This window comes from Protopterus annectens, chromosome 5.part1, assembly GCF_019279795.1.
Source record: "Protopterus annectens isolate FY-2018-M chromosome 5.part1, PAN1.0, whole genome shotgun sequence".
NCBI lineage: Eukaryota > Metazoa > Chordata > Ceratodontiformes > Protopteridae > Protopterus > Protopterus annectens.
The window spans coordinates 386,856,362-386,928,450 of NC_056736.1; positions in this window are offsets into that span (position 1 = coordinate 386,856,362).

Below are 72,089 nucleotides of genomic sequence, written 5' to 3' on the forward strand. Positions count from 1 at the left end.
TATGTTGTAAGTCTCAGAGGAAACAACACAATTCACCTTGTACTGGGGGTAAAGAACACCTCATACACACATGCCATGCATATAGGCAACCTGCAACACACAGGTTAGGTGGGAACATCACCACCCTGTCCAACCCAGTTGTACAGGGGGATATGCACATCAACCACACTCCTCCCCTCAGCAATGGTGAGCATGTACATATTGCCTGTTGATGGCAACAACAGCATATCTCCATGGGGCATAATAACATCACTGTCTGCCTCCTACATGAACTAAGGCATGTGCTCACAGCTCCATCACACACCACAGTCAAACACAGACCTGCCACCATCCACATGGAAGATGCCCACTGTCAACCCTCTACACAGAAATAAATGGAGAATAGAGGATTATGCAATCAAATGTCTAACATTAGGGGAAATAAGATAACTCAGGGGCAGGTGTGCAATGCAATCTGCTATAGCCATGATAGCTTGGAGGGCTTTGGTTTAGTGTGGATTATTTGCAAGTAATATCCACTGTTGTGCATTTTGACAGCTGTATGAGGTCCTGTGACCTTTTTCCTCTTTATGTCTTCCAGGTAACATGCTCGCCTACCAGTATTCTCTGTTGGGGAAACTGACATCATCACCCAATATGTGATTGGACATTATGCCCTGTTATTTGGACGGAGAGCAGAAGATGTGCTAGAGAGGACCGCCATGTGGAACAGTGTGGTCCACAGTGTAAATGATACCATTCTGCACAGCAAAACCTTTGAGCATGTGCAGCATCAGGCCACCAACCTCATCTGCCATGCCTATCAATGGGCTGCTTCTGTAACAAGGGACCGGCTAGCCACAGGTGGGAGCCCAGCCATCCAGCCCCACTGACACCCACCAAAGAGCTCCTCACCAAACTTGGGGCACATGGCCAATGCACAAGCCATGATGCTGAGGGAAGCATTGTGGAGGTGGGTTGCACACACACACTGGACAAAGAGGGTGCAGGTAAGGGCCCAGTGGAGATTTGTGCATTAATGTATCAGACGTACATGTACCTGTATTGTATCTACATGAGTCAGGTCTGATTGCAGTTGTAGATATGGTTTTCTAATGCACAGAGGTGCACATCTACGGTGAGGACAGAACATTGTGTATTATTGTGGTTAGTACTGTAGATGTGCAGACATGCTGCATCCATCCTGTACCAAGGCCACATGTGAGTCTACTGACAATAACTTTGTCTCACAACTACCTAGGACCCTCTGGTCTGCATATATGGCAGCAGCATGAAGCTGGTGAGTATGACATTGTTCTGTTGTTGCCTGGCAATACCCCAGGCATGTGAAGTGCATGCAATTTATCATGCACACAACCATCAGTAATAGCTATATTGCTTTATGTAATAGCTATATTGCATTTTGTGCATGTTCACTTGTGCTGGGGTTAACTGTATTGCATCACAGTGGTCACCACTGAGGCCTATATGACATGAATTCAACTTCCTGTAGCATACTTCACAACTTGTCAGTGCCAAGAAGTCTGGACAGAGGCCAGCAAAATGGGCTGGACAAATGGTCTAAGGTAGGGTCATGCGTGACACATTAGTGGTATGCAGTGAATATAAATTGTGTACACACCCCTCTTAAGATGCAAGGTGTTCCTGTTACATACTAACTAGGACCACAATATGACAGTCCACATCTCTTCCAGCCTTTATGTGACCCATAACAGGAATAGTTCACTTGTAAAACCAGACATCTGGAGTCATGTATTGCACCTACAAGGCTTGCCACCTGTGAGGGCAGCAGGCATCGTATCAGCATGATGTTTCAATCAGGTATGATACCTCATGCTGCCATATGTGTCAGTATACTTACTGCAGCCTATTTGGCTATAATATCACATACATGGGCATTGTTAAGGCACACAGACCACTTCCGACCACATATAGGTTTCAAACATATGGATATTCCAGACACATCTGTACAGAGGACAGTACAATGTTTTAACCTGCTGCATGTGAGGCAGATGCTGTTACCAGACTATATAAGGTAATGGCAGTGGGAGGTGGTCACCATCCATGTGTAGCATACACAGCAAAATGGGATAAGCCACATAAGATATGACCCTCACACACAGTTGCCAGCATTAGGAATGGAAGTCTTGTCTATCTAGGTATTCCTACTATAGTGCTATGCAGTTATCTGACATGCCATAGAGCTTACACATTTCCACCTATTCCAAAGGTACTTCTAAGGTGGATGACATCAACAGGACTAGTAAATCAGAGTGAAGGGAAGTGTAAAGGGTAGTACACAGGTCAAAATGGTATATAAGCCAGACAGTACATGATACACTCACACACACACACACACACACACACACACACACACACACACACACACAAACACACTTGCCAGTACTGGGAGTAGAACTCCTCCCTATCTAGGTATTCCTACTATAGTGCTATGCAGTTATCAGACATGCCACAGAGCTTATACATTTCCACCTATTCCATAGGTACTTTTATGGTGGATGACATCATCAGGACTACTAAACTGGAGTGAAGGGAAGTGTAAAGGGTAGTACACAGGTCAAAATGGTATAAGCCAATCAGTACATGATTCACACTTACACGCTTCCCAGTATTGGGATTAAAACTGCCTATCTAAGCATGTCTACTATAGTGTTATGCAGTTACCACATGCACTACAGAGCTTACTGAACTTTCACATGGCCAAAGCTACTGATAACTGCACAGCTGTGGTAAAGTATTACAGGTGGTACACAGTCTGCCTTCTGTTCCACCCATACATCATGCTAGATCTTTCTGTCTTGCACTTAGAGGGCTTGGCACTTCACCAGGTTATTGTATCAAGAAGTGTGGCACACTTGGGAGCCATCATCAGTACTTGTTCATCACAGATGTAGCCCCAGTACTTACTAGTTATGTCCTCTCCTCCTGGCATGTTTGCCTCATGTACACAGACAACCCTCCCCTCTAAACTCCAAACATTCAGACCTGTGAGGGTTACCATATATCTCCCAATGTGGACATATGGACTCTCCAGCAAAGACTGGATTAGCAGGTCAAGAGGATAATATCAACACCTGCACAACACCATGTGGAACACATAGCTCACCATGACACCCACTTCGACAGCCATGACATACAGTGAAAAGCCACACACCCACCTTCCCAGAGGCACTCAATGGACATTTAACCAAACAGCACAGACCAACAAGACAGACACCCACTCAGACATCACAACATAGCACATGGCAAGGGACACATATTTAACCTACACAGTGTGTCCCTCAACCTAAGCTTCTAAGGCTAACCACCTTGCACAATACAGTGATCATGGGTAATTCAGTACTGAGACACACACATATCCCTTTCACTAAGTTGAATATGGAGCAGGTAACAGCCAAATATCTATCACGACAGCATCCAGCACATGACACCGCCAATCATGGCACTCCACAACAACTATGGGTATCACTCTGTATCCATGTGGGTGTGAATGACTTGGGACACACCTCCCTGGACTACATGATAGGCGACATGGTTGAACTCTCTGATTATGTGGTCCTGGCAGGTGTGACGGTAGCCCTGGGCAGTATATCCCTGTCAGCCAGAATGATGCTGCGGTACTATCAACAGATGATTGACTGCAACATTGGCTTACATGTTATGTGCCATTCTCAGGGGATCCAGTACCTCTCTGCTTGGGATGACATGACTGACAGAACCCAATGGCTTGCCACAGAAGTCCTACTTCTGTCACCACTGGGTTTCTAGGTACTGGCTAAGTGTCTTGCCACCCCTATGATGCTTTATTAGGCAGTGTTCCTAATGTTATTACCACCATAACAGCTACACATGTATGCAATATGAGTGTCATGCTGCTCAGCAGTAGACATCTAACTGTCAGGCTGCAATCACTCATAGCAGTTGCTGGAGTGGAGGACACATGTCTGCTGTAATGGAAAGGTGGTTCACAGCAGCAGACAGAAGACCTGCAGGATCAGGCTATGACACATTCCACAGCTGTCAGCCCCCAAACATGGACCACACCACACCTCCACAGGTGGTGTTGTCTCCATATTCATTATGGCTAAGAATACCTCCAGACTAGTATCCCAACATAATGCATTAGAGATACATCTGGTACAACTGCCTTGGGGTAATAGTGCAATCCAGATCATAGCCTGCTATGGGTCCACATCTATGTCCCTAGACTGTCAATGCACATTTCTCAACACCCTGCCTCCTATGATGGTCCAACGCAACACTGACATAGTATGAGTCTTCAACTACCTCTCCATCACCTGGGGAAAGTAACCAAGTGCCAGAGCAGTGGGCTAGCACTTCTGGAATTCATCATTTCCATTGCCCTGGACCAGCTCATACTGACCCCTGGTAGAGGATGCAACAACCTTGACCTGTGTTGAATACTTAAAAATGGGGACTGTTGCTCATCCACAGATGTCAATCCCTGCATGGTGAGATTCACACAGGCTGTAATCAACATGGAACTCAACATGTCAGCCACACCCCCCCCTACAAAGGTAACCACCTTGCAAAACCTCTCCAAAGCTGACTTTGCAGCCATGAAAACAGGAGTGGATGTATTCACTGCACCCATGGCAATGGGAAATAGCTGCATGACTGTGGAATCATTCACATAGGCACTGTACAAACAGGTACATGAATGCATGGTACTAGCGAGAGCTAACAGAAACCAGACACTGTCCCCCAAACACTGGGAGACAATGTGATGGTCCCCTGCCATTACTAAAGTGTACATCAGAAAGAGGAAACTGGTGCAGAGAAAGGTGGTGTCACATGACTGTTGAACTCCCTTATTAGCCCAAACACAACATTGGATCCCTCATGGAATCTTCGACAGGCATCTATGATGGCAGACATGCAGAAGTCACTGATGACAGTCACAACAGCCTTTGATAGTTACATCAACAACTTCCACAGCATTAAATACAAGTGCTGTGAGTTACTGCATAATGCTAATATCTTTCCTGAGACAACAGATATTGGCCACAGTCTTGACAACACATTTAGTGCCAGATTTACCCCTCTCTCCCCCCACAAGTGAAGTGCTGAGTGAATGTATTCTCACATGCTGCATCCCATTTCCATTCTAGGCATCAGTGTGTCACCAGGATGTGGCCCTGCAGCAAGACCACGGGGTATGGCAGTGTGGTAATGCATCCACCATGTCATAGGCAGGGTACAGTATGTGCACAGAAATCCCCCGTCTGTAATAGAGTGATTGCATATGCCTCACAGATAATAGGACTGAGGGTTGTACATAGGTTTATGTTGATTTACAACATCTGTTGCAGAATGGAGAATGGTAGGTGTTGTGGTTTGGACACACCTCCTATTTCTAATAACCACAGCCACAGGGGATATTCATCAACCAAACACACTAGGATTACTGTTCACACACTCACACACACACACACACACACACACACACACACACACACACACACACACACACACACACACACACACACACACACACACACACACATACACACACACATTTGCCAGTACTGAGATCCATAGGTTCATTGCTTCATAGTTGTGTAGTAGGTGAATGGGCATGAAGGTTCTACAAGGCTAGCCCAAGGGAATACCCTGGCATCAGGCCACTTGAAAATAGTCCCCAGTGTAGCTCTGGAGTATAGTCACTGGAGAGGTCCCCAGAGGTGGGTATTGTATTCCCCATCCACTCATCCAGATTTCTATTGTGAGTGGCCAGTGATGTGCACTGCTTCACATATATGTGATTTATATACCATAACATGGACAATGTCTGGGTTGTGCACATGTCCCACACACATGCTTTTTGAAGTGCGGAAGTGTGCTTCAGGTCTCTGGGGCATGTTGTGTAGACAGATTGGTATCTTCAGAAGTAGCATTCCTGACCTCATTTGGTGAGACCTGGCTATGTAACTGAGGTAGTGATTACACCTACATAGACAGTATGATACACGGATTCATTGGAGTTATTGGCATCTGTCCATACAGGGCATGTGTATAAGGCGTGGTATTCCCTTTGTGGGGTACGTTTGCAGACTCTACAGTTGTTGCAGACGTCCAGTGAGGAACATGGCAAAAGGGCCACTGTACACATTGATGCTACTGAGGGGATGGAACAGGGTGCCATGTCCTTTTACTTTCTGGATAACACACACTCAGTCAGGAGATCTAACACATCAAAGTGCTTTCTGATATTAGTGGCACTGTTGTGGTCAACAGGTATATAGTCCACTGCAATCACACCATGGATACTATTTGTGAGGTAATTTACAGGAGAACTCCCAATATAGTGGGTGCTGCCTAGCCAAGTGTGTTTGTGTAAGATTTGTGGGTGGAGAGTGGTATCTGAGTATCAGAAGGGTTGTCTATATTGTTAACTAATCCATACTGTCACATAGTCATTGCACATGGTGCTAGACATTTATGGCTGTGGATAGTCTACACCAACCTTTACAGTGTTTGACAACTGTTAGTCTTGTAATGTGGACATTGGGACATATACTAGGTCCTCAATTTAATAATTTAGCAACCCCCTCCCAATGAATCCTATTACTACACAATCACACCACCTCCCATACAGGATACTGATTACGCGCACCCTTGCCAGTACTGAATTTCAAACCCCTACCTAGCTATGCATTGCTACTACAGTGTTACCCATTCATCACACATGCCACTGAGCTTATAGTATGGTTGTTGTCCCAAGGTACTTATAAGGTAAGAAACATCACCAGCCCTTGTAAATACTGGCATTGGGTGATGTAGTGTGTGAGAGATTTCACAAAATATTTTACTCTACCAGGAGTGAGGTTCAAACCTCTACCTAATTGTATTTTTTTCAGACCATTATTTTATGCATTTACCACATGCACCACTGACCTTACACGGTGTAAGGTTGCCAACAGGTACTTCCAAGGTGAATGATATCTGCAGGACTGCTAAAGTCAGGCACTGAGACGTGTACTGGGGCCAAAATCTTTAAGGTATAGATATATATATATATATATATATATATATACACACACACACTTGTCAGGAACAAGATTCAAACCCCTATTTAAGCAGTAACTGCTATCATATTGCTCTGCATTTATCACACACATCACAGAGATTACAGGTTGAACATTGTCAAAACATACCTCTAAGGTGAGTGACATCAGCAGCAGTGCTAAAGAAGGTGTAAAGAAAGTGTAGTAAGTGTGGATGACCACAAAATCAGGTTTCTACAAAGACACACACCCTCTCTCACATTTTTACAGTTGCCAAGACCAGGATAAGAACTTCTAAGCAACACTATAGTATTACACAGTTATCGCAAGCACCACAGAGTTTAGATGTTGGAAAGATGTCCAAAGGTATCTTTTAAGATGAGTGACATCAGCAGCAGTTCTAAAAGAGGGGTAAGGGAAGTGTAGTAAGTGTGAATGACCAGGAAATCAGGTCTCTACAAAGACACACACACTCTCTCACACAAACACTCTTATTTTCACAGTTACCAGGACAAGAACTTCTACATAACTAGTTTGCTACACTATAATATTACACAGTTATCAAAGGCGCCATGGAGCTTACATGTTGGAGAGCTGTCCAAAGGTATCTTTGAAGGTGAGTGACATCAGAAGGGAGTAAGGGAAGTTTGGTGAGTGTGAATGGCCTCAACCACATTAATCTAGAAATACACACACACACTCACACAAACTTTACATTTGACAGGACTGAGATTACAACTGCTACATGGATACTTATTTGTACTGTAGTGTTACACAGTTATCACAAGCACCACTGAGACTATAGGACTGAGGGCTAACCAAAGGAATTTCTACAGGAAATGACATCAGCACATCATGTCATATAGGCCAACGGGATGTGTATTGGGTGGGAAAGGCCTCATAATGGGATTCTGTCTGTTGCTGTCTGTCTTTCCCTTCCCCATATCTCTGTGTATGTTTGACATATTATATTTTGTTGGCCTTAGATATGTGTGAGTATTCCTATCCAATGTGTATGTGTGAAGTATCAATGGTGTACAATTTGGTGTGTGTGCACAGACACCTGCGAATAACCAATATCTGTAGTCCACTATGTTATGAGACATAGGCTTCATTTCTCTAAGTGTAGGAGTATGCACAGTATGACCTTCTATACTGAGTGTGTGTGCATGCATTCAGGGAGGGTTGGACTCCAGTTCAGGGTTTTGTGTGCTACAGCTACACCTAGCAAACTGTTTCTGCAGGATATCTGTAGATAGGTTGCCAATATGGAGGCACAATGGGAGTAACATATGGGGAATACTGTAACTATTGCTGTCTGTGCTGCTTGTGTGACATGTTTGGTTGTAGTATAGATTTTCTGACATATGTACTATTTTACACTGTGATGTATCATGTCATCAACTACTGACAGTTATCATTTTTTTATTTCATTCAGTTTATTTAATTCAGTTATTTAACAGAGAAGTACAAGATGAATGAAGCTGAGACCAATATTCTGAGGCATATAGACTACACATTCTGGCACACACATGCCATTGTGAAGGGGTATCTACAGACAATAGACTGCTGATTCTGTGTAAATGGTGCAGCACCTTGTTAGTATGCTGGCTGGAATTCCCCTCCTTGTGCTTTTCTCAACTTCACTGAATGGCCAAATCCTGCAGGGGCCAAAACTCTCAGCTGTACAGATACACCCTGATTATCCAGAGGCAGGACTCATATATCTGGTCAGTTTATCTTCACACTGTGGTTTACAAGCAGTTTTTTGGCTATTCATTCATGGGTTTGCAGTCAAGGAGTAGTATGGGCAGACATTAGAGTTTCAGACACACTCCATGACATCCATGCTTCTACACCTCCCCTCTGTTATGCTCTCCTCTTCCTAACATTATGTAAGCAATACCTCAGAGGTATCCCTATAGTTGGGCCTTTATCCCAGTAGTATTTATGGCCTAGTCCACAGTCCTTGCAGTAGGACATGGGGAGGCATGTTACTGGCATTTGTCAACATGGCCTTGCATTTGTTTTCTGTTTACTGTGTTAGGTTGTTAGTTGGGACCCCCTGACATTCCATATATTGGCACTATGGGTGAGGCATGGGCCTTTGCCAGAGGACTGTAGGCCATTTGAGAGTGCTGCAGGCCATCTGTTACTGCGTTTATATGTGGGATTGTGAGGGGTGCACACCTGCAGACTTTAACATTTGAAATGGCTTTACTGGTATTTTGGTTACTCTGTTGGCTTCCATTTCATATTGTATTGTGACCTATCATGCAGAAAGAAGGCATATCAGTAGAGTACACATGTTAGATCTTAATGACATAAATTTCAGTTTTAGACCTCTTATCCTTCAGAACTAGAATGCAACTGCCAGACCTGTTGTAATATGTCTGTGTAGGTCTGGTGGGGGGCTGTTCACCATTGCCATAATTTGGGGCCTTAGCCTGGCCTTGCTTTATGGTCATCTACACCTGTCCTGCTGGATAAGGCTGGTTTTGGGTATGTGACCCTCATTGACATCCATGTGTGTGACCTATTGACACCCACAGTTATTTGGGCCATCACATGTACTGCGGTGGGTGTTGTCACTTTCTGTAGTGCTGCCTGGTATGTTGACACCAGTATTTGTTATGAATTTCCTGCTGTCTCATATAGCTGTCTGCTGCTATCCCATTCAGCCACCCAATTCCCTTGCATGCATGCATCCATGTCATACATACAAGTATGAGAACTTCCTACTGCATTCAGTAATTGATAGGAAGGGTGACTTACCTTGTTGCTGGGCCAGTATTGAGGATGGTGCTGGAGGCGGACTATGTTGTATGCATATAGTACACTCCCTATCCATGGTAAAGCTCAGGTAGAGTCATGTTTGGCATCCCTTTTACTGTATGTGCAAGTCAGAGAGAGGTATCAGTCCCTGGGTCCCTACAGTGTCAGTGTGTGTGCTAGGCATTGCCTCCTTGCCAAGGCCTGGGTATACTCGGCATGCCTCTTTCTGCCTACAGGGGCAGGCTCAGGATGTTCCTCCTCCATGTCCCTCTATGCCTGTGCTTTCCTTGGCAATGGTGGGGGCTGTGTGGCTCTGCCTTGTGCTGTTCCTGCTGCAGCTGTTGCCACAGGATCATATTGTGTAGCATGGCACATACTATGAACATTTGTGTACATGTAGCTGGAGACTACTGCAAGGCTCCACCTAATATGTCCATGCAACAAAACCATGACTTGAGCATCCCAAACACATACTCTACAATGATCCTGGTTTGTGCATGTGCCTCATTATGGTGTTCTTGTTCGGGTGTGTGTACATTTCTGATGGGTGTCATCAGCCATGGCTCCAGTGAATAGCCAGCATCCCCCACTAGATGACCATATGGGATGTCCCCCTTGGGAAACACCTGATGCAGCTGTGACCAATGCCAGATGTGGGAGTCGTGATAGCTTCCAGGGCTGCCAGCACACACATTCATGATAATGCCCTGGGCATCGCACATGACCTGGCAGTTGATGGTGGGGAAGCCCTTGCGGTTTATGTAGACCCTACCCCACTCGCCGCGTGGTGCTTTGATGTGGATGTGTTGCAGTCTATAGCACCAACTACCTCAGGGTATTCTGCTATATGGTGGAAGAGATGCATACATCTGGTCAACACCTCGCAGGTGGTAAGGAAATATATGTGCTCATTGGCATGTTGTGTCATGGCATCCAAGAACTGGTGGAGTACCCTGGGTGATGATGCCTGTGAGATCCCCATAATATCCCCAGTTGGTCGTTGGAAGGTACCAGTGGTTAGTATTCTTAAGCCTACACATACCTTGGTATCCACTGGGTTGGGTTCCCCTCTATTAGTTCTCTGTATGAGACATGGCTGGCACAGCTCAATAATTTGCTATAGAATGTCCCTGTCCACCCTGTAGTGCTCTACTATCTACATCTCATGTAGGTCCTGGTAGGTTACCCTCAGTCTGTACACTCTTTCTTTCCTTCTCACTGTGGGTCGGTTGTCAGCATTCTCCTCCTCACCACCTTCAGTCTCTAGCACATATTGATGGAGTAAAGTAGCAGCAGCCTCTAACATTTTTAGTTAGTTAATTTTGCCACTTAAAAAACCCCGTCTGTGTACACCAGTGGTGTAGAGTTTGTGGGAAAAACAGTCTGTAGGGTTTTTGCATAGTTTATAGTAGTGTGCTGGGCTGCTGCATGTGTAATTGGCTGATTCTGATACATTCCATCTGCCAGCTATGCTAGTTCTCCGTGATTGCCTTCCTACTGCTGCTGTTTCCCCAAGAACGAGTCTGAAAGGTGTTTGCATAGTTTATAGTAGTGTGTTGGGCTGCTCCATGTGTACTTGGCTGATTCTGATACATTCCACCAGCCAGCTATGCTAGTTCTCCTGGATTGCCTTCCTACTGCTGTTTCCCCAAAAAAACAGTCTGAAAGGTGTTTGCATAGTATATAGTAGTGTGCTGGGCTGCTGCATGTGTATTTGGCTGACTCTGATACATTCCACCTGCTAGCTATGCTAGTTCTCCTTGATTTCCTTTCAACTTTTGTTTCTCCTTCCCATTTCCTCCCTATTTAAGCCACGAGGCACGCCATGCATACCCAGTGCTCAAATATAAACATTGCTGCCATTTCTTCTTTTTTTTTTCTTTTTTTTTTTTTGTTTAAATCCCGGTGTGCAGTGAGCACACCCGTTTAGGCTATGTACACACTGCTCAGGCACATCTGACACACCCCCTTCCTTAGCTGTGCTTAGCTAAGGGCAAGCATGGGCCACAGAGCTCCAATGAGCTTACAGCAAGCATGACACCCCCCCGTATGAAGTCATTCAGCTCTGTTCTATTGCTGCACCTACACGTTAGGTACAAGCTGACAGTTTGAAGAAATCTGTGATTCAGTATAACTCCCCTCATTTGCATACTCCAGTGTGTAGGTCATTAGTTACTGCACTAACATGGACCCTTTCCCCTTGACAACCAGTGCTCCCTAGTATTGTTTACATTCTGCATGCAATTGACTATAATGGCAACATGCAGATTTAACTTAAAATTAAGTTTTCCCATTTTTTTTTATTTTCGGCGCAATCCCGTTTGCGTTCTGCTGCCCTATGGTTAAACGGCCGAGATCGGCCAAAACAAAAAAGTTTAATTTTCATAATAATTAATCACTTTTCAATGCCAATGGCTTTATATTTGGCCATTGGCATGTCTAATGCACATAATACATGCTTTTCCATGAGCTGTCATGCCTCCATTTTGTCAGTTGCAGAAATGCACTGTTATTTTCTGAATACATTTCTGCACTGACACTGTTCTAGCATGGGGACCTGGCAGCTGGTGGATCACAAAATCACCTCATTTGCATGGTTTTCACTAGCAAATGAGATGATTTGCATATTTGCCAGTTTTGCGTGCTAGAACAGTGTAGGATCACTCGTGCACGTGAAAACAGCACTATCCTGAATCGCCCGGTGGTCATTTTCCATGCAGGAGCTCCGACACTATTCCTGCATGGAAATATCGACTTCCTGAAGCCAGGGGGTCTATCTCTTTCTGACATTCTCACAGTGCAGAGGACTAAAGTTTTGACTTGATAATGAAATGCTTCTTATGCCAAAGGTAGAGGGTTTGAATCCTTGAATCATTCCAACTTTATTTATCTGCTGTGTGATCTTGAGCAAATCATTGAACCAGACAGTGCTTTGGGGGAATTGGGAATGTAGGCTAGCATTCATAATGTTCTCCAGGACTGCATGCCTAGTTGAATCTATTTTGCAGAACATCTCTGATTTTCTCTGATAGTTATGCTCTGTCCCTCGTTAACTTCTGTTTTTTCCTGGTAAATCACTGAAGATTGCAGTCAGTCATTAGAGTTTTATAGTTTTTATTTTCAAAAACATTTTTATTCTGTTTTCATTATAAACACGTAAATGTACATATAACAAATACAATAAAACAATAACAGAACTATTTACAATATTTACATTCATCCATGATAAACAATCATTTTATCCATGAGAATTTATCAGTATTGGTTCAAAAGGTTTTCCAATTTTTGCCATGCTATTTTTTTATGAGTAACATTATGAGTTTTATAACAAATGGTTTACAGTTTTTTTTTGCAAACAACTTTTGCTAAATTAATAAAATATTTAAACATCAAATCTTGTTTACTTTTCCAGTTCAAAGTAATAACTTTTCTGGCAATTGCAAGAACTGACCAGAGTAACTGAATCTGAGCTTTAGGTATTACATTAGATATAGGAACACTGAATAGGATTAGTGAGCTAGAAATCAGACCGTAAAGCATTTACAAAATAGCTGAAGTCTTTCTAGTATTGAACATTTCTACATTCAATGAACATGTGAATCCAGTTGGCCTCTAGTAATTCATCACATTTCCAACAGTTACTTTCACTGTTTTTGAGTGTAAGATTTATTTTTCGTGGAGTATAGAAACTCCTATTCATAAATTTCCATGTATACAATCTCCAATATAATGAAGAAGAGGTACCATACACAGAATTCAATAACAATTTTTTGGATCCATCAGATATTTGTTCTCCATTAATTTTTACATAGTAATTCCAAAAATCTGAGTCAAACTTTAGAGTGTCTTCTCTTAGTATCTTATAGATAGGTGAGATACTTAATTTTTGATTATCTGTCTTTTCAAGACACCTAATAAAAAGCTGAATCAAACTAGGTATAGATTCAGTCTCTAGGTTGATTGATACTCTCATTTTGTTTTCTATAAACTGCCGTAATGAGTGTATAAACAACCAACCGGCTTGACTATTATCAAAACTACATAAAAGAGAATTTAGTGGTTTAATACTCTTATTTTCAATAAACTGATGCCAGAATATCATGTTATTTTTCTTTCATTTTTGCATCGCATTGATGTTAAAAGAATCAAGGCAATCAGGGGAGTATGCTATAGGGAATATAAGAAATACATTTTTTTAATGTTGTAATTACAATTAATTATATTTTTATAGTTACCACAAATAAAAAACTAAAAGTAACCACAGTGTAAAATATAACTAAAAAAAGTCCAATACCATACACCGTGAAGCAGTTAGCCAAACTCTTCAGTCCAAGCTGTTTTTATTCTTCCAATTTACACTGTGAAGCAGTAGAAAACACTACCAGTCAGCCAAACTCTTGAGTCTAAGCTGTTTTTATTCTTCCAACATACAAAGACACTGACTGAGAGCTTTCATCCCCTGAAACTTGGGACTTCATCAGAATCTAACTGCACTCCATAGTACAGCCTTTAAATACTGTTAAAAATGAGTGATGTCATCACCCTTCACAATCCTTTAAAGATGCAACTACCTTATCTTTAAAGGATTGTGAAGGGTGATGACATCACTTTTTTTCTCTCTCTCTGGCCTGGTTAACTGGTGGGTAAATGATTGAAATGTTATAATATGATTTCTGATTTGAAGCAGTTGTTACTTCTAAATAGCTGTTTTTATATGAAAGGGTTAATTTTTTTCATGATGTTGATGTTTTGTGAGGAGCTGGTGGTCTGTGTGACTGTTCTCATTATGGAGATTCATGACATGCACTGACAAGGCAGTGTGAGTGTTTTTTTCTTTGCTTTCTGAAAATTCTAAAAGCTTCAAGATCTGAATTTCCTGCCGAAAATGCCTTTTTCATTGCTAGAGACAACTTCTGTTGTGCATGAGCCTAATTAGATACTTTTTAACAAGTTTATGAAGCTGCAGCTTGAGGAAACAACAGTGATGGCATCATTTAACATTTTGAACTTGTTAAATGGTTGTACTTAGAAATCTTTTGTCTTAAAATTCTGTTATCCTTCACTAGATACTTTACACGGTAAATAATTAGTTCTGATAAAAGTGTTTAACTCCTTTGAAAATACCTATGTTCTCTTATAGATGCATACATTCTGCAGATTCAATGACACTATTAGTAACTAAATGACATCAAGTGAACTAGGAGCTGCATTAGAAAACTCATTATGCTTATTAACAACAGACATGTTATATAACTAAACCTTTAGTAACTAAACAGAGGGTTGTGAGGTCCCCCCTCTCTCTCTCTCTCCCTCTCTCTCTGTCTCTCTCCCCCACCTTCCTGATGAAAGATGTCAACATAGATATTGTTAATACATATGAGTAATGTGTGCACAATTGCAAAATATAATAGTTATGTAAGTGTTATATATATATTCAACAGATCCTTACATGAAAAAATGTTAGATGACTGACAAAATGGTTAAATTATCTGATGTTTCTTAAAAAGTCTTGGAAATAATGACAATCCCTGGGATTCAGGAATGGCCGGTTTCCGTGCAGGAACAGTGTAGGAGCTCCTGCACAGAAAATGGCCACCGAGCGATCCAGGAAAGTCTCGTTTTCATGTGCACGAGCGGCTCTACACTGTTCCTGCATGGAAAGCTGTGTGGGATGCAAATCACCTCATTTGCTTGTAAAAAACATACAAATGAGCTGATTTTGTGATCCATGAAGCTGTCCGGACTCTGTGCAGGAACAGTGTCATAGCAGAAATGTATTCAGTTAGTAACTGAATGCATTTCTGCATCTGAGTAAATAGAGGCAGGACAGCTCATGGAAATCATGTATTACAGTCAAACACACATGCCAATGGCCAAATATAAGTCAATTGGTATTAATAATAGTTTATTTTTTTATAAAATTGAAATTTCTTTTTGCCAATCACAGCCGTTTAAGCTTAGGGCAGCAACGTGCAAATGGGATCATGCCAAAATAAAAAAAAAAAATGAGCAAAGTCAATTTTAAGATAATTCTGCATTTTGCCATTATAATCAATGTCATGCAGAATGTAAACAATACCAGGGAGCACTGGTTGTCAAGAGGAAAGGGTCCGTCTAAGTGCAGTAACTAAGGACTTACACACGGGGGTATGCAAATGAGGGGAGTTATACTGAATCACAGATTTCCTCAAAGTGTCAGCTTGTAACTAACCATGTAGGTGCAGCAATACAACAGTGCAAGTATAAGAGCTGAATGACTTCATAAGGGTGTGTGTCATGCTTGCTGTAAGCTCATTGGAGCTCTGTGGCCCATGTTTGCCCTTAGCTAAGCACAGCTAAGGAAGGGGGTGTGTCTGAGGCTGTATTGTCTTATTCCATGAAATGCAGAGCGTGTTTTCTCATCCAGGGAGGGCCATTTCTGCTTAAAAGTGCTTACATTAGCTAAATGGGTGTGCGCGGCATGCAGCCGGCTTAAAAAAAAAACACAGGATGTAGCAGAACTGTTTACATTTGAGCACTGGGTATGCACGGCACACCTTGGGGCTTAAATACAGAAGAAGTGGGAAGGGGAAACAGCAGTAGGAATACAATCAAGGAGAACTAGCATAGTTGGCAGGTGGAATGTATCAGAATCAGCCAATTACACATGCAGCAGTCCAACACACTAATATAAACTATGCAAACACCCTACAGACTGTTTTTTCCCACAAACTCTACACCACCGGTGTACACAGATGGGGGATTTTTAACTGGCAAAAAAAACTAAATATATTAGAGCCTGCTGCTGCTTTACTGCATTAATATGTGCAAGAGACTGAGGGTGGTGAGGAGGAGAATGCTGACAACCAACCCACATTGAAGAGGAGGAGAAGAGTGAACAGACCCAGGGTAACCTACCAGGGCCTACATGACCTGGAGATAGTAGAGTGCTATAGGATGGACAGGGACATTTTACAGCAAATCATTGAGCTGTGCCAGCCACACCTTACACACAGAACTAATAGAGGGGAACCCATCCCAGTGGATACCAAAGTATGTCTAGGCTTAAGAATACTAGCCGCAGGTACTTTCCAAAGACCAACTGGGGATATCATGAGGGTCTCACTGGCATCAGAATCCAGGGTACTCCACCAGTTCCTAGATGCCATGACACAACATGCCAATGATCACATATATTTCCCCACTGCCCGTAAGGTGCTGACCACATGTATGCGTCTCTTCCACTGTATAGCAGAATACCCTGAAGTAGTTGGTGCTATAGACTGCATCCACATTCACATCAAAGCACCACCCAGTGAGTGGGGCAGGGTCTACATAAACCGCATGAGCTTCCCCCTCCATGTAGCCCATGAAGAGGTCTGCATAAATGGGAGTGAAGGATGCTCCCATGGCCGCACCTCTGAGTTGCCACTAACATCTCCCATGGAAGTAAAAAACATTCTTGGTGAGAACATGTTCAGCTAGGCAAACAAGAAGGGTGTTGAAACCAGGAGTGTATAACTCAGCTTTGTCCAACCAGAATTGAATAGCTTCTAATCCTGCCCAATGTGGGATGTTAGTGTATACGGCAGTAATGTCCAATGTGCATAGTAGCCAACCTAGTTCCATCTGTGTGTCATTCATGATGTTGAGAAATTGCGTGTTGTCTTTAATTCTGGATCTGACTAGGGGAAGGAGTGGTTGTAGATATTCAGTAAGGAAAGCTGATAATGGTTCCATCAGAGATCCTTGACCCGATACAGTTGGTCTACCTGGTGGTCTGGTAGGATGTTTGTCTATTTTGGGAAGAAGATATAGATACTGTGGCCTGGGATCTTGGTCCATCAACTGATAACCTGTCTTCTAATCAATGATCCCTTTCTCCTGTGCCAATTTAAGAAAGGCATCCTGATCTTTACCATGTACAGAGAGTGTACTATGTGCATCCAACATAGTCAGCCCTCCAGAACTGTCCTCAATACTGGCATAGCAACAAGGTAAGTCACTCTTCCTATCAATTACTGAATGGAGTAATATGTTCTCATGCATGTATGTATGATATGGATGCAAGCATGCAAGAGAAGTGGGTGGCTGAATGGGACAGTAACAGACAGCTATATGGGACAGCAGGAAATTCATAACAAATGCTGGTGTCAACATACTAGGCAGCAGTAGACAAGGTGACAACCCCACTGGAGTACATGTGATGGCCCAAAGAACTGTGGGTGTCAATAGGTCACACACATGTATGTCAATGAGGGTCACATATCCACCACCAGCCTCACTCAGCAGGACGTGTGTAGATGACCATGAAGAAAGGCTGGGCTAAGGCCCCCAAATGATGGCAATGGTGAACAGCCCCACACCAGACCTACACAAACATACTACAACAGGTCTGGCAGTTGCATTCCAGTTCTGAAGGGTAAGAAGTCTGAAACTGAAATATATGCCATTAAGATCTAACATGTGTACTCTACTGATATGCTGCCTGTCTGCATAATAGATCACAATACAGTATGAAATGGAAGCCAACAGAGTAACCAAAATACCAGTACAGTCATTTCAAATGTTAAAGTCTGCAGGTGTGCACCCCACCTCCCACAATCCCATGTAGAAATGCAGTAACAGATGGCCTGCAGCACTCTCAAATGGCCTTCAGTCCTCTGGCAAAGGCCCATGCCTCACGCATAGTGCCAATGTATGGAATGTCAGGGGGTCCCAACTAACAACCTAACAGTAAACAGAAAACAAATGCAAGGCCATGTTGATGAATGCCAATAGCATGCCTTCCCATGTCCTACTGCAAGCACTGTGGATCAGGCCATAAATACTACTGGGATAAAGGGCCAACTATAGGGATACCTTTGAGATATTGCTTACATAATGTTTGGTGGGGGATAACAGGAGGGGGTGTAAAAACATGGATGTCATGGAGTGTGTGAAATCTGAAACTCTAATGTCCACCCATACTACTCCCAACTGCAAACCCATGAATGAATAGCCACAAAACCACTTGTAAACCACAATGTGAAGGTATGCTGACCAGATATAGGAGTTCTGCCTCTGGATAACCAGGGTGTATCTGTACAGCTGAGAGTTTCAGCCCCTGCAGGATTTGGCCATTCTGTGAAGTTGAGAAAAGCAGAAGGAGGGGAACCCCAGCCAGCATACTAACAAGGTGCTGCACCATTTACACAGAACCAGCAGTCTATTGTCTGTAGCTACCCCTCCACAATGGCAGGTGTGTGCCAGAATATGTAGTCTATATACCTCAGAATATTGGTCTCAGCTTCATTCATCTTGTATTTTCCAGTAAATAACTGTGAGCAAAGAATGATAACTGTAAGTAGTTGATGACATGACACATCACAGTGTAAAACAGTACATATGTCAGAATATGTATGCTACAACCAAACATGTCACACAAGCAGCACAGACAGCAATAGTTACAGTACCCCCTGTATGTTAAGTCCATTGTGTCTCCATATTGGCAACCTATCTACAGATATCCTGCAGAAACAGTTTGCTTGGTGTAGCTGTAGCACACAAAAGCCTGAACTGGAGTCCAACCCTCCCTGGAATGGATGCACACACTCAATATAGAAGGTCATACTGGGCATGCTCCTACACTCAGAAAAATGAAGCCCATGTCTCACAACACAGTGGACTACAGCTATTGGTTATTCGCAGATGTCTGTGCACACACACCAAATTGTACACCATTGATACTTCACACACTCACATTGGATAGGAATGCACACACATAACTAAGGCCAACATAATATAATATGTCCAACATACACACACAGAGATATGGGGAAGAGAAAGACAGACAGCGACAGAGAGAATCCCATTATGAGGCCTGTCCCACCAACTACACATCCCATTGGCCTATATCACATGATGTGCTGATATCATTCACTGCAGAAATACCTTTTGTTAGCCCTCAGCCTATAGTGTCAGTGATGCTTGTGATAACTGTGTAACACTACAGTACAAATAGGTATCCATGTAGCAGTTGTAATCACAGTCATGTCAAATGTAAAGTTGTGTGTGTGTGTGTGTGTGTGTGTGTGTGTGTGTGTGTGTGTGTGTGTGTGTGTGTGTGTGTGTGTGTTTCTAGGTGAATGTGGTTGAGGCCATTCACACTCACTAAATCTCCTATACTCCTCCTTCAGCACTGCTGCTGATGTCACTCCCCTTCACAGATACCTTTGGACAACTTCCCTGCATATAACCTCCGTCCTGCTTGCAATAACTGTGTAATACTGTACTGTAGCTGACTAGTTAAGTAGGAGTTCCAGTCTTCATCCTGACAACTGTGTAAATGTGAGTGCTTGTGTGAGAGAGTGTGTGTATCCTTGTAAAGACCTGATTTTGTGGTCATTCACACTTACAACACTTCCCTTATCCCTCCTTTGGCACTGCTGCTGTTGTGACTCCCCTTCAAAGATACCTTTGGCCAACTCTTGAACATATAAGCTCTGTGGTGCTTGCTGTAAATGCAGAACAATGTAGTAGCAATAAATACCATAGGTATGGTTTTGAATCTCATCCTTGGCAAGTGTTTGTGTGTGTACGTATGTATGTCTGTACCTCAAAGATTTTGGCCCCATTTACACCTAGTACACATCTCAGTGCCTGACTTTAGCAGTCCAGGCAATATCATTCACCATAGAAGTACCTGTGGCAACCCTACACCATGTAAGGTCAGTGGTGCATGTGGTAAATGCGTAATATAATGCTCCAAAATGGTAGTTATATACATCTTTGAACCTCAACCCTGGCAAATTTAAATGTGTGTGTGTAGAGTAGAATATGTTTTGGAATCTCTCACCCACTACATCACCCAATGCCAGTATTTATAAGGGCTGGTGATGTTCCTCACCTTAGAAGTACCTTGGGACAACAGCCGTCCTCTAAGCTCTGTGGTGCATGTGATAAATGAGGTGTACTGTAGTAGCAATATTGACATAGGTATGGGGTTTGAATTTCATCCCTGGCAAGTGTTTGTATGTATACATATGTATGTCCCTACCTCAAAGGTTTTGGCCCCATTTACATGCAGTACACATCTCAGTGACTGACTTTAGCAGTCCTGCAGATATCATCCACCTTAGAAGTACCTGTTGGCACCCCTAAACCATGTAAGGTCAGTAGTGCATGTGGTAAATGTGTAAACATAATGGTCTCAAAAGATAGTTAGGTAGAGGTTTGAACCTCACCCCTAGCAAATGTAAATATCTGTGTAGGGTAAAATATTTTTTTGGAATCTCTCACCCACTACATCACCCAATGCCAGTATTTACAAGGGCTGGTGATGTTCCTCACCTTAGAAGTACCTTGGGACAACATCCATCATCTAAGCTCTGTGGCACATGTGATAAATGTGCTGCACTGTAGTAACAATACTTAGCAAAGTAGGGGTTTGAAACCCTAGTACTGAGAAGTGCATGTGTGTATGTCATCAGTATACTGTGTAGGGGTTGATTGATAAATTATTTTGTTGGGGACCTAGTATATGTCACAATGCCCACATTACAAGGCCAGCAGTTGTCAAACACCATAGAGGTTGGTGTTGACAATCCACAGCCTTAAATGTCTAGTGTCATGAGCAATGACAACATGACAGTATGAATTAGTGAACAATGTAGACAACCCTTCTATTACTTAGAGACCACTCTCCACCCATATATCATATACAAACACACCTGGCTAGGCAACAACCACTATATTGGTAGTTCCCCTGAATATTGCCTCACAGATAGCACCCACGGTGTGATTGCAGTGGACTACATGCTTATTGACCACAACAGTGCCACTGACATCAGAAAGTACTTTGATGTGTTACATCTCCTGACTGAGTGTGTGTTATCCAGCATGTAAAAGGACATGGCACCCTGTTCCATCCCCTCAGTAGCTCAATTAATGTGTACAGTGGCCCTTTTTCCATGTTCCCCACTGGACACCTGCAACAACTGCAGAGTCTGCAAATGTACCCCACAAAGGGAATACCATGCCTTATACACATGCCCTGTATGGACAGATGCCACAAACTCCACTGAATACCCGTATCATACTGTCAATGTAGGTGCAATCACTACCTCAGTTACATAGCCAGGGCTCACCAAATGAGGTCAGGAATGCTACATCGGAAGATACCAATCTGTCCGCACAACATGTCCCAGAGACCTCAAGCACACTTCCACACATCAAAGAACATGCATATGTGACATGTGCACAACCCAGGCACTGTCCATGTTAAGGAATATAGATCACATACATGGGAAGCAGAGCACATCACTGACCACCCACAATAGAAACCTGAATGAGTGGATGGGGAATACAATACCCACCCCTGGGGAGCACTCCAGTGACTATACTCCTGAGCTCCACTGGGACTATTGTCATGTGGCCTGATGCCAAGGTATTCCCTTGGGCTAGCCTTGTAGAGCCTTCAGGCCAATTCACCTACTACGCACCTATGAAGCAATGAGCCTATGGATATCAGTACTGGCAAATTTGTGTGTGTGTATGTTGTGTGTGTGTGTGTGTGTGTGTGTGTGTGTGTGTGTGTGTGTGTGTGTGTGTGTGTGTGTGTGTGTGTGTGTGTGTGTGTGTGTGTGTGTGTGTGTGAATAGTAATCCCAGTGTGTTTGGTTGATGAATATCCCCTGTGGCTGTGGTTATTAGCAATCGGAGGTGTGTCCAAACCAGAACATGTACCATTCTCCATTCTACAACAGATGTTGTACATCAACATGCACCTATGTACAACCCTCAGCACTATAATCTGTGAGGCATATGCAATCACTGTGTTACAGTTCAGGATTTACCGTGCACATACTGTACCCTGACTATGACATGATGGATGTGTCACCACACTGCCATACCCTGTGGCCTTGCTGCAGGGTCATATCCTGGTGACACACAGACTCCTAGAATGGAAATGGGATACAGCATGTGAGAACACATTCACTCAGCACTTCATTTGTGGGGGGAGACAGGGGTAAAGCTGGCACTGAATGTGTTGCCAAGACTGTGGCCAATATCTGTTGTCTCAGGATAGGTATTAGCTTTGTGAAGTAACTTGCAGCACTCGTGTTTAATGCTGTGGACATTGTTGATGTAACTATCAAGGCTGTTGTGACTGTCATCAGTGTCTGCTGCATCTCTGCTGCCATAGATGCCTGTCAGAGATTCCATGAGAGATCCAAAATTGTGTTTTAGTCTAATAAGGGAGTTCAACAGTCATGGGACACCACTTTTACCTGCAACAGTGTCCTCCTTCTGATGTACACTTTAGTAATGGCAGGGGACTATCACATTGTCTCCCAGTGATTGGAGGACAGTGCCTGGTTTCTGTTGGCTCTGGCTAGTACCATGCATTCATGTACCTGTTTGTACAGTGCCTATGTTTATGATTCCACAGTCATGCAGCTACATACCATTGCCATGGATGCAGTGAAGACATCCACCCCTGTTTTCATTGCTCCAAAGTCAGCTTTGGAGAGGTTTTGCCAGGTGGTCATCTTTGTGTGGGGTGTGGCTGACATGTTGAGTTCCATGTTAATTACAGTCTGTGTGAATCTCACCATGCAGGGATTGACATCTGGGGATGAGCAATGGTCCCATATTTAAGTGGTCAACACATGTGAATGTTGTTGCATCCTCTACCAAGGTCAGTATGAGCTCATCTAGGGAAATGGAAATGATGAATCTCAGAAGTGTTGGGCCACTGTACTGGTGATTGGCTACACTCCCCAGGTGATGGAGGGGTACTTGAAGACTCGTACTATGTCAGTGTTGCATTGGACCATCATAGATGGTAGGGTGTTGAGGAATGTGCATTGAAAGTCTAGGGACATAGATGTGGACCCATAGCAGTCTATGGTCTGTATTGCACTATTACCCCAAGGCAGTTGTATCGGAAGTATTTCCAATGCATTATCATGGGATACTAGTCTCGAGGGGTTCCTATCCATAATGAATATGGAGACAATACCAACTGTGGAGGTGTGGTGTGGTCCATGTTTGGGGGGCTGACAGCTGTGGAATGCATCATAGCCTGATACTGCAGGTTTGCTGTCTGCTGTTGTGAACCACCTCTCCATTACAGCAGACATGTGTCCTCCAATCCAACAAATGCTATGAGTGACTGCATCCTGACAGTTAGATGTCCACTGTTGAGCAGTATGACCCTCAGATTGCACACATGTGTAGCTGTTATGGTGGTAGTAACATTAGGAACACTGCCTAATAACGCACCATAGGCGTGGCAAGACATGTAGAAAGCACCTGGCAACCTAGCGGTGACAGCTGTAGGACATCCATGGCAAGTCATTGGGTTATGCCAATCATGTCATCCCAAGCAGAGAGGTCCAGTATCTCCTGAGAATGACACATAACATGTAAGCCAATGTTGCAGTCAACTATCTGTTGATAGTACTGCAGCATCATTCTGGGTGACAGCGGTGCACTGCCCAGGGCTACTGTCACACCTGCCTGGACCACATAATCATAGAGTTCAACCATGTCTCCTGTCATGTAGTCCAGGGAGGTGTGTCTCAAGTCATTCATACTCACATGGATAAGGAGTGATACTCGTAGTTTTTGTGGAGTGACATGACTGGTTGTGTCATGTGTTAGATGCTGGCATGTGATTGATATTTGGCTGTTACCAGCTCCATATTCAATCTAGTGAGTGGGATATGTGTGCCTCAGTATTGAGTTAGCCATGATCACTGTATTGTGCAAGGTGGTTAGCCTTAGGGGCCTAGTTTGGAGGCACACTGTGTAGGTTAAATGTTTGTCCCTTGGCATGTGCCATGTTGCATGTCTGAGTGGGTGTCTGCCTTTCTGGTCTGTGCTGTTTAGGTAGATGCTCACTGAGTGCTTCTGGGAAGGTGGGTTTGTGGCTTTTCACTGTATGTCATGGTTGTCAAAGTGGGTGTCATGGTGAGCTACGTGTTCCACATGGTGTGGTGCAGGTGTTGATCTTATCCTCTTGACCTGCTAGTTCAGTCTTTGCTGGAGACTGCATATGTCCACATTGGGTGATATATGGATAACTCTCACAGGTCTGAGTGTTTGGAGTTTAGAGGGGAGGGTTGTCTGTGTACATGCAGCAAATCCAGACTAATCTCATACTATATCCCAAATACCCTCTCTTAAGACCTAATTCCTGCTCTATCTGTGTCTTTTTAGATCAAGGCCTATCCTTGGCAAAAACATATCTTATCCTAATAGGTATTTTAAATTATCTCTAGTTAAATTCTTCTGCATATAATTCTAAAGCATCCTACCTAAGGCAGGCAACATGTATTGTTTAAACTATGAGCATTGCTGAACTGTTGAAACTTGAAGTATGCATTTGTTTAACAATTACTTTCTAGTTACTAAAGAAGTCTTGTACATAAAGTCTAAACTATCTTATCTAATTCTTGTAACATGTTTTTTGTATAAACTGTTAAGATTCCTGAATTGTTTAAAATTTGTAGTATTTAACTGTATAACAACTAGTACCTGTATGTTAGTTGTCTAGTAATCTCTTGGAGCTTATCTCCGCGGGACTCTATTGAAACTGGACATAAATCCAGTTAGACTATCCCGGTCAACAAATGTAAAATAAATAAATAAATAATAAAATGTCACACAAGCAGCGCAAACAGCAATAGTTATAGTACCCCCTGTATGTTAAGCCCATTGTGTCTCCATACTGGCAACCTACCTACAGATATCCTGCAGAAACAGTTTGCTAGGTGTACCTGTAGCGCACAAAACCCTGAACTGGAGTCCAACCCTCCCTGGAGTGGATGCACACATTCAGTATAGAAGGTCATACTGGGCATGCTCTTACACTCAGATAAATGAAGCCCATGTCTCACAACACAGTGGACTACTAAAGATATTGGTTATTCGCAGGTGTCTGTGCACACACACCAAATTGTACACCATTGATACTTCACACACTCACATTGGATAGGAATACACACACATATCTAAAGCCAACATAATATAATATGTCAAACATACACACACACAGATGTTGAGAAGAGAAAGACAGACAGTGACAGAGAGAATCCCATTATGAGGCCTGTCCCACCAACTACACATCCCATTGGCCTATATCACATGATGTGCTGATGTCATTCACTGCAGAAATACCTTTTGTTAGCCCTCAGCCTATAGTGTCAGTGGTGCTTGTGAACTGTGTAACACTACAGTACAAATAGGTATCCATGTAGCAGTTGTAATCTCAGTCCTGTCAAATGTAAAGTTGCGTGTGTGTGTGTGTGTGTGTGTGTGTGTGTGTGAGTGTGTGTGTGTGTGTGTGTGTGTGTGTGTGTGTGTGTGTGTGTGTGTGTGTGTGTGTGAGTGTGTGTTTCAATGTGAATGTGGTTGATTCCATTCACACTCACTAAATCTCCCATACTCCTCCTTCAGCACTGCTGCTGATGTCACTCACCTTCACAGATACATTTGGACAACGTCCCAGCATATAACTGCCATCCCACTTGCAATAACTGTGTAATACTGTACTGTAGCAGACTATTTAAGTAGGAGTTCCAGTCTTCATCCTGGCAACTATGTAAATGTGACTGATTGTGTGAGAGAGTGTGTGTGTATCCTTGTAAAGACCTGATTGTGTGGTCATTCACACTTACAACATTTTCCTTATCCCTCCTTTAGCACTGCTGCTATGACTCCCCTTCAAAGATATCTTTGGCCAACTTTTGAACATATAAGCTCTGTGATGCTTGCTGTAAATGCAGAACAATGTAGTAGCAATAAATGCCATAGGTATGGTTTTGAATCTCATCCCTGGCAAGTGTTTGTGTGTGTACGTATGTATGTCCATACCTCAAAGATTTTGGCCCCATTTACACGCAATACACATCTCAGTGCCTGACTTTAGCAGTCCTGCAGATATCATCCACCTTAGAAGTACCTGTTGGCAACCCTACACCATGTAAGGTCAGTGGTGCATGTGGTAAATGCGTAATATAATGCTCCGAAAAGGTAGTTATATAGAGCTTTGAACCTCACCCCTAGCAAATTTAAATGTGTATGTAGGGTAGAATATGTTTTGGAATCTCTCACCCACTACATCACCCAATGCCAGTATTTACAAGGGCTGGTGATGTTCCTCACCTTAGAAGTACCTTGGGACAACATCCCTCCTCTAAGCTCTGTGGCGCATGTGATAAATGCGTTGCACTGTAGTAGCAATATTGACATAGGTATGGGTTTGAATTTAATCCCTGTCAAGTGTTTGTATGTATACATATCTATGTCCCTACCTCAAAGATTTTGGCCCCATTTACACCCAGTACACATCTCAGTGCCTGACTTTAGTAGTCCTGCAGATATCATCCACCTTAGAATTGCCTGTTGGCACTCCTAAACCATGTAAGGTCAGTAGTGCATGTGGTAAATGTGTAAACATAATGGTCTCAAAAGATAGTTAGATAGAGGTTTGAACCTCAACCCTAGCAAATGCAAATATCTATGTAGGGTAAAATTTGTTTTGGAATCTCTCATTCACTACATCACCCAATGCCAGTATTTACAAGGGCTGGTGATGTTCCTCACCTTAGACGTACCTTGGGACAACATCCATCCTCTAAGCTCTGTGGCACGTATGATAAATGTGCTGTACTGTAGTAACAATACCTAGCAAAGTAGGGGATTGAAACCCTAGTACTGAGAAGTGCATGTGTGTATGCCATCAGTATACTGTGTAGGGGTTTATTGCTAAATTATTACGTTGGAGACCTAGTATATGTCACAATGCCCACATTACAAGGCCAGCAGTTGTCAAACACCATAGAGGTTGGTGTTGACAATCCACAGCCCTAAATGTCTAGTGTCATGTGCAATGACTACATGACAGTATGAATTAGTGAACAATGTAGGCAACCCTTCTATTACTTAGAGACCACTCTCCACTTATGTATCATATACAAACACACCTGGCTAGGCAACAACCACTATATTGGTAGCTCCCTGCATATTGCCTCACAGATAGTACCCATGGTGTGATTGCAGTGGACTACATGTCTATTGACCACAACAGTGCCACTGACATCAGAAAGTACTTTGATGTGTTACATCTCCTGACTGAGTGTGTGTTATCCAGCAAGTAAAAGGACATGGCACACTGTTCCATCCCCTCAGTAGCCCAATTAATGTGCACAGTGGCCCTTTTGCCATGTTCCTCCACTGGGCACCTGCAACAACTGCAAAGTCTGCAAATGTACCCCACAAAGGGAATACCATGCCTTGTACACATGCCCTGTATGGACAGATGCCACAAACTCCACTGAATACCAGTATCATGCTGTCAATGTAGGTGCAATCACTACCTCAGTTACATAGCCAGGTCTCACCAAATGAGGTCAGGAATGCTACATCAGAAGATACCAATCTGTCCACACAACATTTCCCAGAGACCTCAAGCACACTTCCACACATCAAAGAACATGCATGTGGGACATGTGCACAACCCAGACACTGTCCATGTTATGGAATATAGATCACATACATGGGAAGCAGTGCACATCACTGGCCACCCACAATAGAAACCTGGATAAGTGGATGGGGAATACAATACCCACCCTTGGGGTGCACTCCAGTCACAATACTCCTGAGCCACACTGGGACTATTCTCATGTGGCCTGATGCCAAAGTATTTTCTTGGGCTAGCCTTGTAGAGCCTTCACGCCCATTCACCTACTACGCACCTATGAAGCAATGAGCCTATGGATCTCAGTACTGGCAAGTGTGTGTGTGTGTATGTGTGTGTGTGTGTGTGTGTGTGTGTGTGTGTGTGTGTGTGTGTGTGTGTGTGTGTGTGTGTGTGTGTGTGTGTGTGTGTGTGTGTGTGTGTGTGTGTGTGTGCGTGTGTGTGTGTGTGTGTGTGTGTGTGTGTGTGTGTGTGTGTGTGTGTGTGTGTGTGAATAGTAATCCCAGTGTGTTTGGTTGATGAATATCCCCTGTGGCTGTGGTTATTAGCAATCGGAGGTGTGTCCAAACCAGAACATGTACCATTCTCCATTCTACAACAGGTGTTGTACATCAACATGCACCTATGTACAACCATCAGCCCTATAATCTGTGAGGCATATGCAATCACTGTGTTACAGTTCGGGATTTACCGTGCACATACTGTACCTTGCCTATGATATGATGGATGTGTCACCACACTGCCATACCCTGTGGCCTTGCTGCAGGGCCACATCCTGGTGACACACAGACTCCTAGAATGGAAATGGGATACAGCATGTGAGAACACATTCACTCAGCACTTCATCTGTGCGGGGAGACAGGGGTAAAGCTGGCACTGAATGTGTTGCCAAGACTGTGGCCAATATCTGTTGTCTCAGGATAAGCAGTAGCTTTGTGAAGTAACTTGCAGCACTCGTGTTTAATGCTGTGGACTTTGTTGATGTAACTATCAGGGCTGTTGTGACTGTCATCAGTGTCTGCTGCATCTCTGCTGCCATAGATGCCTCTCAGGGATTCCACGAGGAATCCAAAGTTGTGTTTGAGTCTAATAAGGGAGTTCAACAGTCATGGGACACCACCTTTACCTGCAACAGTGTACTCCTTCTGATGTACACTTTAGTAATGGCAGGGGACTATCACGTTGTCTCCCAGTGTTTGGAAAACAGTGCCTAGTTTCTGTTGGCTCTGGCTAGTACCATGCATTCATATACCTGTTTGTCCAGTGCCTATGTTTTTGATTCCACAGTCATGCAAGCTACATCCCATTGCCATGGGTGCAATGAAGACATCCATCCCTGTTTTCATGGCTGAAAAGTCAGCTTTGGAGAAGTTTTTCCAGGTGGTCATCTTTGTGTGGGGTGTGGCTGAAATGTTGAGTTCCATGTTGATTACAGCTTGTGTGAATCTCACCATGCAGGGATTGACATCTGGGGATGAGAAATGGTCCCATATTTAAGTGGTCAACACAGGTGAATGTTGTTGCATCCTCTACCAAGGTCAGTATGAGCTCATCTAGGGAAATGGAAATGATGAATCCCAGAAGTGTTGGACCACTGTACTGGTGATTGGCTACACTCCCCAGGTGATGGAGGGGTAGTTGAAGACTCGTACTATGTCAGTGTTGCATTGGACCATCATAGATTGTAGGGTGTAGAGGAATGTGCATTGAAAGTCTAGGGACATAGATGTGGACCCATAGCAGTATATGGTCTGTATTGCACTATTACCCCAAGGCAGTTGTACCAGAAGTATTTCCAATGCATTATCATGGGATACTAGTCTCGAGGGGTTCCTATCCATAATGAATATGGAGACAATACCAACTGTGGATGTGTGGTGTGGTCCATGTTTGGGGGCTGACAGCTGTGGAATGCATCATAGCCTGATACTGCAGGTTTGCTGTCTGCTGTTGTGAACCACCTCTCCATTACAGCAGACATGTGTCCTCCAATCCAACAAATGCTATGAGTGACTGCACCCTGACAGTTAGATGTCCACTGTTGAGCAGCATGACCCTCAGATTGCATACATGTGTAGCTGTTATGGTAGTAGTAACATTAGGAACACTGCCTAATAAGGCACCATAGGAGTGGCAAGACATGTAGAAAGTACCTGGCAACCCAGCGGTGACAGCTGTAGGACATCCATGGCAAGTCATTGGGTTCTGCCAATCATGCCATCCCAAGCAGAGAGGTCCAGGATCTCCTGAGAATGACACATAACATGTAAGCCAATGTTGCAGTCAACTATCTGTTGATAATACTGCAGCATAATTCTGGGTGACAGCAGTGCACTGCCAGGGCTACTGTCACACCTGCCTGGACCACATAATCAGAGAGTTCAACCATATCTCCTGTCATGTAGTCCAGGGAGGTGTGTCCTAAGTCATTCACACCCACATGGATAAGGAGTGAAACTCATAGTTGTTATGGAGTGACATGACTGGCTGTGTCATGTGTTAGATGCTGGCATGTGATTGATATTTGGTGAGTGGGATATGTGTACCTCAGTATTGAGTTAGCTATGATCACTGTATTGTGCAAGGTGGTTAGCCTTAGGGGCTTAGTTTGGGAGCACACTGTGTAAGTTAAATATTTGTCCCTTGGCATGTGCAATGTTGCATGTCTGAGTGGGTGTCTGCCTTGCTGGTCTGTGCTGTTTGGATAGATGTCCATTGAGTGCCTCTGGGAAGGTGGGTGTGTGGCTTTTCACTGTATGTCATGGCTGTCAAAGTGGGTGTCATGGTGAGCTACGTGTTCCACATGGTGTGGTGCAGGTGTTGATCTTATCCTCTTGACCTGCTAGTTCAGTCTTTGCTGGAGACTGCATAGGTCCACATTGGGTGATATATGGGTAACTCTCACAGGTCTGAGTGTTTGGAATTTAGAGGAGAGGGTTGTCTGTGTACATGCAGCAATTGCAACAGTGGCCCAGAATGGACAAGTGCACCAGGTTAATGGGTGAAAGCACAGATAACCACCCTTCAAACATGCCAGGAGGGGTGGACATAACTAGTAAATACTGGGGCGACATCTGTGATGAACAAGTACTGCTGACAGCTCACAGGTGTGCCACACTTCTTGACACAATAACCTGGTGAAGTGCCAAGCTATAACCCTAGTGGAAGTGCAAGAGAGAAAGAACTAACATGCTGTACGAGTTCAACAGAAGGCAAACTTTCTGCTACCTGTAATACTTTACCACAGCTGTGCAGTTCTCAGCAGCTTTAGCCATGTAAAAGCTCAGTAAGCTCTGTAGTGCATGCGGTAACTGCGTAACACTATAGTAGACATACCTAGATAGGTAGGAGTTCAAATCTCACTAGTGAGAGTGTGTGTGTTTTCCTGTGTGAATCATGTACTATCTGGCTCATACCATTTTTGACCTGTGTACTACCCTTTACACTTCCCTTCACTCCAATTTAAGAGACCTGTTGATGTCATCCACCTCAAAAGTATCTTTGGTTGAGGTGGAAATGTATAACCTCTGTGGTGCATCTTTTAACTGTGTAGTACTACAGTAGGCATACCTAGATAGGGAGGAGTTCTAATCCCAGTACTGGCAAGTGTATGTATGTGTGTGTGAATCATGTATTGTCTGGCTCATACCATTTTTGACCTGTATACTTCCCTTCACTCCAATTTAGCAGACATGTTGATGTCATCCAACTTAGAAGTACCTTTGGAAGGGGTGGAAATGTGTAATCTCTGTAGCATGTTTCATACCTGTGTAGCACTATAAAAGGAAACCCTGGATAGGTAGGAGTTCTAATACTAATGCTGGCAACTGCTTCTGTCTGTGTGTGAGGTTCATATGTGTGGCTTACACCATTTTGATGTGTATACCATACTCGGCCGGTGACCACCTCCCGCTGCCATTACTTTCTATAGTGTGTTGACAGCATCTGCCTCACATGCAACAGGTTAAACCATTGTACAGTCCTCTGTCTAGATGTGTCTTGAATATCCATATGTTTGAAACCTATTCATGGTTGGAAGTGGTCTGTGTGCCTTAACAATGCCCATGTATGTGATATTATAGCCAAATAGGCTACAGTGAGTGTACTGACACATATGGCAGAATGAAGTATCATACCTGACTGAAACATCATGCTGATAGGATGTCTGTGCCCTCACAGGTGGCATGCCTTGTAAGTGCAATACATGAGTACAATGGCTCGGTTTTACAAGTGAACTGTACCTGTTATGGGTCACATTAAAGGTTGGAAGAGGTATGGACTGTCATATTGTGGTCCTAATTAGTATGTAACAGGAATACCTTGCATCATAAGAGGGGTGTGCACACAATTTATATCCACTGCAAAACACTAATATGTCATGTATGACCTTACCTTAGGCCATTTGTCCAGCACAATTTGCTAGCCTCTGTCCAGACATCTTAGCACTGAAAAGTTGTGAGGTATGCTACAAGAATGTTGAATTCATGTCAGATAAGCCCAAGCGGTGACCACTGTGATGCAATACAGTTAACCCCAGCACAAGTGAACATGCACAACAAGCAATATAACTATTACATAAAGCAATATAGCTATTATTGATGGTTGTGTGCATGTAAAATTGCATGCACTTCACATGACTGGGGTATTGTCAGGCAACAACAGAATAATATAATACCAGTTTCAGGCTGCTGTCCCATATGCAGACCAGAGGGTCCTAGGTAGTTGTGAGATGGAGTTATTGTCAGCAGATGCACATGTGACCTTGGTGTAGGATGGATGCAGCATGTCTGCACATCTACAGTACTAACTGCAATAATACACAATGTGCTGTCCTCACCACAGATTTGCACCTATGTGCATTAGAAAACCCCATCCACAACTGCAGTCAGACCTGACACATGCATGTACATACAAAACAGATACATGTATGTCTGATACATTAGTGTAATAATCCCCACTGGGCCCTTACCTGCATGTTTCTCATTGTGTGTGTGTGTGTGTGTGTGTGTGTGTGTGTGTGTGTGTGTGTGTGTGTGTGTGTGTGTGTGTGTGTGTGTGCCACCCACCTCCACAATGCTTCCCTCAGCATCATGGTTTGTGTGTTCAGCATGTGGCCCAAGTGAGGTGAGTAGCTCCTCGATGGGTGTCAGTGGGGGCTGTTTGTCTGGGCCCTCACCTGTGGCTAGCCAGTCCCTCGATACAGTACAGCAGCAGACCATTGATGGACATGGCATTTGAAGTTGGTGGCCCAATGCTGCACATGCTCATAAGTTTTGCTGCGCATGCCTGACACATTTACCCTCGGGACCACACTGTTCCACAGGGCAGTCCTCTCCCGCACATCTTCAGCTCTCTGTCCACAGGACCGGGCATAATGTCCAATCACATATTGGGTGATGACATCTGTTTCCCCAACAGAGAATGCTGGTAGGTAGGTGAGCACTCTGCATGTTACCTGGAAGACATAAATAGGAAAAGGTCACAGGACCTCATACAGTTGTCAAAATGCACATCAACAGTGGATATTACTTGCAAATAACCCAGACTACACCGTAACCCTCCAAACTATCATGGCTATAGCAGCTTGTATTACACGCCTGTCCCTGAGCTATCTTATTTCCCCAGTCTTGGACACTTGACTGCATACTCCTCTATCCTCCATTCATTTCTGTGTAGAGGGTTGACAGTGGTCATCTTCCATGTGGATGGAGTGTGTATGGTGGCAGGTCTGTGTTTGACTGTGGTGTGTGATGGAGCTCTGAGCACATGCCTGAGTTCATGTAGGCTGATGTTACTATGCCCCATGGAGATATGCTGTTGTTGGCATCAGTAGGCAATATGTACATGCTCACCATTGCTATGGGGAGGAGTATGGTTGATGTGCATATCTCCATGTACGACTGGGGTGGACAGGGTGGTGATGATGTTCCCACCTAACCTGTGTGATACAGGTTGACTATATCCATGACATGTGTGTATGAGGTGTTCTTTACCCCCGGTACATGGTGAATTGTGTTGTTCCATCTGAGACTTACAACATATGTGGAGACACAGTTGCAATTGTCCTTGGTGGTGTGGATATGTCCGATTCATAGTCATAGTCAGTCTTACAGGACATCACCTGTGAACTTACCTTCTTGCTCAGATATAGGCGGACTTGCTTTAAAGTTGTTGCCTGCACCTATGTATCCCTGTACAGCCAATGTAGCAACCTATTATGTGGTTTGTGTATTGCTGCTGTCTACCAAAGGGGATTACTCTACCTTGGTGGAGGCTGGATATACAGGTCAGGTACAGCTGTGTCCATATAGCTACAGTGGATATAAAGGGTACACACCTCTGATACACTGCCTGGTATTTGTGCAATTGGAACATGACACCACAATAACTCATTTCATAACAATTCCCACCTGTAGTGTAACCTATACCCTGTACAATTCATTGAAAACATAACAATCTGCTCTGTGAAAACATATGGAAATAATACTCAGTACAATAAGCCAGTTGAATGAGTGTGCACACCCTTAAACTTGTGTATGCAACTCTTGAGATTGTTACAGCATTCATCCATCTTGGTTTGGACTCTAACATCATGGCACATCTTCACTTGGCAATAGTTGCTCACCTTCTTAGAAACACTTCTGATTGTATTTCAATGGAATTGGACAGGTTAGGAGTCACATTCAAGATGAGAAACATTATGAAATGATCTTCTGCGGTCTGATTGTCATACAGCACACAAACCTGGCATTCCAACAGGAGTGTCTACACTTGTGATATCCACTGTATATAGGTGTTGATATAGCTGGTAGTGGTATGCATGGACAGAGGGTCATAACACAGGTGGACACTACTCTGATTAATACCTGATAATCATGCCTACTCTAGTACCCATATCAGTGTCAGGGCAATGCAACCACCAGTAGTTGTACACATATATGTCTGTTGTATGCACTGACACTGATATTACACACATGTGCAACATGCACAGCCTATTTATCTGACCGCCTGAAACCCATGTAATTAGTTTTGTGCCTTCCAGCTGAACATATACATACATACATGTGCTCAGGGGATACCTGGTATACATTTTTGTTGAATGATAGTATGGCACACTGCTGCTCAATCATACTTCTCAGCCTGTTACAGCAGTACGTCTGGACAATGGCACACATAAATGGGTGTCAAAAGAGACATCAGTATTGATACTATATTAATATAGCTACACCATACATTAGTACGTTGATTGCACAGTCGGGTGTGATATCATTGTAATAACCTGGAAGATGTCCAACAGTCATAAGTAGGCTATTATGTTGCAATGCCATTGCTCACAGACCTGCCAGTGATTTGACTGACATAACACAGATATATGTGTATGTGACTACAGATATCAGTCAAAAATGTGCTTATTCTCCAGCAGAACACTGTGCAGTTGAATGTTATTAATTCAATATATCACATTCAGTTCAACACACGTCTGCAACAGTACTCTACTATGCACTTGCCATCTATAGGTGTCTTAGCTTTACAAGGCAAACGTGTCATACTCATAATTACAGGTAACATAGATATGGAAAACATCCCATTAACTGGCCTAGCAGTGGCACAGTCACAACTGTTTGACAGACACCCCTGCGGTTGTCATATATGAGCTGTCCTTTCCCAGGTGAGTCAGGCTCCTGAGGTGTGATCCCAACTCACAACCTCTCAGAGTATCACGTCTGGAAAGTGCCTAAAATGATGGGGGGATAAATAGGGACAGACTTTAAATATACCTGTTAGAAACATAGGAAGTTCATAGAATGATACATTTAGCATTACAGTGAACATTCTTATGGATGTGGAGTCTTAAACTCAAGTGTCTGTCATTACCTGATGACTGCAATCCTTAGCTATTTGCCAGAAAGTACAGATCTCAGGAGGAACAGACAAAAAATACATGATGGTAAAATGTGGACATTCTCTGAAGATCTGTACCATTGACAGGTATGTTTGTGATATCTCTCACTGCAGGGAGGGCCAGATGCTATGGCTATATCAGCTGTTTAGCAGGACATTAGTACAGCATATCTTGTTGGGACATATATTCCTCCAAATCATATTTCGAATTATTACAGACCAAGTACTGCATTCAATTACTTGCTCACATGTTCCTCTTACCTTTTTTCTTTCTTCTCTTTTCCACTTTATGTTTCACTTATTTCACTCTCTCTCTCTCTCTCTCTCTCTGTGCACTACAGGGATAGAGCTGGTGTGAATAGGTGGCAGCATAGCTTTTGTAGGTGATGCTGGAAATGCATTCACTCAAAGCCCTCCTTAAAATGGAAAACATCAACATCTGTGCAGTGACAGAGACCTGGTTCAAGGCTCCAGAGAGCACCCCTGCATTACCAGGCTATAATTCATACCACACCTTTCGGCCACCTAACCTGCACCGAAACACTAAAGGCGGAGGCGTGTCCATATTCATTAAGGATATCCACACCTCCAGGCTAGTTGCTCAGCATAATGCATCTGAGATTATCCAAGGGCAACTAACTCTGGGCAAGAACACAATCCAAACTGTAACTTGCTACAGATCCCCCACCATGCCCCAGGATTCCCACTCCTCTTTTCTTCATACACTGGAAAATATTAGGGTACAATCCAACACCCTAATAATGGGGGATTTCAACTACCCCACCATTAACTGGGAAAACTACTCATGTACCAACTCTTTTGCTAAACATTTTCTGGAATTCATAAATTCCAACGCTTTGGATTAACTTATCCAAACCCCCACCAGGGACAGCAATATCCTAGACCTGGTCATTACCAACATGGGAGACCGGAGTTCTACACAAGAGGTCAATTCCTTGTTGGTCAGATCCGACCACAAGCTAATCACCCTAGACATCCACATCCCGCCTCCACCCCCCATTAAGGAAGTCACCGTAAAGAATTTCTCCAAAGCCAACTTCACGTTTCTTAAGACAAAAGTGGCAAACTTCACGACACCCACGCAGATGGACAATACAGGTACAACTGCTGAATCCTACACAAATGTACTTTATAAGAACTTACATGAGTGCGTGTATCATGCTATCCCTAACAGAACCAAAATGCTATCCTCCAAAAAAAGGAAATCAATCTGGTGGTCTTCTGCCATAAACAAACTCTACAATAGAAGAAAGAAACTGTTGCAAAAAAAGAGTAAAGTCCCATGATTGGAGGAACTCCCTGGTCAGCCTCAGTAAGAAGCTGAGATCCCTCATAAAATCCTCCAAAGCTAGTTATGAAAACAAAATTGCCACTGAGTCTAAAGACAACCACAAAGCATTCTATAACTATGCCAAGAATCACAATGGCAACACTCAGATCTGCTCTGAGTTACAGCACAATGGCGCTAAATATACAGAACCAACTGATATTGCCAACATCCTGACAGATAGGTTCAGTGCTAACTTTACCCCTCTCTCACCCCCTAAAGGGACCATCTCTATACTGGAAGAATGCAAAGTTCCTGTCATCATGGCTGTACAGGAAAAAAACACACTCTACAAAGCCAAGAACACAGCATCCATGGGACCTGACAACATCCCAGGCTGTGTTCTACACAAACTACAGAATGAACTGGCACCCCCACTTAAGCAGCATGTTCAACTATAGCCTCACCTTAGGCTTTGTGCCCACTGAATGGCACACCGCGATGGTTATCCCATTCCACAAAGGGGGAGCCACCATGGACCCTAGGAACTACCGCCCCATTAACCTAACGAACCTGGTCTGCAAGGCCATGGAACGTATCATCATGGAACTTATAAACAAAGACACTGGCAATCTCCATACTCTGAACCCCACCCAGTTCAGGTTTGTAAAAGGCAGATCATGTCTCCTAAACCTGATAGACTTCTTTGAAGCAGTTACCAAAGCTGTAGACGAGGGCAAGGTGGTTCACACAGCCTATCTAGATCTCGCCAAAGCTTTTGACACCATCCTCCACTCTGGAATTATAGATAAACTCACTAAAGTAGGTATAAATCCCTATGTCATAAGATGGATTGCCAACTGGCTCACTGACAGAACCCACACTGTCAAAGTAGCAGACTCCAAATCCGACTTCAGACCAGTAAAAAGTAGAGTATCACAGGGTTCAGTCCTGGGTCCTCTCCTGTTTGTTATCTACTTTTCTGAAGTACAGGCTAACACAGAAGGTCTTTGGCTAATGAAGTTCACAGATGACTACAAACTAAAAGCCATAACTGAAACTCCTAAGGATGTGGACATCCTACAAAAAGGCCTGAAAGAGACAGATGCCTGGTGTCAAAGCCATGGCCTCAAGCTCAATGCCAGAAAGAGCATTGTCATCCCCTTTGGTAAAAACTCTGTACCCATGAGCTACCACATAGGTGGTAGTCTACTTAACACTGAAAGTGTGATAAGAGACCTTGGGACACAGGTGGACAGTAGTCTCTCCTTTGATAATCACATCGCCACAGTAGTCAGGAAAACCTTCTACGTGACACACCTCATCACAAAAGGTTTCTCATCCAGGAAAAAAGAGCTCATTGTTCCCCTCTACTCATCACTCATTAGAACCATTATAGAGTACAACGCACCTTTTGGTATGTACCTCACAAGACATCTACAACAACTGGAAAGGCCACAGAAACACCTCACAAAGAGGATTACCAGCCTCAAAGAGATGCCATACACAGACTGTCTCAAAAAACTCCAGCTTTACTCCTACTCAGAGGTGATCTCTGCCTAACATACAAAGTTAAGTCAAACCCAGAACTTTTGGACATGGTCCACTTAAAAAAATCCCAATCCCTCTTAGCTACATGCTCTAGGGACCTAAACCTTGTCACCACATTAAACAGAACATGCTGGAGGGATAGATTCCTGTCCCAGAGACTTCCCATACTCTGGAACAAGCTACCTATCTACATCAAACAAAGCTCCTCATTAGCACTCTTCAAGAAAAATCTTGATGATTGGATGGGAAATAGGAAATTCACCCCGGGATCACCTCTGTGGCTCTGCTTAACAGGGGCACAGGAAAATAATTTTCTTGGGTGGCAAAAGCCAGTGTACCTTCTTGGCTAGGCTTATATAGGCCCTAGGGCCAATAGTCTAGTACCTACCTATGAACCTATGACCAGGTGATGGCCTGTGAACATATTGGGATTTCCCACTTGCTAACTGCATGCAGAGCATCTGTGTATTTCTTCCAATAGCCAATGTCATGGCAACACACTCCTATAAATGAGCACTCCACATGGGCATTGGCCCTTTCTCTTACTTGTGTGGAAGATATCCTGGAGTTGTGTGATCTACTACCTCTTACAACATGACTTGCGGAGACAAGCCAACTAAATGTGTGTAAGATCCAAGACTTAGGAGCAGAATGTGAGCATTGCAGTAACATGTTTGGAATACTGATAGCTTAACAGTGTTTGTCTGCACATGCTACTTCTGCCTGGGTTTCAGTCTGACAGAGTTCTGTCTCTGCATAGCTCTCAACTGTAGGGCCACCCACATAATGATGGCCACAGGTTAGCCTGTTTTATATATATATATATATATATATATATATATGGATCTATGACGTTTGCTCGACTGAGCAAATCTCCGAATCCATAAAAACTGGACACACTTTAACGAAAGCGCTTTTATCAAAAAAGCGCCTTCGTTAAAGCGTGTGACAAAAAAAAAACAAACACTATATTTACATTTTAGCAGGGGGGCTTCACTGTGTCCCCCACACCCCCCTACTTTAATATTCTCCCTCCGAGACCGAACTACAGTGGAGAAAAGGGAAATTTCCCTTACCCGCACCGTAGTATAGCCTCGGCAACAGTCATACTTACGTGAAAGTGCTTCTTCGGTGAAAAGCACTTTCGTGTAAGTATGCCGGGCCATTTGGATTTCAGTAGTTTGCTCAGTCGAGCAAACATCCTAGATCCACATATATATATATATATATATATATATATATATATATATATATATATATATACATATATATGTACACCTCAGTATTTATTGGTAAAATATCTATATATTGTTGTACACATATATGGATCTCCCTACATATCTCATTCTCTCTCTATGTATGTTTCTATTTACATATATATATATATATATATATATATATATATATATATATATATATATATATTTATAGATACCAATCCTTCCTAATTGCATGTGTCTTCCCTAGTGTAAACTGGCTGTAAAGAAGTGTATGTTTGAGAAAACATTCTCAAGAAGGACACCTGAAGTGCCACACTGGTAAGTTGCATAGGTTATGGTGTACAAGGTCCTGGGTTCAAGACTTGCAAGTGCTGTTAATTTTGTTGCTAGGCAGAACAAGGACTGTTGGATGCAGCATTAAGGTAGTTTTGATCAGCTTTGAGCGTGTTTGCATGGGTTTGCATGACGGTAAGCAGTGCTAACGTATGGTTAAATGAAAAGGAGCTTACTCAGTGTAGGCTTTGCTTACCAGTGTGCAAATCTGCTTAGTATTCACATTTAAGCAATGCCAAAACCTGATAAACATAGCTTAGCCCTGGTAAAGAGTGATCACATTCCAGTCTGATAAAATAACAGGGTAATGACATATTTAATAAGTGTATTTAATTTCCTGTACATAACATGCTTCTATGTGCTGTCATTATAGTAGCAAGGGGTGTGAGTATACTGTATGGGACATCTGGGTATACATGGGTAGCACCACAATCTTTTCTCTTTGGATTTGTTTCATACATGGGTAGTATCCAAGGTTATATTGAGTCACACTTGCATGTTACACCAGCTGCAGTGCACTGGTTGACAGAAGTAGTTTAACACGTATAGTATCATTACGTTAGTACATTTAACAGTGCTTATTCAAGTAAGAATAGATTGCAGATTGTAGTACTGGAACCATACACCCCTGCATGCAAGGCTGGACTCTGAGTACTGAGTATCTTGTTCTAGGTGTTTGAGCAGTATGTTTATATGCATCTCCAGTTGGATATTGATCTCATATGTTGATATTAACTGTAGACTACTATGTTCTTTGCACATGTCATTGAGGACTGCTGTCATGTAGTAATGGCATACCTTTCAGTTTTAGACATGTATCTTTCAAAAAATTCATCCTAATGCATAACCTGTTGGCTATCTGTTTTCTGTCTGTCCTCTGTACAGATGTGCAGATGTCAGGTATTGCTACAGCCGTACCAATATGTAGGTGCTCACATTATATTGTGCTGTGGGCCTGGACACTGCTGCTAGTTCTGACATATGGGACATTCTTTAATGTGGGCTTTTCCCCATTTCCTTGCCTGTGTGAGGGACATTACAGAGGTGGTTGCCTACAGAATCACAAACACTGGGTGGCAATACATCACAGGACAGGACATGTGAAGACAGCCAACCAGCATGGGGGATCTATCCCTAGAGTTGTGAACAGATTCTATGTCATCAGTGCTGTTATACACATGGTGGATTGATAGATTGACAGGGTTTGTGTGGACATGCATTTAGTGTGTGACATCATGACTCACAGTGATATATCTCTGACATACCTCTCCACTGGCGCACTGTCCACAGACTGGCCACATGTCTGCCTGTCACATTTTGTGTGTTCACCAGACAGTTGTTGTCCTTCGTAAATCAGTTGTGGACTCTGGGGAATGCAGTCAGTAAATACTCACATCTATGGTATGTCATATTCCTCATAAAGGATGTTACAACAAACCCAGTGACATCTGCAACTGTCTCAATGTATGATAGCAGTATGTTCAATCTGCACCTGTGTTTGTGTCTCGGTTCCCATATAGTGATATAGGGATTGATACCGAGCTTAGTGAGTGGGGAATGTTATCAAAATGCTTTGGCCAGATCAATGTAGGCTGTATGTGTCACCTTGCCTTCATCCACAGCTCAGGTGACTGATGGCAAGAGGTTGACCAGGTTGAATGAGCAGGTATGACCTACCCCTCACAAAGATAAACTGTGTGGAACCTGAGTCTGCAGATTCCCATATCCCTGTTTATTAGGTGCATAATGATGCATTCCATTCCTTCACATAACAGACTTATCAGGCAGTTGGGGTGGTATTTCCCAGAGTCTGTAGTTACACCTAATTCAGTAGGGACAAAGCCTGAGGTGAGGCTGTGCTTGAACTGGGCACACAGGTAAGGTACCAGGTCACTCTGTACTTCATGTAGAACACAGCCAGGGATATTCTCAGCTCCCATAGAAGCTGTATCCTTGGCCTTGGACAGTGGTGTTTTAACTTGTGCTGCAGTAATACTGGGCACCTGGTGGTGTACTGGTATTGTGATTGGTCCTTTGAGTGGGCAGTGACAGGTAATGTTTGCACTCAAGATGCCAGTCAGTATATTGGCATTATTTATTAGCTCAGTCTGGGAGGTACCATTGTCTAGTAGTTCAGAACAATTCTTGGTATTGCCATGGAGATTCTTTACATAACTGTATGAGCCCTTGTGGTTGTCTTTACTATGTGCTCCAAGTCTGTTCTCAAAGCTAATTTTGTAGTATTTGATGAGGGATCTCAACTATTCATTGAGGCTGATAAGGGTTTATTTCCTGTCTTGGGACTTCACCTTATTCCATATCAGTTCCCTCCTTCTGTTGTACAGTTTCTTTATGGCAGGGGACCAACAGATCAGCTTCTTTTTTTGGAGGTGAGGGTCCTGGCTGTATTGGGTAAGGTGGTATTTGTGTGTACGTGTTCATAGTGCATTGTTGTTTGATTCAGCTGTCATGCAACTAGTCTCAATTTGCATGGCTGCCATGAGGTTAGCCCCCTCTGATTTTATGAGGCCATAGTTAGCTGTGGAAAGGCTTTTCATGGTGGTTACCTCTGCAGTAGGGGTAGGACGGCTGTGGATTTCCAAAGGTGATTACTTTGTGTTCAGATATAACAAGTGAGGTGCTGACTATTGGTATAGAGCAACAGTTGCTCATGTTAGGAAGGACCAGGTTGATGTGATCGGCATGTGCATTGGTACATAAGTAGCTTTCCCACTTAATGGTGGAGTAGATGAAGTCAACCAGTATGATAGTGTTAGGTTGGACACTAATATTCTCCAGGGTGTTTATGCACATGGAGTGTGAGTCTTGGGACATGTATGGGGACCTATAGCAAGCTATTACCTGAACCACTGTCTTACCCAAAGTCAGCTACCCCTGCAGGATCTGTAATGCATAATGTTGGTCTACCACTCTGGAGGTATGTGCATCTTTTATGAATATGAAAATACCACCACCTTTGGAGCTTCAGTCCACGTTCTGCAGCCAAAAGTTGTGGAATTAATTATAGGCTGGTACAGCAGGGGTGCTTCCTACTGCCTTTATCCAGGTCTCTGTTAAAGCACAGTTGTCATTGTTCCCCACTTTAAGGAAAACTTCCAGTGAGTGAGTTTCCAGATTTAAAATTCCAGTGTGCAGCAGCATGACCCTCTGACTGCATGTCTTTGTAGCTGTCATATATTTCTCTATATTTATGTATACATACATTTTATATATATATATATATATATATGCATATATGTGGATATGAATGAAGATGTATCTCTCTCTCTCTCTCTCTGTATGTATATATATATATATATATATATATATATATATGTGTGTGTGTGTGTGTGTGTGTGTGTGTGTGTGTGTGTGTGTGTGTGTGTGTGTGTGTGTGTGTGTGTGTGTGTGTGTGTATCATGTATATATTTGTCCAAATATATGCATCTCCAGATATATACATGTATATATAGACTACCTGACTGATTCTACAGACTACGTTCCCTGCTGTTGGATGACTGTACTAACTGATATATTTGGGATGTCATCACTATTTTGTAGGGCTCAGATGGTGTAATGATACATTGCTTTAATCATAGTTTACAAGGCCCTGGGTCCAGGACTTGGCAGGTCTTATTATTTTGTTGCAAGGCAGAAGAGTTCTGCTGTGGAAGAAGGGATAAAGGCAATAATTACAAGAGATCCCTAGTTTGGGCCCCTTCACCCCCATTTACATGGCCTTTGGTCAGATTTGTTGCAGTAAGAGGATCAGAGTGTGGATACAATGTTCAAATGCACTACATACACACACACACACACACATATATATATATATGTATATAAATATATATATGTATATATATTTATATATATGCATATATATATATATATATATATATATATTTATATATATGCATATATATATTTATATATATATATATATATATATATATATATATATATATATATATATATATATATACATACATATATATATATATATATATATATATATATATATATATATATATGGGTCTCTCTCCGAGATCGCACTACAGTGGGGAAAAGGGAATATTCCCTTATCCTCACTGTACTAAGATCTCAGCAACAGCCATTCCCCCACAATTTCCCTCTTACTTTTCAGCATACTTCTGTGAAAGTGTTTTTTCGATGAAAAGCACTTTCACGAAAGTATGCTTGGCTGTTTCAGTTTCGGTGAAACGGCCGAGACCTGAGATATATATATATATATATATATATATATATATATATATATATATATATATATATATATATATACACACACACACACACACACACACACACACACACACACACACACACACACACACAGATAGATATTTATATATCTATATATATATATATATAGATATATATATATATATATATATATATATATATATATATATATATATATATATATATATATATATATATATATATATATATATATATATATATATATATATATATATACACACATATATATACGTAGACCGCGGTGGTGGTGCTACGGTAGCGTTGTCACAGTAAGACGCTGTCCGGTTCGATTCTCAGCTAGAGCGTCTTCTGCGTGGAGATATGCATGAATGGGCGTACCTTCGTTGAAGGTTGTGCATCAGGGTTGGTAACTCGGCACGTAAAAATCAACTACCAATCATTAGCGGACCAGAGTTCCACTGTGGCGACCCCTAACCGGGAAAAAGCCGAAAGACACAACAACAACATATATATATATATAGATATATATATATATATATATATATATATATATATATATATATATATACATATATATATATATATATATATATATATATATATATATATATATATATATATATATATATATATATATATATATATATATATATAAATGCATTTTCCCTACTGTTGAATGACTGTGCTGCATGATATGTTTGAAAAAACATCAGACATGTTTACAGCACCGATGGCTTAGTGGTAAAATGGTGTAGCAATGGTATGCAGGGTCCTGGGTTCAAGGCTTGCAACTGCTGAGTATTTTGTTGCTGAGCAGAATAAGGCCCGTTGGATACAGTGTGATTAAGCCACTTTTAAGCAGTTGTAAGTCGGTTTGCGTGGGTTTGCGCAGCAATAAGCAATGCTAACTTCAGGTTAAATATACTTTAAAGCCTTAAAAGTGCTTTATCTGTGTAGGCATTGCTCAGCGCCACACAATCAGGCTTAATCCCACTTGCTACTGCTTCAAAGAGCTTACTCCCTCTTACCCCCATGCTAATTTCTTTAAAAGAAACGAAAAAAGGGTTGATAGGAAAGTGTGAAAAAGAGGTCACACAGGGGGAAAAACAATAGGGAAAGTAGCTAGGGATGTGCAGGACAGGTGTTGGGAAGGTCCCTAGCTGTCCATTTCTTCTACAGCAACAGCTGTGTATATATACTGAATTAGTAGGTATATTTAGACACTCACAGGTTCATAGGTTTATAGGTAGATGCTTGGCTATCAGCCCTGGGGCCTATATAAGCCTAGCCAAAAATGTTCCCTGGCTTTCGCCACCCAAGAAAATAATTTTCCTGTGCCCCTGTCAAGCAGTGCCACAGAAGTGATCCCGGGAGTAAATTTTCTATTTCCCATCCAGTCAAGATTTTTCTTAAAGAGGGCCATTGAGGAGCTTTACTTGATATGAATGAATAGTTTGTTCCAGAGTATGGGAAGTCTCTGGGACAGGAATCTATCCCTCCAGCATGTTCTGTTTATTGTGGTGACAAGAGTTAGGTCCCTGGAGCATGTGGTTCAGAGGGATTGGGATTTCTTTAAGTGTAGCATGTCCAACAGCTCTGGGTTTGACATAGCTTTGTATGTTAGGCAGAGATCACCTCTGTGTAGGCAATATACAATGGAGTAGAGCTGGAGTTTTTTGAGACGGTCTGTGTATGGCATCTGTTTGAGGCCAGTAATCCTCTTTGTGAGGTATTTCTGTGGCCTTTTCAATTGTTGTAGGTGTCTTGTGAGATACATGCCAAATGGGGCATTGTACTCTATAATGGGTCTGATGAGGGATGAGTAGAGTGGAACAATGACCACTTTTTTCTAGAGGAGAACCCTTTTTTGATGAGGTGTGCCACATAGAAGGATTTCCTGACTACTGTGGTGATGTGGTTATCAAAGGAGAGACTACTTTTCACCTTTGTCCCGAGGTCTCTTATCACACTTTCAGTGTTTAGTGAGCTACCGCCTATGTGGTAGGTCATGGATAGTGAGTTTTTCCCAAAGGGGATGACAATGCACTTCTTGGCATTGAGCTTGAGGCCATGACTTTGACACCAAGCATCTGTGTCTGTGAGACCCTTTTGTAGAATGTCTACATCATTAGGTGATTCTATTATGGCTCCTAGTTTGCAGTCATCTGTGAACTGTGTTAGTCAAAAACCTTCTGTGTTGGCCTGCACTTCAGACAAGTAGGTGCTGAACAGGAAAAGACCCAGGACTGAACCCTGTGGTACTCCACACGTCACTGGTCTGAAGTCGGTCTTGGAGTCAGCTACTTTTACTGTGTGGGTTCTGTCAGGGCGCCAGTTGACTACCCATCTTGTGACATAGGGATTTATGCCCAGTTTAGTGAGTTCATCTATAATTCCAGAGTGGGGGGTAGTATCAAAAGCCTTGGGGAGGTCAAGTTAGGCTGTGTGCACTTCCTTGCCCTCGTCTACAGCTCCAGTGACTGCTTCAAAGAAGTAATTCAGGTTTAGTAGACATGATCTACCTTTTACAAATGCAAATTGAGTGGGGTCCAGTGTTTGGAGGTTACCTATGTCTTTGTTTATAAGCTCCAATATGATACGTTCCAAGGCCTTGCAGACCAGGCTCATCAGGCTAATGGGGTGGTAGTTTCCAGGGTCTGTGGTGGCACCCCCCTTTGTGGAGTGGGATAACTGTCACGGTGCACCATTCAGTAGGCACATAGCCTGAGGTGAGGCTATGATAGAACATGGTACTTAGGTTGGGTGCCAGTTCGTTCTGTAGTTCGTGCAGTACGCTACCTGGGATGTTATCTGGTCCCATAGATGCTGTGTTCCTGGCTTTGGAGCGTGCTGTCTTTACTTGTTCATCCGTAATTACAGGGGTTTTGCATTCTTTCAGTATTAAGATGGGCCTTTTGGAGGGTGAGAGGGGGGTAAAGTTAGCACTGAACCTATCTGCCAGGATGTTGGCAATATCGGTTGGTTCTGTATATTTAGTGCCATTATGCTATAGCTCAGAGTAGATCTGAGTGTTGCCATTGAGATTCTTGAAATAGCTGTAGAATGCTTTGTGGTTGTCTTTGGAATCAGTGGTGATTTTATTTTCATAACTAGCTTTGGAGGATTTTATGAGAGATCTCAGCTTCTTGCTGAGGCTGACCAGGAAGTTCCTCCAATCTTGGGATTTTAGTCTTTTTTGCAACAGCTTCTTCCTTCTGTTGTAGAGTTTGTTTATGGCAGGGGACCACCAGATTGACTTCCTTTTTTTGGTGGATAGCATCTTGGTTCTGTTGGGGATGGCATGGTCCAAGCACATGTGTTTGTGCTTATACAGTGCATTTGTGTAAGATTCAGCAGTTGTACCTCTATTTTCCATCTGCATGAGTGTTGTAAAGTTTGCCACTTCTGTCCTAAGAAGCATGAAGTTGGCTTTGGGGTAGTTTTTGAAAGGGGTTTCCTTAATTAGAGGTGGGGGTGGGATGTGGATGTCTAGGGAGATTAGCTTGTGGTCAGATCTGACCAGCGAGGAGTTGACCTCTGGAGTGGAACACTGGTTACCCATATTGGTAATAATCAGGTCCAGGATATTGCTGCCCCTGGTGGGGATGTGGACAAGCTGATCCAAGGCATTGGAATTTATGAATTCCAGAAAACAGTGAGCAAATGAGTTGGTACATGAGTAGTTTTCCCAGTTGATGTTGGGTAGTTGAAATCACCCATAATTAAGGTATTGGGTTGTACCTTAATATTTTCCAGCATCTTAAGAAATGAAAAGTGGGAATCCTTGGGCATAGTGGGGGATCTATAACAAGCTACAACCTGGATTGCAGTCTTGCCTAGTGTTAGTTGCACTTGGATAATTTTGGATGCATTATGTTGAGCAACTAGCCTGGATGTGTGGATATCCTTAATGAATATGGGCATGCCTCCACCTTTAGTGTTTCGGTCCAGGTTAGGTGGCCGAAAGATGTGGTATGAATTATAGCCTGGTAATGCAGGGGTGCTGTCTGGAGCCTTGAACCAGGTCTCTGTCACTGCATCGATGACAATGTTCTCCATTTTAAGGAGTGCCTTGAGTGAGTGCATTTTGAGGTTTAGACTTCTGGCATTGAGTAGCATTACCCCCAGAGTTTGCTTGCATGTACCTGTTATGGTGGTGAATTTAGCATTTGAACCTTGCCTAAAAAGGGCACTATAGGGGTGGCAAGAGCCTTAGCCAGTATCCGGAATCCCAGGGGTGACAGGTGCAGGCCATCTCTGGCAAAGCATCATGGTCTGTCGATCATGTCATCCCAAGCAGACAGATACTGGATCCCCTTAGAATGATACCAGAAGCTTAGCCAATTGTTGAAGTCAATCATTTTATCCTTGTACTATGGTATCATTCTGGGAGATGGCAGGATGCTACTAAGGGCTAGAGTCATACCTCCCTGAGCTGCAAGATCTGAGAGCACCAATCCCAGGAAGAGAAACAGGCCACAGACTGTTTGGTGATCCACAGTCTTGTCCCAGATGATGCAAGGGTCTGCAGGCTTGTAGCCTTTTTCTGGTAGATGTTTCAAATAGCAACCAGACCAATCAGGTATGTTAAGCACAGACACTCACTCTCCAACCAGAAAGAGTCAGGAATCAATGCACTCTGCTACTACTCTCACCAGGATCGGAATATAAGCATAGATTCTAAGGTGTCACCTATAAAGTAGTTATTAAGCTTTCTGGTGATCAGCAGTCTCCATGAAATAATGTAACTGCACTCCTTCTCTCACCAGGAGAAAACACAAGCACTAATCCCAAGATGACTACTGAGAGGCAGAATGCAGGCTCTACAATAACTGGTGGTCTTGCAATAGATGTCTAAAGGTAAGATGAAACAAATGGTTTATCCTAAACACTGCAGTGTGCACTAGAGGAGTTAGATGTGAAAGTAGGTAACTTAAGTTTTACCTTTCTAAAAGTTAAGTTTTAGTGAAGAGTCTTTATTTTAAAAACAGCAAGATAGATTGAAAGGGGTGGTCACTTTTGTATTCTGGTACTATAGAATACAGTAGGATGGCCAATAAGTTTAAATAGTTAAAGGGTAGTGATTTCAAAAAAATTATAATTTGGTGCTTACTCACATCAGCCAGTAAAAGCAGAGAGGAAATGAGATATATGGTCAAATTAACATAAGGGGCAGGCAACTAGAAAGACAGTGGTGTTTAAGCACACAACACTAACCGGGTGGAAAACATTTCTGTCTGACTCACAAGAGACAGAGCTGTGGTCTCTTTTCAAATTTAGTATGCAGTTAAAAGCAGAATACAAGTAAAACACAGTGTAAAGAAAACAAATCACAGTATACAAAATAGAAAAAGACAATAAAGTAATGCAAAACACAACATATAAAAAGCAAACTAACCTTTCCCTCACAGCAAACTGTAGCAGAATCTGGGTGGGCTTTTCCAGTAAAGCCCTGAGAGAGATGTGAGGACAACAATAATGTGTTGTGAAGCCAGTTAGACCAGATTTCATGTGTCTAATGGACATGTGTGTGAAATGAACAGCTATGTATGGGGCAATTTTTATTTTTGAGAACAGATTGCCTTTTTTTTAAGGTGAGAGTGGGCTGTTGGGGAAGGATAGTAGTTATATTTGGGGAGGTAGGTTGGGTAGGAAGACAGACAAAACAGCATACAGGGGTGGTATATGACACATGTGGGGGTAAACATCTTAGACAGGGAGGGGTGTTTGGAAATCAGAAGCCCATGAACATCCAAATGGAAACAGTGGGACTGAGGTCCCCACCCATGGGCAGTCACTACTGCACCTTCATGGCCCCAAAGATGGCTGTGCTTGGGGCTGAGCAGGAGAGGCAGGCTGACCCTCTAGTTGCACCATGCGGCCCTCAAGCTAAAGTAGCAGATCTCCAAACTCCTTTCAGAGCTCACTATGCACCAATCCCTGGACCTGGCTGCCGATAACAGTATCCTGTCTGCACCTGCTCCCAGTGGGGGGACGAACCCCATCCCCTGAGGCAGTTCCACCCGAAGGTGGTGCAAGATTAGTGGACAAGGAAGTCCTGGGGTGGGTCCCAGACATGCTGGAGCCCAGTGCCATGGCCAGATGAGGTGGGAGAGGTGGGTCCACTGGGACCAACCTTCCCAAACATGCTATGGTATTACAGTTTTAGAACATATGTGGGTTAGTAATAGTCAACACAATCCAGGATTAGTTATAACAGAATGCATATATATTCCCATTAAACCAAAACAACAGATTTGGAACAGCTGCATAGTAAACAGAACACATGCATATATGGAACCACAGTAGCCATTGCGACAGCATGCAGGTTACATTGATAACAACAGGCCGCCAATGATAGTATTTCAACATGGAACATTAATAGAAACACATTTCAATATTTGTTGAACAATCGGGCATATGTCCCAACAGTAGGTTTGGTGTAAAACATACCCATTGATTTGTGTGTTTAGATTATTGTTGCAGATATTTTTTTTGGGGGGGGGGGGCGGATGTCAATTAACAACTTATATATCCTTGCAGTACTCACAACTTTAATGATCATTGCTCTAATCATTACTCTACAGGTATTATTACAATACCCTATTGGCCTTGGTTTGGGCAGTGGTATGTTTGTACATAGTGTATAATTCAACTGTCTTATAGCTTCTTTCTACTTCTCTTACCTGGAAGACCTGTGGGGGGAATGTTTGTTAACACTACGTGACTGTTTCTACACATATTCCCAAAATCCCAGTTAAAATTATGCATACAGCTTACTACCACTCCTGGGATTTGAACCATGGCTGTGTCTGCTAAAAATACAACAATTTGTGTTTCATCAGAGTGAGCTGTTAAGAAACTGCAGTTGCTGCCTTCAGTGTTTTCTAAGTCTCTCTTGATTGTACAATCTGACCTTGTAATTGCAACATTCTTATACAGACATTCCTATACTTATTTTTTTATGTAGCACAGTGTGGGAAACAGTGGTTAACACAACATTACTATTCAGATATCAGATCTTAGTGAATGCAACATGTCAAGCCATACAATACCAGAGTAAACACAACCAGTCCAGGATTTAGACCTTTATTGTCAGGCAGTTACAGTTCTCTTACCTGGAAGACCTGTGGGGGAATGTTTGTTAACACTACCTGACTGTTTCTACACATATTCACAAAATCCTAGTTGAAATTATGCATACAGCTTACTACCACTCCTGGGATTCAAACCATGGCTGTGTCTGCTAAAAATGCAACAATTTGTATATCATCAGAGTGAGTTATTGAGAAACTGCTGTTGTTTCCTTTAATGTTTTCTGTCTAGTCTCTGTTGGTTATACAATCTGACCTTGTAATTACAACATTCTTATACAGACATTCTAGACATATTTTTATGAAGCACAGTGTTGGAAACAGTGGTTAACACAACATTACTATTCAGATATCAGATCTTGGTGAATGCAACATTTCATGTCATACAATACCAGAGTAAACACAACCAGTCCTGGATTTAGAACTTTATTGCCAGGCAGTTACATTTTTATTTAAATATAACCTATATGGGACTATTGCTGTTATATTGTCTGGTTTATTCAGTACAAACCCTACAGATTTTTTATACTGCCAGGTGACATTTTACTCCTTTATATTTATTTGGTTTGACTACTACAAGCAGGACTGTTACTCACCGGCCTGGTGACGCAGCCTTTGCAACCTACTGGCATGGGCTTCCTGGTTCACAGCACACTCAGCTGGAGCTGTAATGAAAATAGAGAACCATTTAGGCATACCTATCCATCACATACACAGGCTGGACTTTGGTAAACAGTTATTGCTATTAATACTTACACACTGCTGGGACATCTCCCCTCTCTCTTGCATCTTGACCCACTGTTCCAAGAGCTCCCTCTTCCTCCGTTTCAAGTCGGCATAGTGGTGCCGGACCTGCAGACCAGTCCGAGGGATACCAGTGGCACTGGTGAGACTTTAAAAGGCTTCTGCTCTACATTGGGATCCCTGGTACTGGTCCTGCAGCAGTCTCATGTCATGTTTTTTTACCAGGAGTTCAGCCATGACCTTGGACTCCTGTATGCCCCAGCGCTGCACCCGAAAGTGCATGCCCTCAACAACACCTGCCATACTGCCTACAGTAGAGAGCTACAACCAGTTATGAGCTGTATTCCCACCTACAGGGTGTAAATATGTCCAGTTCCCCACCCTTTGCTGTGATTGAACAGTTTTGAAAATGTTGAGCTAAGCTAAGCTATGGTCAAACCTGCTTAGTTATGGTTGGCAGTGCTTAAAGGGGCAGGTTCAGCATTGCTTACCAATGGGCAAATCCGCTTAACTGGGCTACTCATTGCTTAGTATTCATATATACACAATGCTTACACCTGGTCAGCATATCTGTGCAATGCTTAGCATTGCTTATGTTTTATTTTATTGGAATACCACCAGTATGGGATTGATTCATCATTCATTACATAATATAGATTTATTTACTTTCCCTGACATCCCCCAATGTGCTGTAATTACATTTATTCTTGTGTGACTATACTGTATAGGGCACTTGTGTTTATATGGGGGTTTCACTACTTTATTACACTGACACCTCACATCTGGGCCTAATACACTACTCTGGTTGAGCTTCATAGGTTCATAGGTAGGTACTAGGCTATCAGCCCAAGGGCCTACGTAAGCCTAGCCAACAAATTTCCCTGGCTTACGCCAAAACCCAAGAAAGTTAATTTCCTGTGCCCCTGTGGAGCAGAGCCACAGAAGTGATCCCTGGGGTGTATTTCCTATTTCCCATCCACTCATCAAGATTTTTCTTGAAGTGTTAATGAGGAACTTTGCTTGACATAGATGGGTAGCTTGTAAGTCTCTGGGACAGGAATCTATCCCTCCAGCATGTCCTGTTTATTGTGGTGACAGTAGGTCCCTAGAGCGTGGTAGCTCAGAGGATTGGGATTTCTAGAGATCACCGGGAGTAGGCGATATGCTACAGAGTAAAGCTGGAGATGTTTGAGATGGTCAGTGTACGGCATCTGTTTGAGGCCAGTAATCCTGTTTGTGAGGTACTTCTTTGGCCTTTCCAGCTGCTGCAGATGTCTTGTGAGGTACAAAAACAGGGCGTTGTACTCTATAATGGGTCTAATGAGTGTCGAGTAGAGGGGAACAATGACCTCTTTTTTCCTGAATGAGAACCCTTTTCTGATGAGGTGTGCTATGTAGAAGGATTTCCTGACTACTGTGGCAATGTGATTATCAAAGGAGAGACTACTGTCCACCTGGGTAAGGGTCTTATCACACATCGGTGTTTAAGAAGACTCGCGCTATGTGTAGTTAGTTGGTACAGAGTTTTTACCAAAGGGGATGACAATGCACTTTTTGGCATTGAGCTTGAGGCCATGGCTCTGACACCAGGCATCTGTCTCAGTGAGGGCCTTTCTGTAGGATGTCCACATTATTTGGAGACTCAACTATAGCTCCTAGTTTGCAGTCATCTGTGAACTTCATTAGCCAGAGGCCTTCTGTGTTAGCCTGTACTTCAGAGAAGTAGATACCAAACAGGAGAGTTTCCAGGACTGAACCCTTTGGTACTCCACTTGTCACTGGTTTGAAGTCAGATTTGGAGTCTGCAAATTTTACAGTGTGAGTTCTGTCAGTGAGCCAGTTGGCAACCCATCTTGTGACATAGGGATTTATACCTAGTTTAGTGAGTTTAGCTCTAATTCCAGAATGGGGGATGGTGTTGAAAGCCTTGGCGAAGTCAAGATAGGCTGTGTGAACCACCTTACCCTTGTCTGTGGCTTTGGTGACTGTCTCAAAGACGTCGACCAGGTTCAGGAGGCATGATCTGACTTTCACAAATCCGAACTGGGTGGGGTCCAGAGTTTGGAGGTTACCAATGTCTGTTTATGAATTCCATGATGATACGTTCCATGGCCTTGCAGACCAGGTTTGTCAGGCTAATAGGGTGATAGTTCCCAGGATGAGTGGTGGCTCCCCCTTTGTGGAGTGGGATAACTGTTGCTGTGCACCATTCAGTGGGCACAAAGCCTGACATGAGGCTATGATTGAACATGGTTCGTAGGTGGGGAGCCAGTTCATTCTGAAGTTCATGTAAAATGGAGCCTGGGATGTTGTCCAGTCCCATGGATGCTGTGTTTTTGACTTTAGAGAGTGTTGCTTTTACCTGTATAGTTGTGATTACATGGACTCTGCATTCTTCCTGTATAGATATGGGCCCTTTAGCAGGTGAGAGGGGGGTAAAGTTAGCACTGAACTTATCTGCCAGGATGTTGGCAATATCAGTTGGTTCTGTAATTTTTGTGCCATTGTGCTGTAACTCAGAGCAGATCTGGGTGTTGCCATTGCGATTCTTGACATAACTATAGAATGCTTTGTGGCTGTCCTTAGAATTAGTAGTGATCTTGTTTTCATAGCTAGCTTTGGAGGATCTTATAAGGGATCTCAGCTTCTTACTGAGGCTGACCAGGGAGCTCCTCCACTCAAGGAATTTTACTCTCTTTTGCAACAGTTTCTTCCTTCTGTTGTAGACTTTGTTCATGGCAGGGGGCTACCAGATTGGCTTCCTTTATGGAGGATAGTGTCTTGGTTCTGTTTAGGATAGCATGATCCATGCACTCGTGTAAGTGCTTATAGACTGCATTTGTGTAGGATTCAGCAGTCGTAACTGTATTGTCCATCTGCATGGGTGTCATGAAGTTAGCCACTTCTGCCTTAAGAAACATGAAGTTGGCTTTGGAGAAATTTTTTCATGTGGTTTCCTTGATGGGGGGTGGAGGCGGAATGTGGATATCTAGGGTGATTAGCTTATGTCAGATCTAACCAATGAGGAGTTGACTTCAGGTGTGGAACACCGATCACACATGTTGGTAATGACTAGGTCTAGGGTATTGTTGCCCCTGGTGGGGGTGTGGATAAGTTGATCTAGGGCATTGGAATTTATGAATTCCAGAAAGCACTGAGCAAAAGAGTTGGTACATGAGTAGTTTTCCCAGTTAATGGTGGGGTAGTTGAAATCGCCCAATATTAGGGTGTTTGGTTGAACCCTAATATTTTCCAGTATATCAAGAAAAGAGGAGTGGGAATACTGGGGCATGGTAGGGATCTGTAGCAAGCTACAATTTGGATTGCAGTTTTGCCCAGAGTTAGTTGAACTTAGATAACCTTGGATGCATTATGCTGAGCAACTAGCCTGGAGGTGTGGATATCCTTAATGAATATGGACACACCTCCACCTTTGGTATTCCGGTCCAGGTTAGATGGCCAAAAAGGGTGGCATGAATTATTGCCTGGTAATGCAGGAGTGCTCTCTGGAGCCTTGAACTAGGTCTCAGTCACTGCACAGATATCAATGTTCTCCATTTTAAGGAGTGCCTTGAGTAAGTGCATTTTGAGATTTAGACTTCTAGCATTGAGTAGCATTACCCTCAGTTTTTGCTTGCCTGTTCCTGTTACAGTGGTGAATTTGTCATTTGAACCTTGCCTAAAAAAGGCACTATAGGGGCGGCAAGAGACTTTGCCAGTATCCAGAATCCCAGGGGTGACAGGTGCAGGCCATCTCTGGCAAAGCATCATGGTCTGTCGACCATGTCATCCCAGGCAGACAGATACTGGATCCCCTTAGAATGACACCAGAAGCTTAGCCAATTGTTAAAGTCAATCATTTTGTCCTTGTCCTGGCTGATGGCAGGATGCTACTCAGGGCTAGGGCATACCTGCCAGTGCTGCAAGATCGGAGAGCTCTTCCATGTCTCTTTTCATGTAGTCCAGGGAGGTACATCTCAGGTTGTTCACACCAACATGGACAATCACAGAGTCATATTTGTACTTGTTGTGTTGTGACCTGAGTGCATGGGTTATGTGGAGGATCCTGGCACCCGACAAGAGGCTGACAGTAACCTTCTCCTTGTTTAGCCTGGTGAGTGGGACATCAGTGTGCCTGACTATAGAGTCACCTATGACTAGTGTGTTGGGTACGTTGTTTTGCCTTATGGGCTGTGGTTGAGTGGCACACTCAGTCTGTGGGCTATGTGTCATTTGTGTTGTGTTGGTGGGGGGAGGTTGCTTGCGTTTCTGCTTTGGAGGTCTCTGTTGCTCGAGCAGATTATTATTGAGAGCCTCAGTGAATGTTTTTGTGTTTCTATGTGTGGATTTTGGTTGTGTAGGTTTAGTTTGACTATGTGATGAGTGTGGTGTGGTACAAGTGTTTACCTTCTCCTCTTGACAGTCAAGTTCAGTCTTGGTTGGAGAGAGCGTTACCTCCAGTTTGGCTAGATAAGTGCATCTCTCACAGGTTGTAGTTTTGGGTGGTAGGAGGAGAGGGTTGTCTGTGTACATGAGATAATTGCTACATTGCCCCAAGATTCCCAGATTCATCAGATAGACAGGAGAGAACACTGGGAACTGGCCCTTGGACATGCCTGAATAAAAAACTATTTTCCTGTAGACAAGTGATGAAAGTGAGTACAAGAGGTGTTTTTCTCTAAGCAAGTGAGGAAAGTAAGTGCAAAAACTGTTTCCTCTAGGTAATGAGGAAGGTCGAGTACTGTAGTAATTTATAGTTTATTAGTGCTTACAACAAGTTCTGTACAAGTGCTGAGCACGAATAAGCAAATTCAAGTGCTAAAACTAAGAACCTGTATCTGGATCTTGTTGTAGATAGGCTACCTAGTGCTTACCACTCCCACTGATAAGCTAAAAGGCTTCCTTCCAACACAGAAATGCTTGGGGGCACTGAAGCTTAGAAACAGTCCTAGATACAGCAAATCTGTATCTGGACTAAACTCGTTACAGGGAAGGTGGGAAACAAGCGCAAATACAGGCTTTTAAACCAGAAAGTTGAAAGAGATGGAAAAACTGAGAAATATAAGTTACTTCCTACATAATTATACAAATAAATTAAACGTCCTGCTGGCCAACTTCTCCTATCTTTCTCACTAGGCAAAAAATGGAATACCCTTCCCTCCACACTAAGAACCATACCAAACTCAGAAAACTTCAAAACCCAACTATTCAAACACCTGTCCAATAAATGAAAATGTACCTCCCTTTACCCAACCTAATCCAAGGTGGTTCTCGCTCTGGTTCCCAAGCTTTACAACTCTCATAGTTATCTTCCTATGAGCCTATCTAAGCTCTCAACAATTTCTATAGCTTCTCTCTAAGCTCTCACCTCCTACAGCTACCCTCACATAGCCCAACCTTGTAAATATTGTAAATAGCATTTTACTGTTAATGTTTGTATGTAAAGCATATTTTCAATTTCTTAAAAGGTTTGTATGTAAACTGTTTCCACACCTAACCCATATCTGTTTTCCTCAAATGAAACTGTGTGATCCCTACCTTCAAGCTTAATGAATTTGTTAACTATGCATGATATTAAATGCATTTATGAGTAACTATTCTACATAAGATCTTTAATATTAACTATTATTTGTATCTAAATTGTATAATGCTTCTTGGAGCTTTTCTCCCCAGGCCTCCACTGAAAATGGGTCAATTCGGCCCAGTGCACTTCCATGGTAATCAAATTGCAAATAAATAAATTGTAATGTTCACACATACAACATGGAAACAGCTTTGGTGAGGCTCGAAACATGAATGGTTACATGCAAGGCATACACTCTAACTGCTACATTATTGCACTTATGTGCATGCTGGATGTCTATTGCTATTTAACTTATCGTGCTGTTTCAGTTGGCCTAAGCATAGCTAAGCAATGGGCACACCCATGCAGATATGCTTAAACTTTATTGCATATGTGAAAAAAAAATATTTGTTGTGTTTTTTTACTTCGTACCCTTCAGAATATCCATGCTAATGCTAAACCTGTCATTCCACCAACTTTCTGGCTTTGTAGGGACAATTGTCCCTTATGGCTTTGTCCACATTTCTTACTCTGATGGGTTGGAATGTATGCATTGTGCACTTCATACCCTGCCAAAAATTCATGCTAATGCTAAACCTGTTATTCTATGAACTTTCTGGCTTTGTAAGGATGATTGTCCCTTATGGCTTTGTCCATATTCCTTACTCTGATGGGTTGAGAGGTGCATGTTGTATGCTTCATGCCCTGCCGAAAATTCATGCTAATGCTAAACCTGTTATTCTATCAGCTTTCTGGCTTTGTAGGGACGATTGTCCCTTATGGGTTTGTTCAGATTTCTTACCCTGATAGGTTGGGGGTGTTACAAGCGTTCTTACTCTATTTAAATTGCTGTATGGCAATTCTGGTGTTCAGGGGCGTGTGTATTGTGAGAGCACTGCTCTCAGACACACCCCCTGCACTCATACACAGAACCATGTCCGTTTTACAGCACGGCAGCATGCCTTCATGAATATGCATGGTGCACTGCCGTGCTGTGCAGGAATGGTCCCTTCCATGCAGGAATAAGCTATTCCTTAATGGAAGTTTACTCAGTCTGGGGGAATGTTCTTAACATTCAGCTTCCAATGTTTATACATACTTTGATCTGATGTGTATTTCTGACATATCTACGTATTAGAGGTGCTATTATCATATGTGACATATTCATATAGCTTCAGATATATTGGACACTCTCATTCTTGTGTAATGACCCTAATGATAATGGACATCAGCTGGGTATAACATCCCTGTGTTTCTTATGCTTAGTCAAACACTCTGCTTGTGCTGTGCTGACGAGGTCATAACAAGGCCGAAATATGCATATCCACAGCTAGTGGGGTTTGGCTTTATTTGTCCTGAAATTGTTCATTAAAACAATGAAGCAAGTCATGGGCATTCAGAATCACCAATTAGCTGAAACACCTGATGTTCATAAGGGCCATTTACATATATCCCATGTGCCTCTGATACAAGAGGTTTGGGAGGTCACTCAGTGGAGGTTCTAGCTTTGCTGGAGTTTTCATTTTGTTTTTACTGATTGGTTTTTCAGTGACCTTCTCACTTATTGTTTTAGTTTGTAGTTTGGGATATTTATGCAGTGACCCTAATGATAATGGACATCAGCTGGGTATAACAGCCCTGTGTTTCTTATGCTTAGTCAAACACTCTGCTTGTGCTGTGATGATGATGTCATAACAAGGTCGAAATATGCATATCCACAGCTAGTGGGGTTTGGCTTTATTTGGCCTGAAATTGTCCATTAAAATGACGAAACAAGTCATGGGTATTCAGAATCACCAGTTAGCTGAAACACCTGATGTTCATAAGGGTCATTTGCATATATCCCATGTGCCTCTGATACAAGAGATTTGGGAGGTCACTCAGTGGAGGTTCTAGCTTTGCTGGAGTTTTCATTTTGTTTTTACTGATTGGTTTTTCAGTGACATTCTCACTTATTTTTTTTTTAATATATAATAAAGAAATTGATGAGTGCCTTTACTATGGTTAGTCAAAAATGTATAACACCCCCATCATGGAAATACTCAATTATCTCCCCATATTAAAACAAGGTAAGGACCCCATATCTTGTGATTCATATAGGTCAATTTCATTACTAAACACTGATTATAAAATTTTCATGACAATATTAGCTAATAGGATAAAAACAATATTACCTAATCTAATACATAATGACCTGACAGGGTTCATCCTTCATAGAAAAGTGCAAGATAACATTATTAAATTACTATCATTAACAGACATAGCATGCAAACACAAAAAAAAATGAACTATTATCAACCTAGACATAGAAAATGCTTTTGATTCTATTAGTTGGTCTTATCTACAAAGAATTCTGATTGGTTTTGAATTCTCCTCAGATTTTGTCAAATTATTAATGAACAGTTATAGTGGGGCACAAGCTTATGTAGAAATCCTCAAGAGAACTAGACAAGGTTGTCCTTTGTCACCATTATTGTTTGCTCTTTCAATGGAACCTTTTGCTACATATATCAGAAACAAGCAAAATATAAAAGGCTTTCAAATTAATAAGGACTATTGTCCTAAGATACAATTAAGTGTTGATATATGTCATTAATGTTGGGTGATAGTGATGGTTCTTTGCATGATGTTATAAATACCTTAAGCAAGTTTGAAAGAATTTTAGGGCTTAAATTTAATCATAATAAAACCAAAACATTAATAATTAACAAAAAGATCAACAAAAACCTAAGAGAGAATAGCCTGTTTAATTGGGAGAATGATGTATTAGAATATCTGGGTGTCAGTATAAAGAGTACATGGAAAGAGTCTTTTAAATGAAACTATAATAATTTAATACCCACCATTAGTGAACTTATCAAAAGATGGAATAAAATGTTCTTCACAATGGAGGATAGGCTCTCTTTAATTAAAATGATAATTTTACCTAAAATTTTGTTTTATATACAGTTATTGATACTACCCCCTCCCAAAAACCTATTTAAACAATTAGAATCCATGCTACTTAAATTTTTATGGTTCCCCTTAAAACCTAAGATTGCATATAAATGGCACATTAGAGATTGGATCAGTAATGGGATAGCATCCCATAGCTTAGATCTTTATTCCAAATCAGTTATAATTAATGTAATATTACATTGGATCACACCTACCTATATATCTGGCTGGGAAACAATAGATGAGATTCATATAACTGATGTCAGAACTATAGAAAATGAATTTAAGGAACAATATGGAATAAGTAGAGTTTATTGGCTTTTATGTGAATTTTGTTTATTTAATAAGAAGTTTGATCATTTTTCTTATGGCATTAATCAAATATTTAATAACTTTAAAAATATAATTGATTGTAATTACAACATTAAACAATTTCTATTTCTTATATTCCCTATAGCATACTCCCCTGATTGCCTAGATTCTTTCAACATCAATGTGATGCAAAAATTAAAGAAAATAACTTGATATTTTGGCATCAGTTTATTGAAAATAAGAGTATTAAACCACTAAACTCTCTTTTATGTAGTTTTGATAATAGGCAAGACAGTCGGTTGTTTATATACTCATGACTGCAGTTTATAGAAAACAAAATGAGACTATCAATCAACCTAGAGACTGAATCTATACCTAGTTTGATTCAGCTTTTTATTAGGTATCTTGAAAAGACAGATAATCAAAAAATAAGTATCTCACCTATCTATAAGATACTAAGAGAAGACACTCTAAAGTTTGACTCAGATATTTGTGGAATTAATATATAAAGATAAATGGAGAACAAATATCTGATGAATCCAAAAAATTGTTATTGAATTTTATGTATGGTACCTTTTCTTCATTATATTGGAGATTGTATACATGGAAATTTATGAATAGGAGTTTCTATATTCCACATAAAATAAATCTTATACTCAAAAACAGTGAAAGTAAATGTTAGAAATGTGACGAATTACTAAAGGCCAACTGAGTTCACACGTTCATTGAATGTAGAAATATTGTTCAATACTGGAAATACTTCAGATATTTTGTAAATGCTTTATGGTCTGATAACTGTCATATTTCTAACTCACTAATCCTATTCAGTGTTCTTATACCTAATGTAATACCTAAATCTCAGATTCAGTTACTCTGGTCAATTCTTGCAATTGCCAGAAAAGTTATTACTTTGAACTGGAAAAGTAAACAAGATTTGATGTTTAAAGATTTTTATTAATTTAGAAAAAGTTGTTTGTAAAAAAGAACTGCAAACCATTTGTTATAGAACTCATAACATTACTCATAAAAAATAGCATAGCAAAAATTGGAAAAAGTTTTGAACAAATACTGATAACTTCTCATGGATAAAATGATTGTTTATCATGGATGAATATAAATATTGTAAATAGTTTTGTTATTGTTTTATTATATTTGTTATATGTACATTTGCGTATGTTTATAATGAAAACAAAATAAAAATGTTTTTGAAAAAATATACTATTACTGAATAATTAGAAGACATACATCATTTGTAGTTATTTAAAAGGGGAAAGTATGCAAAGTACATATAATGGGGAAAAGAGAGAAAAGGAACATTGGTAAAAAAAAGAATAGGAAAAAAGAAGGAGAGAGAGAAAGTTATTTAAATACTTAGTACTATATGTAATTAGAAGAAGTAGATATAGAAAGGAAAAGAGAAAGTTAATAATAAAAATGATTCACATTACCTTACAGCATAGACACTTTCCAGAATCAAATATATTATGATTCATAAAACAAAGCATTTAAAATTAGAAGGAGTTTATTCATTTGTCCTTTAGTTTCTTAGTTTTGTTTCCTCCTTCCTTCTCAGACCATCGATTTTTTGTTGCCTGTCAGTTAAAACTCTGGGATGACCATTCCATTTCTTCTATGTCCGACAGTATTTTCTTCTTTTGGATAAATTCTACTGATTATTGTAGGCAATCAAAGATCTTCACTCCTTCTGGCAAGTTGATTTTTATTCTTGCAGGAAAAAGAATTTGAACTTTAATATTGGCTTTTTTTCAAGGACTTAATTAGAGGAACACACTCCTTTCTTCTGGATATGACTGTAGAGGTGTAGTAATTGTCAAAACGAATAACTTTTTAACCCATCTTGATAGGGGAATTAGTCCAAGATGATTTCAGCACTGTGTCCTTGTCTTGTGAGGAAAGAAATCTAACTATAATAGACCTGGGGTTAGGTGAACTCACAGATGAAGCTGGATTTGTCAGGGACCGATGAACCCTTTCAAGTCCAAAAGAAAGGGATTCAGGCATGTTTAGTGCTGATGAAAACTAGTTATTGAGGAAATGAATCATGTAAGCACCCTCTTCTTTCTCAGTAATTCCATATATTCTTATGTTATTCCTCCTTGATCTACTTTCAAGGTCTTCCAGTTTCTCAATCAGTCTGGTGTTTTGTTTCAAAAGAAATTCATTTTGATGTTCATTTTCTGTCATTCTAGTATCTAGGCTAGTTACTGTTTCCTCTAAGGCAAGAATCTGCTCAGATTGTTTTTTTACTATTCCATTTAGAAGTTCCAGTTGTTTACTGCATTCTTGTTTGATAACATCCATTTTGTTTTCGAATGTGTCCATTTTAGTGACAGTTCTTGGATGTTTGTTACTATAAGATGTAGTTCTTTCTTCACTGCACTCTCCTGGTGTGGGTTCTTCGAGTTGCTCATCTTGAGATCTCCAGTAGAAAACTTCTTGACAGGAATAATTAAAACATTCTCTTGACTATGCATTAATTTTTAGAAAATAATAAAGAGTCTATGTTAATCTAACTTTTAGTATACCTTTAGTTAGATTTTTCTAAAAATTAATGTATATTTCCTGTCAGGATATTAAACTCTAAGCAGAGCTATGGATTTCTGTTGCTATCAGACTGGCATCTTGGCCACACCCCCTCGAGTTTTATAGTTTTCATTGTTCAGAAAATGCATGGCCATGCATCACCTGCTGTTTGGCAAACTTTGTAATTGAATTAGAGTTCTCTGGCACTTAAGGTTTTGAACTTTTAATGAATTGCTTTCTGTAGTCAATGGCGCAGGATATGAATCTTTCCACCTCCTTTTACTTTCTGCGCAATTTTGACAATGTCACTTTACCTGACAGTGTGCCTGGCTCACCTCTGAAAAGAACACTTTCACCGGTGCATTTATCTGGTTAATGAAAATAAAATAAAATAATATTTAAAATTTGTCATTTTTTGGCTCTTTGCCCCCCCCCCACACACACACACACACAAATACATTATTTTTGGCTTTGTCCAGAATTCTTGAGCAAAGAAGTTGAGTGATATTTCGGTCTTTTCCATGTAAATATTGTGGCTCTCTGGCAGATTGCCATGGTTTGCAGTCATTAAATAAAGCCAGACATAAATTTCAGATTTTGTATCCTTCAGTAAAATGCCAGCTAATGCAAATATTGATATTCTTCCAACTTTCTAGACATATATAAGAAATATTTAAAATTTGATCTTTGAGCTAAATGGTTAACAGCATGGGAGATGTAACAAGATGCAATGTGTAGTTCTCACAGTAGTGAGCTGAAATACACTTCTAGGTTATTACTTATGTGTTATTCATTCCTTTAATCTCAAACAAATATCTGAGGTGTTTGCAGTCATACAAGGGGCTGTTACTGATGGTCACATCTATGTGTGTAAATGCTTGGTTCCTATATCCCAGAGTACTTTTAGTGCAAAGGAAGGAAATGATTGTAGCATCCATGAGCATTATCACATGAGCCGTGTTCTTTGGGTAAGATCCTTTGTTTCTTGTTTTGTTGACTGTTGATAGTGTGTTTATCTGAATGTGAATAACCTGGACAGCATGAAGTCCACAAGTTTGTTAATATTTTAACTATTAATACCTTGTTTTTAATTTAGTGTAGTTTTGGAAGGCATGTGGGCATAAAATGCATTGTGCTGGACTACAGCAAAGTCTGGTACTTAGCAAGCATGAGTAAGGCTATGAGTTGCTTTCCGTAGTGCAAGGTTTGATTCTCCCAGCCACGTTTTGTCTGCTGTGTGTCTCTGACCAAGTTACTTCACCAGTTAGTGCTCCTGGGCTGCCCCTGAATAGGGATATTTGCATTCAGCATGCTTTTCACAAGCTATTAGCAAATGTGTGACATGTCTTATGTCTTTTGAATTCCGGCACCAGTCACATAGCTGGTAATTAGTGCTTTGTTATATGTTATTTGACTGTGAGTTCCAGGGTCTATATCACTTCAGAGAAAATTCAGTTCAGTGAACAGCATTTTCAGTTCACTTACATCGAACATGCTGTTCGTCAAACTGATCGCACTGAGATCGCAGTACAGTGAGGATCGGGAAATTTGCCCTTTCCCCACTGTAGTGCAAACTCAGAGTCGGTAAATATAATTAGCGGGGGGGGGCAGTCTTCCACTTCAGTGAATGGCATTTCCAATGAAATGCCGTTCGCTGAACTGTCACTTCAATGAGGTGATATAGACCTGAATTCCAGCATGCCTCTTGTAGTTTAGTTCAAGGCAAGAGACATTTATTGTTGCTCAAGCTAAGTTGTTTTTCTTTGTGAGAATGACAAGACTGTCAGTGTTTCACTGTAAAATATGAAATAAATGTTTTAAATTAAATCCATATCACTGATCATTGTAAAAGCAAAGAAGAACATAGTTTGTGCACTGACAGGTTTGAATAGTGTTTTAAGATAACTGGGGAGAGACAGACAAGTAATCGTATGGCTGGTGGGAACCCCCAGTCAATTACCCTGCCTACAAGCCCAGCTGGCCATGATCCATCTCCAAATGACAAACATTTGAGTTTCAGACTTCATTTCTTTCAGAAAATAAATGCAAATGCAAAACATATTGTTCTAACAGCTTCCTAAATTTATAAGAGCAATGTTTAAAATCTGTTCCTGATTTGAGACCTTTGACCCCCCACTTTTATTTTTGTCTTTGTCTAGATTTCTTGCTGTAAGTGTTTGACAGGTAGGAATCTCAGTAACCTCATACTAGTTAGAAAAAAAGCTTAAGACACATTTAACAAAGAATACAAACTGTGATTGCTTCAAAGACACAAACTAACATCCCTGACACTAATATAAATCTTTCAGACTTTTCGATGTTGCACATAGTACTCTTGATAGCAAATTACTGCATTCATTAGATTAATGAAAATATGCACCTATATATATATATATATATATATATATATATATATATATATAGCAAACATTTCTGACATGCTAGTTGAAGACATTAAAATTCTGTTCAGTGCCTGCTTAGTATAGTATGAATGTTGTGCTACATGTGAACTGATAGACATATGTTGTGAACTTTACAGCTGCTGCTTTTCCAGAAGTACGACTAACACACTGATATATTAAGTATTTAGTCAAAGAACGTTGACTGGGGATCCTCTAGTAGGTTGTGTATCCAGTGGCCACCGTACTCATTGTAAGAATGTTAGCAAAACAAAGGATTTTACTAGTCTTAATACAGGCAATGTGTTCGATATTCGTTTTTTTGCTAACTGTGGGTCTGATTGGCTGAATTACCTAGCGACCTGTACCTGCTCTGCATTCTATGTTGGTCAGACCTCTAGACCTTTAAAAATCAGTATTTCTGAACATCTAAGTGAAATCAGGAATAAAAAACCTACTAATGCCTTATTTAACCATACTAATAAACATCCTAGTGCTTCCTTTAAATTCACAGTCATAAATAAAATCTTGGGCAATAGGGCTACTAAAACAGGTTGGCACAGCCTTTTAAATGTGAAAGAAAAGAAATGGATAGTTAAATTGGGTGCATTATTTTCACCTGGATTAAATGAAAATCTGTGAGGAACCAATTGTTGTTGCACATGCAATCACATGAATGGTATTTAAATATGTCTAACATTACTCAATTTTTACACTGATGAAGGCTAAGTAATAGTGTTAGCCGAAACCAGTTTGTTGTTTTTGACTACCTATGTTTTTTATAGGAGTCTAATAAATCCACAGTTTGCCATTGTCTGCTGGTTTCATTTTTTTTGTGTTATACAGCCAGCAAAGCCAAACTTTTTATGTGAATTCCCTGCTCTTCTCAAAGGTTACAAACAAATGGACAAATGTGATTATGAGGACCGGCTGCCCAAATATTATAACAGATTCCATTACAAACGTTTAGAATGAAAACTGGGTATTTTAGGATGGCACAGACCAGGGTGTGTTTTTATTATTCAATAATTCACTCCCATTCTGTGTCTCACATCAAAAATGTTATTTTTTGCATCAGTTCCACTCTAAACACTGAAGTAAGTGCAGAATGGCAAAGCATCGTCATACTATTAACTAAACTTGGATATAAGTCAAAAAGAAAAACATTAAACAAAGTAAAAGCAAAGAATAGATGACTAACTTTCTCCCTAATTGGCATAGACTTTGGCTTGGGATACTTTATCAGTTTTTTGTACTGCTCCAAAAATGTGACTTTGCTGGTGTTAATACAGAGGGTTACAGCGATGCTTAAAATAAAAGCAACACCAGGTCACCTCAAAAGTGTGATAATTACACATATTTCTCAGAGAACAACATAATCTATAAATCAGAAATTAAAAAAAAAATCTTTATATGATTCCGTCCTTATTCCAAAGCTAGTAATTAATACATCAGGGACAGAAACAGCAAAGACAAGAAGTAAGTTGTCTACTTGGGCAGCAGTATTTGCTGGTCCTACATATCCAGTTTATTTCTGCCTGATTCAGTTATTGTTGTTCCTCCTTCAAAAGCAAATTGTTTATTCACTTGATTAAAAAGTACATAAAAAGTATGCATGACAACAGCACACAGTGGAAAGAGATGTGAGTCAATTCAAAGCCAGTGGAACAAACAAGTGTGAAATGACTTTGGGGATTTGCTTTATTATGAGAAAGTCAGATATGTATTTTCTTCTCTATTCTGACTGTTCTCACTTACTCGCTTCCTTCACAGAAACGTCATGTATCATTACAACTACCAATATATATCTGTGGAACATTGACTCAGAGAGAAAAATCTAATAAATGGAAAATGAAAGAAAAGAGAAGAAATGTGTATCTGTGCCTTTCATGAAAAAATAAAACCAAATGTTCAGATTAGAACTTAAAGCACTGTGTACTCTCTGGTACAGTACATATTAAATTTTATAGGCACAGCCTTCAATTCCTTCTGTTTTATAATCTCTGAACTGCAGCTGGTGTTTTAGCTCATCTGTCCTAGCCTTACACTCTCAGCAATTGCTTTGTCTGAGATTCACTTGCAGTTGCATAGTGATGTACTTTTAGAGTAAAATTCAATAAGAGGACCCTTCTGTAAAGCAATTTATTGCTGTTCTGTATTATGATTTGTGCAACCATATCACATGACCATATAACAAAAAGTTAGGTATTCACATTTGGATGTCATGTCACTTTCCTATGCTTCAAGTAGCTCTTAAATACAATATACCATTCAGTAAAACAGTGTTTCAGAGTGTGTGTATATATTAGGAACATTTGGTCCTTTAATGTAGACTTCTCTTTATAAGCAGAAAAAAGAAAACTAGTATCTAACTGTTTAACACCTATAGTGCCCTTCTATTGTGCTTTTGTGGTACACTTATGCCTCTTCTTCTAGTCATAATGGTTTAGGAGTTATGGTCCATTTAAGGGATACCTAGATCATTCAACAGGTAGGTGGCACACTTGCCATTCATGCTAGGAATATCAGAAGGCTGTGGGTTCTATCCCCTCACTAGCTCTCAAGGATTCAAGTTCTAGTATTAAAACTGTAGTTCAGAGTAGTGGGGTATTGCATTCCCCAAATGTCACACTTTGCATTAGGCACTAACTGAATGGCTTAACTGCCTCAGTTGTTGATAGCTCAAGTGGATGCAAAAGAACCAGTGGCACTTATTGAAAAGCATAAGAGTGCATACCTACACACTCACTGACTCATCATCATGTCTGCCAATCATTCTGAAGTTACAGTTATATCACTACTAATTAAAAACAGAGGCCTGATCAAGGGTCACATAACAGATCTACATGTTTTCAAATTCTTCTGCTCTGATTTTATGCAAACAGCTATATCAGACAGCCTGAGCTTTAAAGAGAAGTAAAGGAATACCCAGTGGTGTTCCAAGGTTTAAAGCTACCAGTGTGGGGGGGGGTCTCCCCACACTTGGAAAGTCTATTATTTCCCTGTAATGCCTATCCTGGATAACATAATTCTTACTGAAATGTTGGCACTTGAAATGCCAAGTGCTGACAAGCCAAAAAAAAAGATCAAAAACATATGATGAATGAATCTCAAAATTCACTCTTCTCATTTTAAACTTCTTTTTGAAGGGGGGCAAGCCTCCCTGCACCCCCAAATGTGGGGGGCAAGCACCCCACACCCCATGAACTTATCTATACCAACTCTGAGATCTCCATACCTCTGAGAAAAGGGAATATTTTCAGAAATGGCATCTCAGGCTTAGTATATGAAGTCTGTTTTTCGGCGATTAAGTCTCCGTATTTTGGGAATCACTCCAGCAGGTGATCAACATTTCAACTGATTACTAGATGGCATTATTACACTTAGAAAATGGGTTGTCTATTACATTATGCATTAGATTTTATTTGCATTTATTTTGAGTATTTTTGAGTATTAGTGTGTGTGTGTGTGTGTGTGTGTGTGTGTGTGTGTGTGTGTGTGTGTACATACACACACACACACACATATATATATATATATATATATATATATATAAATGGATCTACTCCACTTTGCCGAAAACTCTTCACCGAATTTCATTTCACCAAAGCCAAATTGCCGAAAGCTCAAATCACCAAAAACTCATTTGACCGAATCCTATTTCACCGAAAATAGTAGAGGCAGTGCATATGCCCTTTTCCCCACTTTAGTGTGATCCTGGAGTTATAGTATATATCGTTGGGTGTGTGTGGAGGGCAAAGCCCCCCATATTGGAGGGGGGTGTAGCCCCCCACCTAGCTTGGTTTTATATTGTCCAGTTTCTGTTAAAAGGGTAAGTAAATAGTTTTTATTTATTTATTTTTTATTTTATTTTATTTATTTTACATTTGTTGACCGGGAGATCCCAATTGGATTACAAGTCTATTTTCAGTGGTGGCCCGGGGAGAAAAGCTCCAAGAGAACAATTTTTTACAAAACATAGTTTTAAGGACAGACTTTTGACATACAATTTCCAGAGAAGAGACTTTGACATACATATTAACTAACAGGATACATTTGTTCTCTACAATATAATATTAAATTTTAGAAGATATTCCTAAGTTTAGGATTCCTGTGATAGATTTACTATCAGAGTAAAAGCAGAAAGATGTAGAATAAGGGCACTGAAAGAGCTGATGATGCTCGCTATAGTTGAGAAGGATAACAAAGAAGGATAACAAAATGATTTACAATATGACTTATGCTGGTTTTAGTTGCTTAAGGAAAGCACAACATTGCTGGCGTAGTTTTCCCTAACTCCTGGAGAGATGGGATGCGCAGTAGATTAACAGTCCTAAGTGGCTGGGTCTATATCACATTATCGAAATTCCAAAATGTCGAACACCATAAGCTCGACCTTGGAATCTCGAAATGTGATATGCTCAAATGCTCAGAACAGCATATTTTTTCCAAGGGAAAAAATGTACTGCTCCGAGAATACACACAGCACAAGTACACCAAAATAAATAATCTAGACACATACAATTCACAAACCCTACACTAAACCATATATGCACTACTAGCTATCTATTTACCTTAACCCAACCCTAACTCTAAGGTCCGTAACTACCACACACTCACCTTACCCGCTCCCTAACCCTAAGGTCCCTAACTATCGCACACTCACCTTACCAGCTCCCTAACCCTAACCCTAAAGTCCCTATCGCACACTCACCTTACCCACTCCCTAGCCCTAAGGTCCCTATTGCACACTCACATTACCTGCTCTCTAACCCTAAAGTCCCTATCACACATTCACCTTACTCGCTCCCTAACCCTAAAGTCCCTATCGCACACTCACCTTACCTGCTCCTTAACCCTAAGGTCCCTATTGCACACTCACCTTCATTTGCACACTTACCTTAAGCTGGTCGGTAACCTTCACTCCACAGTCGAGGAAATAGTGAAGCTGCAGAAACGGCCCACTGAATACTTTCCCTAGGAAAGTATTCGATATTCTTCAGCTTCGTTATTTTCAGCATTCGGTGCATAAGGTTCGATATTATAACATTCGAAGGTTTCAGACTTCAATGTTATAATATAGACCCCAAGTGGGTACAGTACTATGATTGGTTGGCTTAACAGAGTTACTTAAGTTAGGTGAAGTGTTCTAATGAGACATTAGCCAGGGGGGATACAGGAGCACAGTCGATTATTCAAAAAGTGAGTTTTAACAAGTTTCTTGAACTGTGATGGGGATTTGTTGTCAGTTATGTGGGCAGGAAGGGAGTTCCAGGTTTTTGCTATACAGTGGCTGTAGACAGACTTACCAGCTTCATTGTTATATTTGATTACTTTGAGGAGGTTTTGTGTGCTAGACCTCAAGGGCCTGGCAGTTGTATAGGGTTGCAAAAGATTTTGTAGGGCTGGGGTGTTTTCAGAGTTATGTATTATTCTGTGGGCTAGTGATAGTGGATTGAGTTGAAGTAGTAGTGGTAGTTCCAGTCAATTGAGTTTTTTAGGCATTCACAGTGATGTGATCTGATGGGAGAGGTTGTAGCAAATTTGGCTATTTTATTATAACAACTATCAAGTTTGTTTAGGTTGGACTTTAACCCAACTAGGTGGGGGGCTACAGCCCACACCCCCCCTAACTATATATACTAACTCCAGGATCACACTACAGTGGAGAAAAGGGCATATACACTGC